The sequence below is a fragment of the Pinus tabuliformis genome, chromosome 2_2 (assembly GCF_031772625.1).
Source record: "Pinus tabuliformis cultivar Carrire ecotype Pingquan chromosome 2_2, CPIR1, whole genome shotgun sequence".
Classification (NCBI taxonomy): Eukaryota; Viridiplantae; Streptophyta; class Pinopsida; order Pinales; family Pinaceae; genus Pinus; species Pinus tabuliformis.
In genome coordinates this window covers 1185840965-1185913053 of record NC_142300.1, presented here as the reverse complement: position 1 = coordinate 1185913053, position 72089 = coordinate 1185840965, and the positions used below count along the sequence as shown (strand labels likewise).

General features: G+C 37.8%; 1 protein-coding gene across 1 annotated transcript; it reads right to left on the bottom strand.

Moving 5' to 3' along the window:
- Window positions 1-36462: 36462 nt before the first annotated feature.
- On the bottom strand, window positions 36463-62940 carry LOC149197717 (early nodulin-like protein 14). Its single transcript, XM_089408776.1, has 3 exons — window positions 62836-62940; window positions 37057-37252; window positions 36463-36845 (listed from the first exon to the last, which is right to left on the bottom strand). Exons 1-3 carry the CDS (start codon window positions 62938-62940, stop codon window positions 36463-36465), a joined length of 684 nt encoding a protein of 227 aa, XP_089264902.1.
- Between the last annotated feature and the right edge of the window lie 9149 nt (window positions 62941-72089).

Here is a 72089-nt window from a genome sequence, read left to right as displayed (position 1 = left end):
TAAAAAATGATAGGAGAGTCATAATCCACCAGTTTTCATCAGAAAAAAAATTCTACAACATAACTAATTTTAAATCACTGATATCTCCCTCATCTAGACTCCTATTTGGCCGATTTTTTTTTTTGAATTTTGGTATTTTTTGTAAGGAATCCAGATCTGTTATTTTTTTTTATAAATATTGTACCGAATGTTTCAGATCTGATCTGCAAACTCGCTGCCCAAAAAAATATTTCCTGCAAAGAAATGTAAAAAGAAAAATTCTTCCTGCTTGGCCCAAGAAATTGCTTTGTGGAGGTTGCAGTGTGTGCAGGAATTTTGTTGAATATTGTTGCAAAAATTTGAAACTGAAATATGCATGAAAACCTCATTCCCATGTAATCATAACCTACTCTGATACCACTAATCTAGATCTTGGGGGGAGGCCCTCAAGATCTAAAAGATTGAAATGGATCTTGGGGGGAGGTCCCCAAGATCTGAAAATTTGAAATTGCCAGAGGAAAAAGAGGAGAATGCCCAATAAAAAAAACCTCAAAGAAACTTTTTATTAAAACCGATAATAACTATAAAGGCTACATTGTGGCAGAAAATCTGTCCTTTTACAAAATGTGACTTGTTACTTATAGTATTTTTCAGTTACAATACCACGGGTCAATTCCATGGGTGAATGAATACCATGGGTGGATGTCACAATACCATAGGTCAATTCCATGGGTGAATGAATACCATTGATGGATGTCACAATACCATGCGTCAATCCCATGGGTGAATGAATACCATGGGTGGATGTCACAATACCATGGGAAAATACCATGGGTGAATGAATACCATGGCTGGATGTCACTTACAATACCATGGGTGGATAAATACTAGGAGTGGATGCCAGTTACAATACCATGGGTAAATTCCATGGGTGGATGAATAACATGGGTGGATGAATACCATGGGTTGATGCCATTTTCCATTCAGATCATCCGCGGATCGCGTGGCGGAAGAGGATCGACCTTAATCAACTGATACTAGAACAGTGACACTCGTTCCAAGAAAAAGGTCACAAGTACTGATCTGAAGCCAAATTGCTTCATATTCCCCACCTTGGCCTTGGAAAACTAGTGCTTGATGTTCATCTTCATGGCCTCTGCCTAGTTGAAGATCGTAGGAGCTGTGCAATCAATAGCATAAAGGAACTTTGACTTGTCAGTATCATGTTCCCCTTAGACCTCGCCACTCTGTTGATAGTTAGAAGGATCACCCTCAGTGTCAAATTCCACACATTGGAAATCTCTATCTTCCCACTCTTTGAGTTCAGGGCCTTAGGAAAGTGTTTGGCAAGTAGGGAAGATATACTTGCCCCGACCGGACGTGACCCATACAAGTTCACTAGCTCACCTATGTGAGATAATCCAGTGATGAAGTAGATGTCTGAAGTTGTCAACTCCAGGTCCAGGTCCCCAATGACAAAAATCTTGCGATTAATGTCCCAAAGGCTTATCCAGTATCAAAGAAACTTGGACTGGGCCCACATCCCTAGTGTAAGGAAGAATTTGAGGAGCCCGCAAACCCTCAAAGCCTCCAAGTAGTTTGGATCATTCAATGCATGGGTGTGAACATATTCATGTTCTCTTTCCTTCCAATCCACCATTTTCAGTGATGTCTCTCCTGCAAAAGCCATTAATTTAAGTCAATAACCATCATTGGCATATGAAATTCAAGTTTAAACGTTCAGTTTTTGAGAAAAATGGTTTTTACCCTATCCACGACATCGTCGCACCTATTTTAAAAAGAGTTACACTGATCAGCGTGGATGGCCATGAAAATCACCCTCGGCCGGCATGATCCCATGCCTGAAAATTGCACTGACCGAGGGCGAATTTGTTTTTCAAAAACCTCCCTAAAAGCCCGAAAGAATGGCTAAAAATAGAAATGAATAGCATGAAAATGGAGCTCAGGGCTTTGGCTATTACTTAGAACTAACGGCTCATTGATTGACCTCCCGGATCTCCCATAATCACCTTCAGAATAACTAGTGAAGATGCGGGTAAAAAGTCTTCACTGCAAAGGTAAAATGGTAGATGGTAAAAATATATTTACTTTCCCCCTTTTATTCATTTTTTCATGAAAATATCAGGTTTTATAAATATTTTTGACCTATTTTACCTCAAGGAATCAATAATACGCTTTGCCTTACTTATGAAACAACAGATGATGGATGTTTGACGATGACGATGAGGCACATTTCAGCTCTTTTCTTGACTCGTTAAACTCATATGAAAAGATTACTGAGTATTTTTTTTCCTTTTTGACTCGTTAAAGAGAGTAAAAATGGGGCGTTCGCTTTCAGCTCTTTTCTGACCCTTTAAAAGAAAAAAGATGGCTAAGCCCTTCTCATTTCGAACTCATTAATGGATGTGAAACGTCATGTGCCTAGTATAAGTTTAGCCCTTTTTCGAGCTAGGCTGCAGTATTTATGAAAAAGGTACTCCTTGACTGAAATGGTCAAGCAGTTCTCTCAATTATTGTTTTCTACCTTTTTGAGATCAAGGGACACAAATGTATGAAAAGGGACCATGTGGAGTTTTCTTTTACGTGTATTTTTCAAACTCTTTAACCATGAAAAAGCCACCGATTTACACCTTTGTCAGGTGTTAAAATATTAAACGACATTGGATTCTTCACCATAATGAACAGAGCTTTTCCTTCCTACGGCTCATTAAACTTACTAGGTCAGATTCATCCGAAGGATGAACTTACAGTGCAAGCATATGCTATCTCCTTCAAGCTTGTGATTAAAAATTAATTGGAGTACTTGTTAGAAATGGTGGGGGAAAATTTGGAAATCTATCAGTCGTGTCGGTAGCTCACTCTTGAACATGACACTCTTTGCTTCATGTCAGGTTGGGACATCCTCCTTTTCATTGTTGACCTTCCTGGGTTTGGGTTGTTACTTTTGCCTTCCATTTGATGTCTGCCACGTCATCATGACCACTGATCCGATGGATCCAAAACCTGCCAAACTTCTAGTTGTGTCGCTGATATGTTCAAGAGTGGTCCTTCTCCAGTTACACTTACCTCTAATTCTCTGTATCATCCAAAATCATTTTCCATCCTCTCATCTCGTGTCGATGATGTGGGATTAGTTATGGCCCTCCTTCAACATGGTCACTTTTCATCAACTTCAACTCATTATCTAGGAAGTTGACCAAGAGACTCCTTTCTGGTACCTTAGAGCTTGCATGCCTTAATGGCAAGTTCTCGCACTGGAAAGCAATTTCACATCGCTTTCGATCGAGTGATTTCATAGGTGTTCGACTTCAGTTCTTGTATTCACATTCTGGGAATTTTGCTGATAATACCTTGAGGACCATTGTCATTATTGGTGGTTTCTCTCATGCTTGTTAACAATTTACATCAGTGACTGGTAATTAAGCAATTTTCTAGCATGTTCGACATCAACACATCTATTCGCATGATAGGATCTGTACTTTGATCGAGTCGTGTTGGAGCGCAAGACCATAGAATCAGATCACAAAATTCCAGGTTGCGAAGTGGTGTGACATGGTTGTGATGATATGCATGTCTCTTCTAGATTGTTGGTTGCCACCAAACCATGAATTATCACATGTGATCCTTCTCATTATTGGATGGCTACGATCGTATCTCGGTTTCATTATGATCCTCTTTGACGGATGGTTGCGCCCATACTTGGATCCATTTACATGATCATTCTCTGGATTGCTGCATCCATGCCACGATCCATGTATCATTTGATAGAGATATCAATTTATGTATATGTATCTATACTTCCTTGCAGGTTTTCCGACAACATATCGGTTCCCTGCACTGATTTATAAAGAATTTCATCCCTCACTCCTGCTTGGCCTTCACACTTTAGGGGGCATCTGTTACAAAACATTTTGTCACTATCCCTGTAATCCCCGTTCCTTGATCCTGGAGGACCTCTACAGTGTACCCCGCATGCTTTTCCTTCATGAAGAAACTCCCATTATGTCCCTCTTCATGAGCAGATCATTTCCCTTTTTCATTATTTCCATTGAAAATTCTATTTTGCCAAGTTTACAAGATCGGCGCCAATGGCCTTTATCTCCCCCACACCGATGTGAAGAGATTAGCACTACTCCTCGTGTCAACCTTATTATGGCCTAACCCAGGTTTAGAGTTGATTTAGCCAAACAAATCCCGGTACTACTAGCCCTTTCGACAATAGTCCATGGAGCACGGGTTGAGGTCTCACTCGAAGTAGTATGGTAGGGTGCTAGAACCAAGTTTCTACACCCTGGAGATGTCTGATGAGTTCAAGTGGTCCGCGGTTTGACCCTGCGCACAGGTTGCTTCATGCACTTTCCCAAATGTTGCAACCTGCTATATTGCCTACATGCAACCCTACTCAGGGGCTGATAATTGTGCTTCTATGTTATTACCCAAGCTTTTATTGGTATTCCAATGTTAGTGATTATCTTATATTTAAGTTATACTTAACAATATAAATCATTCATAGAGGTGCGCGTAGTAAATAAAAAATACATTTTCAAATTACACATGTATTGACCCAAGAACATACACATAGAATTATGATAAAACTTCTCTTTATTTATTCTTTCCTCAGTTACAGACTCGACTCCGCCCTGCGCACTCAACTGCAAGGGTTCGCACACTTAGCTGCAGGCTACTAGGCCTCTGCGCACTCAACTGCAGAGCCTTCTCCTACTCTACGACCCAAAGACACACTTCCCATTGTGACTCAATCACTTAGACTTTTTCTCTTCTTCTATTCTCTATCTCTCTTCTATACTTAGAGCCTCGCTCTACTTATACAATCCCATGGTCCACGGACCATGGGTAGGTCTATCTAGTTTACATTACATTACAAAAAAAGGGTAGACAACCCTATGACTCTAATATACTTTTGCACCTCACACCCATAATTCGCGGAGCTTTACAACAATATTTGGTCAAAACATGGGCTTTGAGCCCCAAAACATGCCTTGGCGGGGATTCCAAGCCCAACAGGCCCCCAACACAAACATCGTGACTCGCCCTTGAGACACTCGGTTAGTGCACTGATCTTTGCATGGAGTCCCTCCAACTGTTCTCGAATTGTACTAAGGTTAACAACGCGTTGAGCTTCTACCTGTTGGATCTACTGCATTTGTTGTTCTGAGACCTATGTGTCTGGGGTGCTTCTCTGCAACAATGTATGCATCCCTTGTATGTGCGCGAGCTTGCCTTCGATATCTGCCATGATAGTGAAGGCTTCATCGATCCAAGGCTGGATGTGCACTTTTAGAACTACCTCCTTATGTCTTGTCGCATCCACCTACTCTTTCAGTGCCTTAACCAGCTGCATCCTCGTAAGCTGCTGGGTGAGGACAACTATTTTTGTAGTTCCTCAGACACTGTCATATTGTTGTTGGAGTTCGCGTGCCTCTGTCTCTAAACGCTAAATGGTGGAATCCTCCTGCAGAGTGGTGAGGACCTAAAGTGATTCTTCTAACATGCTGGTGTAGTCTCGTACTGCACTTCTGATTTCTTCCAATCCCGTTGTCATAGCGCTAGCACGCTATTATCTAACTTTTGGGGGAGTGGATGGCTGCACCTTTAACCATAGCTCAGCGATCAGAAGATTCAGCTCCAGCTAAACCTTTGTCATCTCTTCCCTGGCCTTGCAGAATCCTGCTGCTAACTTGTGGATCTGCACTTCCATTGGTAGATCTCTTGGGATGGCTAGCTCCGGTACACTTTGGCAAGCGTCATATATCACCTGCACCAGCTGTTGATTTTTTGATACCAATTATTCACGCTGCAAGCTGAGCTGTTCCATATTTATCTTTTTCTTATTGAGGACTTGGAATGCGCGGCTCTCCCTTGCATGCAACTCTACCGTTATCCCATCCTGCAACAGATATAGTCTCTCACGTGGGAGGGCAGCCAGATTAACACCAAGACCTTTCATTGTGCTCACCAAAAACCTGTCAGCCTCATTTGATGTTACTAGCGCCCCTTCCAGAAACACTATTGTGTTCGTCATCCGCACGCGCAACATGTGATCTACTGCCGAGAATACTACTACGAGGTTGGTTGAAAGGGTACCAACCTGAGGGGGTGCACCTGTAATTCCTGCAATTGTGCTCTAAGGGCCCCCAACACAGTCTGGTTCTCCAACATGAAATCCTAAAGAGCCTCATTTGTGACATCATGCACCGTCTCGCCGATGTCATGCAGATCACCCTCGATTAGGGTGATCAAGTCAATGGCCAATTTCTAGGCCTTGACCTTCTTCCTCGGTCCTGTTCTCTCTACTGGGTGTTGGTGCTTCAATTGTGTGGACGCAGTCTGTGGGTCTACACCTCCTTCTTCTGCTTCGATTTCCTCTGCTTCCTGCTCATGCGAAGGCATTGCTTGGCCCTCACCTAGCTTCGCAGCTAGTTCCTGTGCTACTATTGCTGCTGCGGCCTTTTCCTACTCGACTTCTTTTTATGCTACTTCCCGCACTACCCGCACCTCGGCTGCTGCTGTTTCCTTCTGCCTTTCCTCAGCAAACTATGCGACGTGCAACTTGGCATCGTCTTTCATGTTTTGTGCTACTGACCTCTCAAGTTCCGCAATGTCTGGGGCACGCCAATCCAGTGGCCATGCCTCAAAGACATTAAAAATGGCGTCATCGGTGGCTACAAAGGGTAGTTTCATCCACTGCTTCATCGGATTCTTTCGCACCCTGATGCATATATTATGCATGTCTACCTTAAATTTTGCAAAACTCTGTAGACTGTTGTACATCGTGGGCAACAAAAGCAGCTTCCATTTGATCCACATCTAGATGTTCATCTCCATGAGAACCCAAAAGATCTTGATGTCATGTATCCTTTTCGCATCCTTCGAGGCCTAGAGTGAAGCGCACTTCTCTGCCTCTGGTAATTCTCTGTCAATGATGGGGAATTGACTATGCTCCAGCAATTTTCCTACTACGAGCACTATGGAAAACAACAACTATGCATAGTGGAAGGTTTTACCCTGCTCCTAGGCTTCGTGACAATTCTGTAAGAACTTCATGCAGAGAAATTTGAACCAGTTAAACTAGACCCCCTCCATGCACTGCTTGGCCAGTGTGATCACTGGCATAGGTAGTTCGTCTGTGCAACATTTTTGTATAACATTGCCTGCCAGGATTTAGGTTGCTACCCGTACTACTTTATCCTTGATGTTGGAGGTGGCGTAGCCACTCTTCTTCTTCTCCAGCTTGTACTTCATCTTCATGGCCTCCGTGATGGCCAAATCACTACCCTTCCCTTCTGATATGGTCGCGGGGTCCTTTCCCTTGTATGGCACCTGGGAAATGCAATGAATCAAGTCTGTCATGATGGGGATGGGATCCTCCAGCCATATATACCCATCATGCACTAGGCAGAGTAGCTGCCTGATGACAAAAATGGCTATTGGGGCATGGTGGAAATGCGGTACCCAAGTAGGTTCAGTAGCCCGGCCTTTTCCACTCCACACAGCCACTTCCACGGCTCTAACATTGTCACCACCCCTGTGGTGTTCTGCTTCATGAGGTTCCCAGTCTCAAGGTGAGGGAACTTCTCGTGGTTAGCGAGGTCCCAATCTTCAAATTTCATGGTTGGCACGTGGCCTAGGTTCATGCCTTCAAACATAATGCTGTCTGGGAGGAGCGGGGACTAGAGTGAACTCTTGGTCTCGTTCAGGTCCTTGGGCACTTTGGCCTTCCCTTTTCGTGGGGGGACATAGGTGGACAGTTTTGTCACAGAGTGCGTAGGTGGAATATCCACCTCCATGCCTTCGTCTTCTTCCTCTGTGATGATGAGGGCCTACAAATCTTCTTCTTCCTCATCTGTTTTGATCATGGTAGCTTTTCCCTTCTCCTCCATCAATAGTTTGCTACATAGCATGTTCCTTGGGGACACGTGCACAGAGCCATTGCTTGTTTATCCTTCTTGGGTCTTGGCGTACGCGGCGATTTTGGGATCTCTGCCACAATCCTGGCACCTTCTGGAACATCATCCACAATTGGGGCTTGCATAGCCTCACCAACAGTCACCTATTCTATCCCCAGACCGTGTGTAGTTGCTATCATTGTATCTATGTTGTAATCGATCACTCATGAATTCAGAGGCTTAATCAACGCTCGGCTCACAACACTCAGGGCTCTGTTCAACCGCTCAATTCGGAAATGACCAAGTGTTGTTTTTTGGGCAGCCCTTTGCATTTTATAGTGCCTTTTGAATTCGAATTTAACCATTCCCCCTAATTCCAGTTCATTAATTATTTCTTGGCTGAATATTTTCCCAAATCTTGTCCATAAATCGCATCTTAAATGTCTGCCGCCCACTCTATTTGGCCTTAAGTGGATCATCCCATCATGAATAGTCACTTCAAAGGTCACTTTCTGGCTAATCCACACGACAACACAGTCCCTCGTGCGCATACGTGGACCTTGTGACTCTGCTTCTGCGTGCATCTCCAACATCACGCAGCTTCCGGGTAGGATAGTTTATAGTCCTGCGCTCCCTTCCAACTGCCTGGAGTGCTAAGATGATGTTGGGTCCCTATAATACTAGTGATTACCACATTACTATTGTAGTTGTATCCCTTATTTATATTATTGTGCCCCTATTGTCCCCATATTTTTATTACTGTGCCCCATAGAATCCCTCTATTGTTATTTTTGTGGCTTTATATTATTATTGTTAGGTTGGCTGGGTTATATTGTGACTCATTAGACTCCTATATATAGAAAGGAGGTTTTTTCATTTGAATCATCCAATAATTGCTCATTTATATAATGTAAAGGAGGTTTCCCCCTCGAAGAGGCTGAATTCTAAGGCGTGGATCTCTCTTTTCTATCTTTTTGTGAGCTGGTCTCATAACCTTTGGTATCAGAGCTTTGGATTCTAGGGTTTCGCTGCTCCAAACAGGTCATCGTGGAAGTTTCGCTATAACATTTTTTCTGTGACGTTTCGGAAGCTAGAAAAAAATCCCATTTGAGAAGAAATCGCGCTAAATCTCGGGTCCAAATTCCAGAGCGTTTAGTGATATATTTAAGAAGATATGATCTAAGGAAGTTGGTCTTTTTGCAGACTCCTGAATTACATTCCAAACAGGTGACCTACGGAAAATCGTCATAACTTTCTCTCTGAGCATCGGATTGAAATTTTGTAAGAAGTTACAGAAAGAGGACGAAATGTAGTTTCTTTTACATATTTTTCAGATCCAAAGGTTGAAACAGTGACTCGTGGCACGTCATACAAGTTCGCTCTACTGAGCTAGTTTATAATCAGGTCATCTTGGGAGATTGTGCATAACTCTTCCTTGGAGAATCCAACTTGGATCAAAATGGTGGCATTGGAAAGAGGACACAGAGGGATACTACGGATCGTAATTGCAGAACTGGATGATCCGAAATTCTAGAGATACATCGGATTCAATATCAAGCTTCTACAAAGTGAAAAAAGGGTGTGTAGTTTTTTTTAAATTTTTGCATAAGCTTGGTTTGAAAAATTAGTTTGAATCAGTAATTGATGCCCCAAGGAAAGAAAATGAAAACACCTAGTAAACAACCTAAAAGTAATAGCATGACTTATGAAGAATAGGAAGAAATGCAACATGATATATCAAAGTTACGAGACCAAGCACAACAAGTGTCACTTACACAAAAAGAAACAGAATCTAAGATGGATGGTTTAAGGAAAGATGTAGAAGCTAAGATGGATGGTTTAAAGAAAGGTGTAGAAGCTAATATGGATTGTTTAAAGAAAGGTGTAGAAGCTAAGATGAATGGCATGGACGCTAAAATTGATGGCATGGATGATAAGATGGAAGAATTGAAGATAAATATGAATAAGTTGCTACAAGAAATGGTCACTAATGGTGAAAGGGTAGTAAAGGAAACTCATGATGAAAACAAAAGAAATGTTAATCATGATTCCATAGACTCTGATGTTGGATCAAAGACCCACCATATTCCAAAAATCGATATGAGGAAGTTTGATGGCAAGGATCCCGCAACATGGATATTATAGATGGAGCAATTTTTCGATCTCAATAATGTGCAAAACACACAAAAGGTACGTATTGCAACTTTATATTTGGAACCAAATCATTTTGTATGGTATCAATGGCTTTGCTCTCATAAACAAATTATCACTTGGGCAATTTTTACGGAAGAATTGATAGCACATTATGAGGATACAAAAAGCAACACTTTTTTTAGCCAATTGATAAGTCTCAAACAAAAGGGTTCAACAATGGAGCACATTGATGAGTTCCAAAAATTGAACATAAGGGTAAAAAATATTCTAGAGGAGCATAGGATTGATGTGTTCATAGGGACTTTAAAGGATAATATCCAACATGATGTTCGCCTTTGGGAACCTGATTCATTAGAGAAGGCATTCAGGTTAGCAAGAAAAATGGAAAGAAAAATTATGGCAACCAGGAAGCATACCACTCACAACTATAAAGATGGAAGTGTTGTTGCCCCTAGTATTCCACAACCTATAAGGTTGACACCACAACAATTGGAAGAAAAAAGAGCAAAAGGGATTTGTTACAGTTGTGATAGAAAATACACTAAAGGTCATAAGTGTGCTGAGAAGAAATTATTCTAGATAGATTGTGAAGAGGAAGAAGAGAAGAAGATAGAAAGCTCAAAAGAAGAGGATATACTCCAGGAACAAAGCGTAGATAAAGAAGAAATGAATCCGACCATATCTTGTAATGCATTGGTGGGAATTACCACTCCTCAAACCATCAGGATAGAAGGACAAATCAAGAAGAAAAAGGTAATAGTGTTGATTGATTCAAGAAGTACCCACAATTTTATTCATTGTAAGGTAGCAAAAGAATTGAATTGCTTCTTATATCCAGCACCAGAGTGTCAAGTGATGGTTGCAAACGGAGGAACAATAAATTGCTCTCGAAAGTGCCATAATATCAAGCTATCCATGGGCGAATATGTATTGGCTAGCCCAATGCTTTCCATTCCAATGAGAGGTGTTGATGTTGTACTATACTAAATCTGAGACACACAATTGTATTATGCAATTTGCCTTCCGATCCAACTTCTTCCATTCTTCATTAGACACTCCCGTTGGTTTAGTACCCATATCTACTGCGATCCACCGATCCTTATCCACCAATATATCCTCCATCTTGAGTTTCCACAACTCAAAACTATGACCATTAAATTTCTCAATCTCTATCTTTCCACTGCTCGCCATCTTCTTTCACCACCAGAATAGATCTCACAGATCTCCCACTGAACAGGGTCTACCATAGGCCGGAGCGAAACCCCTCAGTAGCAAACACGTCCCCTTGAAGCCAAAACAACTCTCTTACCAAATGTAGGTTTTAACCCCATACGGAAATTATCTGCATACAAAGGTTTTTCCCCTGGATCCTAAAATCGGGACTACCAGCTTGATTTTTCATTATGATTGACCAAAAACCATCGCATCCAAAACCATGGACCGAAAACCATTGCATCCAAAAAACATGTGCGAAAATCATGCACAAAACCATAGGTGGGTCTGCCCATAAGGTGGGGTTACGAGTACGCCTCAAACCCCCTGTGACCCCCCCGCCCCCCGCTACACAATCGACGCAACGAAGGGGGGCTCTAGTCCCCCTCTAACCCCCCAGTGAACTATGTGGGCTAGTCGTGGGAAGAATATAACACAACCCAACAGTATTCAAAGGAGTAGGGAATGAAGCTCCGGACCAATTTTGGTTCGTGGTAAGGCCATATGGGAAGCATAAGGGCCTGTGGATGATAATATAAAGAAGGAAACGTTGGTAAGAATGTTGTAGGATCATGCACTAACATGGTACATTAAGCACTCTAATGACCACCCATAGGTGGGGATCACAGATATCCAGGCTGCGTTAAATAGAGAATTTAGTAGGCCAAAGTTAGAGACAAAATCGATTATTGGGTTTAAGGAAATCGTGATGTTTCCAGGCGAGACCCTGTGGGATTTAGATCAGAGATTGAAGAGTATGATCCGCAAATCCAACATGACCTTGAGAGATGGATAACATCGCACATGGTTTCTAGCATCACTAACGTCGCATTTGAGGAAGACATTGTTGCAGCAAAAGTTATCCACCCAGGCCGAGGCTTTGGAGATTGCAATGAGACTACACGAGACTCCAGTACAAGATCTTGGCCTAGGAGTTCACTAAATCCACATGCAACAGTAAAATTTGTGTCTGGAAATGCAGAGTTTGAAACAAGATAGAACAACTTACCAAGTAGCGCGTGAGGAGGGATGGTGCATAAAAAGCAAAGGCCAGGGGCATGACAAGGACCATTGTCTAGATTTCATGAATTACTTGGCAAGAGGAGGGTTGATGCCCTTAAGACCAAAGGAACAAGAAAGATCGAGTGCGGCACCCACATTATGGTGTGCGATTTTTCAGATAGAAGGAAAACACACTACAGATAATTGTCGCCTATTACAGAAGTATACAAAGACGTCTCAGCAATTGTTCTGTAATTTCTACAGATCGGTAGGCCATGATGAGTGCACCTACGGAAGTTACGAGTTGATGATAGATCAGACTCCTACCTATAGAGTGCAGGCTAAAACACGAGCCCTTGATCCAAATGAAGGGATGACGCACGCTGGATTTTAGGGGCACGAACGAGGTCAAGGAGGAATGGACCAGGAAGGGGTCGCGGACAGCTGATTTTTTACAATTGCAGAGGGCCAGGGCATTATTCCCACGATTGTACAAATCCAATGAGAGCATCATGTTTATATTGTACTTATTTTGATCATGAGATGGAGGACTGCCCTACACTGATAGCGAGGTTGCGTGATAAAGGGACACTCTAGCATCCCCCGACTCAGAATTTGCAAATGAGAGCCGCACAAAGAGAACCCGAATGTAAACATAGTGCTCAGAAGTGCTATCACGATAGGAGAGGATAAAGGTAAGCAGGCTGAAGAAAGTGTGTGGTTCACAAGGCTCCTACATGTAGGTTTCAACCCCGTACAGAAATTACCTGCATATGAATTCTAAAACACAAAAAATAAACAATGGGAGAGCATAACACATAAAACACGTATACACAGAGATTTTCCCTTGGATCCCAAAATCGGGACTACCAGCTTGATTTTTCATTATGTTCCTTTCAATGTTACAATACATATTTATACATGCCAAAGCATCCAATACCATGGACCAAAAACCTTCGCGTCCAAATCCATGGACCGAAAACCATTGCATCCAAAACCATGGACCGAAAACTATCGCGTCCAAAACCATGTGCGAAAATCATGCACAAAACCATAAGTAGGTCTTCCCAGCCTAACATAGAGTAGGGGTTACCTACACAAAACCATAGGTGGGACCTGACCCCATAGAGTGGGGTTACCTGCACCCCTTAAACCCCCTGTAACCCCACCCAACCCCCCCCCCCCCCCCCCCCCCGCCACGCAATCAGCGCAATAAAGGTGGGGCTCTGCCCCCATTCTAACCCCCCAGTTAACCACATGGACTAGTCATGGAAAGAATATAACACAACCCAACATTCTCCCACTTGTTGTTTTCTTTCCACAGGGGCCACAAGAAACCTTAGTCATTTATCTAGCCCTGCAACGCCCATTGTTTCTCTACAACAAGAGAACTTCTCAGAGCTCACAGATTTTTTCAATGCATCTACAGGATTCTTCAAAGTGTCCACCTTTACCAGCAACACCTTTTTGTATTCTATCATATCCCTCACAAAGTGATACTAAACATCAATGTGCTTTGTCTTCGAATGATAAGTAGGGTTCTTTGCCAAGAAAATTTCACTTTGGCTATCACAGTCTATCCTTATAGCTCCTTGTACTAACCCCATACATGAACACAATCTCTGCAACCAAACTGCTTCCTTGCTTGCATGAGTGGCTACCATGTATTCCGCCTCTATAGTTGATAGTGCCACTATAGATTGTTTTTTACTCATCCAACTGACTGCAGCTCCAAATAGGTTAAACACATACCCACTTGTAGATCTTCTCTAATCCATATCTCCAGCCCAATCTACATCAACAAAGCCACAAATATCCAACATTCTGTCCAATCCTAGTCTTCCTTGGTAGCACAAACCATAATCACTAGGGCCATGAAAATACCTGAAAACCCGATTCAATGTTGTCGAGTGCTCCTTCCCTAGTTTTGACATAAACTTCCTCAATACTCCCAATGCATGTGCAATGTCTGGTCTAGTACAAACCATCGCATACATCAGGCTACCGACTACACTTGCATATGGAACATGGGACATGTACTCTTCCTCTTCTTGTGTCTTGGGGCACTGTTCAATAGATAAATTTACACCTACGGGAATAGGAACCTTCACCGGTTTACTATCCTACATATTAAACCTATGAAATATTGTCTCAACATACTTCCTCTGGTTTAACCAAAGCTTCTTCTTTGTCTGATCTCTTTTAATTTCCATGCCCAGAATATAGTTTGTAGCACCAAGATCTTTCATGTCAAATTTGGAGGACAAATGGGTCTTCAAATCTTGGATAATTTTTTTGTCATTTCCAACTAGCAACATATCATCCACATACAAGACTAGATAAATAACACGATCACTAATTAATTTAAAATACACACAGTGATCTGCGTTGCTTCTGGTGAAGCGAATCCCTGTATAAATGTATCAAATTTCTGATACCACATCCTCGGTGACTGTTTTGACCCATATACATACTTCTTTAACTTGCATACCAGTTCTTTCTTACCCTTCACCGCAAAGCCTTCAGGTTGCTTCATTTAGATCTCCTCTTCCATATCCCCATGAAGAAATGTTCTCTTCACATCCATCTATTCTACCTCAAAATCAAAAGCAGTAGCAACAGATAAGAGTAATCTAATAGAAGTTACCTTGGCAATAGGAGAAAAAATATCACCAAAATCAATTCCCGACACTTGGGAATAACTTTTTGCTACCAACCGAGCTTTGTATTTCTCCACCTTTCCATCTGCATTTATCTTCTTCTCGAAAACCCATTTGCTACCAATGGGTTTCCTTCCAGCCGGCAACTCCAACAGATCCCAAGCCTCATTTTTGTTCAAAGATGCCATTTCATCAACCATGGCCTCTTTCCATAGTTTTCCATCCTATGAATCTACTACTTCCTTCACAGCTCTGGGATCATCATCAATAATAGATAAAGAAAAATTAGAACAGAAAGTAGATGGACTATACCTTTCTCGCTACCTTCTTTCTCGAACTGATCTTCTAACACCTAGAGTTTGTGGTTCCTCATATTCTAATTCATCCTCTACTATAGAGTATGATTCTTCCTCCTTTAGCTCAAACTCTATCTTCTCAGGTTCCTTTGGTTGGACTTCATGTTTAATAAAATCTTTCACCTCTCTGAACACCACATCTCGGTTGTACACAACCTTCCTTGTTATTGTGTTCCAAAGCTTATAACCCTTTAAACCATCCTTATACCCAATAAAGATGCACTTTTCAGATTTACTATCCAACTTGGTTCGTTTCTCCTTTGGAACATGTACATATGCATCACATCCAAATACCATCAGTTGTGAAAGAGATGGTTTCTTACCAGTCCATACTTCTTGTGGAGTCTTATCCTCCAACACTGATGAAGGTGATTTGTTGACCAGGTAACATGTTGTCTCCACCGCTTCTGCCCAGAATTCTTGTCCTAACCCGGTACCACTGAGCATGCTTCTTTCCCTTTCCATCAACGTCTTGTTCATTCTTTTTGCAACTCCACTTTGTTGAGGTGTATATGGAGTAATCTTCTGCTGTGCCATTCCACAATTCTTATAGAATTCTTCAAATTCCTTACTGCAAAACTCTCCACTGTTATCCATCCTCAGAACCTTTATCTTCTTCTCTATTTGGCTTTCCACTAGAGCCTTAAATTATTTAAACCTGTCAAAGACTTTAAATTTCTTCTTAAGGAAATATATCCATGTATTCCTTGAGAAGTCATCTATAAATGATACATAGTACACAGACTTACCTAGTGATGGAACCTTCACAGGTCCAAATGCATCACTATGCACAAGTTCTAATATATGTTTCGACCTCTTACCACAAGAGGGGAAACTCACCCGACTCTGCTTCCCATATACACAATTTTCATAGAAATCAAAATCCAGAGAGCTATTACTCATACCTTTACCATGAAGTATTCGAAGACCCTTCTCTCAAATATGTCCAAGCCTTTGATGCCACAGAATGGTCTTCTCTCCAGAGACCACTAGATTTTCTGCTCCACTTTGAGGAACCACAGAACTATTACACCCATCAACAACAGTGATACCTTGTAGCTTGTTTAGAGTTCCAGTCCAAACTCCCCTCATTAATACCAGTGCTCCTCGAACCATCTTGCAGGTATCCTTCTCGAACACTGTTTTTACAACTGCATCATCCAGCTTGCTTATAGAAATCAGATTTCTAGCCAATGTAGGAATATGCAGAACACCTAGAAGTGTTCTAACCCTTCCACCTTGCAACTTCAACTTTACTTTTCCTCGACCAATGATTCTAGCCTTCCTATCATCCCCTAAGAAGACATCACCACCATCGTATTTCTCATACTCGCAGAACCACTCTCTATTGGGAGCGAAGTGAAAGGATGCACCTGAGTCAATCAGCCATGCCTCATGATCTACATGTGTACTTGAAGAAGCCAAGTACACATCCCCACCTTCATCTGAGATTGTTTCTACCTCTGTAGAAGGAGCATCATCAAATCCCTTTCCTTTATCAGGATCTTTAGATTTACAGTCCCCTTTGTAGTGCCCTTCCTTTCCGCATTTACAACACAACACCTTTATAGGTTTTCCTAGAGATTTAGATCTCCCACTCGATCACTTATTTTTGTTTCTATTCTGGGACCGTACTTGTACAGACAAGGCATCACCATTATGGCTCTCCATATTTTTCCCTATCATCTCCTCCGTCAGCAAGTATGAGACTATTTCATCAACTGCAAGGCAGTTGCATTGCTACCTATTGCTAACCAGACTATCTGACGAATCTGGTAGAGAACACAACAAGATGATGCACTTATATTCATCTGAAATTCTAATATCAATAGATGCTAATTAATTTACCATAGTATTAAATGCATTCAGATGCTCTGTCACCGTGTCTCCATATTTCATCCTCAGGTTATACAACTTTTTCCGCAGGAAAAATTTATTCACCAGAGACTTAGATTGGTACAAATTCCCTAACTTGTCCCACAAAGCCTGCGCAGTAGCTTCCCCTGATACATTCAGCAATACTAAATTTTAGACACACAATTGTATTGTGCTCTTTTCCTTCTGATCCAACTTCTTCCATTCTTCATCGGACACTCTTGTTGGTTTAGTAGCCAGATCTACTACGATCCACTGATCTTTATCCACCAACAAATCCTCCATCTTGAGTTTCCACAACTCAAAACTCTGACCATTAAATTTCTTGATCTCTATCTTTCCACTACTCGCCATCTTCTTTCACCACCAGAATTGATCTCGCAGATCTCCCATTGAACAGGGTCTACCACAGGCCCGAGCGAAACCCCTCAACAAGAAAGGTGTCCCCATCAAGCCTAAACAGCTCTGATACCAAATGTAGGTTTTAACCTTGTACAGAAATTACCTGGATACAAATTCTAAAACACAGAAAATAAAAAATGTGAGAGCATAACATATAAAACACATATACACAGGGACTTTCCCCTGGATCCCAAAACCAGGACTACCAGCTTGATTTTTCATTATGTTCCTTTCAATGTTACAATACATATTCATACATGCCGAAGCATCCAATACCTTCGACCAAAAGCCATCACGTCCAAATCCATGGATCGAAAACCATTGCGTACAAAACCATGGACCGAAAACCATCACGTCCAAAACCATGTGTGAAAATCATGCACAAAAACATAGGTAGGTCAGCTCAACCTAACATAGGGCCCAAAACCAAAATTTTTTGGGGCACTACCCTGGACCCCATAGAGTGGGGTTACCTACACCCCTCATACCCCTTGTGACACCCCCCCCCCCCCCCCCCCCCCCCCGCCACGCAATCGGTGCAACAAAGGGGGGGTTTCGCACCCCTTCTAATCCCCCTGTTAACTACGTGGGCTAGTCATGGAAAGAATATAAAACAATCCAACACTACAAAGGAACCTGAATTCGATCTGGAGCATGCAACGGAGACATTCATGGAAGCTAAGAAGAGCTCCACGGAGGCCTCCACTTCAGGTAGTAAGGATCAACTAGAGCCGGACATGGATCCTTCAATGCTCACTACCTTTCTTGAGACATGCATGAAACTACTGCGCGACAATGAAGCGGTGAAGGGACTGCAACAACTTATCACTAGGTGTGTTGGGTCAAGCGAACTGCGCGTAGTCCAGAAACCTAGAAAGCATGCATTGCAAACTGTAAGGGAAATGAGATTGATCTAGGATCGGACACAAATGTGATTCTAAAGAAAACATGGGAGCGTATGGGTAGGCCCGCATTGCAATGGTCCCTTATTCAATTACAAATGATGAACCAGTAGAAGATCCTACCAATCGGAAGATTGCAAGGAATAACAGTAGACATCGAATGTGCAAGAGAGCTTGTAGATTTCAAGGTGATAAAGATTATAGATGACAACAATCCCTATCCTGTGCTACTAGGAATAGATTGGGCCATTGATATGAATGGAGTCATAAATATGAAGAAGCGCAGAATGAGTTTTTAGAAAAAGTCACTGTGCATAGTGGTAACTTTAGACCCTACAGAAGGAGCACGCTACACGGATCTAGTGAGCGACGAGATAGACTATATCTACAAGATAACTGCCTGGGAACAGGATTGGGTGAATCCTACAGTGGATGGCCGAATTTCGTCGGAGCACAAAAGCTCCTACACATCAGATTCATATGAGGAAACATAATGATGGCAGAATCGGTTGCACGAGGTAACCACACTCAATTGCAACATGATGGTAAGATCACCATGTTGCGTGACAACTGAGCCAATAAATCTTCCTATGTATGATGGGTTAACAGTGGTGGATGAATTCCTGAACAAATTTGAAAGCGTGGTTCCAGAACAACAACGGTTAGATGCTCCGAAATGGGCACTGCACGCAACACCACAAGATGGTGGGGAAATAATCAAAGAAGAATTGAGGACTGGCATGGATGTAGAAGGATGATGTGCCTACGATTTGGGAAACCACAGATGTGGCTAGCAGGCAAGTATGATGGACGCGATGATTCATGTATACACCTCGCAAAATGGACCAAGGTCTACGGGGAAGAGCCACAACCTGAATGGGTGCATTTGTTCTGTCATACTCTAGATGTTATACCCATGAATTGGTATACTGAGATAGAGCTCCACCATGGCACGAGTGAATGGGATATCTTGCGCGAAGGATTCCCACTAACCTTAACGTTTGAAGATCGTTGGTCAGATACTGTTGATGATGCGCTACAAGAAGTAAAAGCAGCTATCTTCAAAATACCCCAGGAACCAACGGAAGTGCTTTAGCGAGACTGGGCGACATAGTTGAGATTTGCGCTAGAGTGTTATAATGTAACTGTTGAGGAGGAGGATGAAGACCCATGAAATATTAACATTCCAAAAGCAGAAGGCTGTCATGAGTTTCGAGGACCATCAATTGAGGATCCCGACATCACCGCACAGATGAAAACAAAGCAAGTAAACATTGGAATGGAGGCAGAGCCAAAGTACACAACGCTTGGAGACTACTGGGATGATGCCATGGTGGATAAGGTCGCTCAGTGACTCTGCGAATACGAAGACTTGTTCCCGACCAAAATAATGGACTTAAAAGAGATTATTGGCAACTTGGGGATGATGCAGATCATCCTGAAACCTAACACGAAGCCAGTTAAGAAGCAACCTTACCACTTGAATCCAAAATATAAGGAAAAGGTTCACAAATAATTAGATAAAATACTCGCAGCCAGAATTATTAAGAAAGTGGAAGAATCTGACTGGGTGAGTCCTATGGTGGTGCAGGAGAAAAAGTAGAAGGGCGAAATAAGAATATGCATGGACCTTAGGAAGTTGAACGATGCATGTGTACATGATCCACTCCCAACACCATTTATAGATGAAGTATTGGAAAATGTTGGCGGCCAGGAAGCATACTCATCCATGGATGGGTTCTCAGGGTACCATTAGATCAAGATCGCACTGGAAGATAGGAGAAAAATAACCCACGCAACAGAATGGGGTTGTTTTCAATACACCATTACGCTGTTTGGATTAAAGAAAGCGCCGGCCATCTTTTCGTGCATCGTTGTTGCTGCGTTCAAAGAATATATCCACAAGTTCTTGGAGGTCTATATGGATGATCGGACTATCTTTGGATTAGTTAAGCACCATGTAGCAAGCCTATGCTTGATGCTGGATACTTTCCGACGACACCAAATTGCGCTGAACCTTAAGAAGTGCACATTCCTCATTCCCTTTGGAAACTTGCTGGGACATGTGGTCTACAAACAAGGAATGATGGTGGACCCTGCGAAGATTGTCGTTATTCTAAATTTGGAAGCACCACGAAGTGTTAAACAACTGCACGCTACCTTGGGACACACCAGATACTACAAAAAGTTTATCAAAAGCTATGCCCAAATCACTGCACCGATGGAAAAGTTATTGAAAAAGGATGTTACATTTTGCTAGAATGATGATTGCATGAAAAGTTTGGATGTCCTAAAGGGGAAATTAGCCTCCACTCCAATCCTGGTCTTCCCAAAATGGGATGTGGAGTTTCATGTCCATGTTGAGGCGTCATGTATCACGCTAGGAGTAGTTCTCACACAAGAGGGCGGGGAAGGCTTGGATCACCCTATCATGTTTGCAAGCTGAAGGTTGTCCAAAGCAGAGAAGAACTATTCCACCACTAAGCATGAGGGGTTGGAAATGGTGTACACGCTCCAAAAATATTGACACTATTTACTCGGAGGACATTTCAAGACGTATACCGACCATTCTGCGCTGAAATACCTGGTCAATAAGCCTGTGTTGGGGGGCCACATATGCAAGTGGTTCTTATTGTTCCAAGAATATGATTTTGAGGTAATAATAAAGCCAGGACACCTGAAGGCAGGACCAGATCATTTATCGCGCATTGAGACAAGCGAGGAATGCACTCATCTAGAGGAAGGATTACTAAATGCATAGCTCTTTGTAGTACACATCGTGGACAGGCACTTCGAAGATATAATCCATTTTTTGACAACAGGGACTGCACCAAAGGAATACTCCATCCAACAAAAGAAGGAATTGGTGGTGCACGCAGCAGATTTTTCTGTCATCATGGGTCACCTATACGAAATGGGAAATGATGAGATATTGCGAAGATACGTACCTGAATTTGAAGGAATTCAGATCCTTGCAGAAGCACATGGGAGTGCTGCAGGAGGACACTATGCAAGATGAGCAACTGCACAAAAGATTCTACGCACAAGGTTGTGGTGGCCAACTCTGCACTAGGATTTGAAAGCACATTGTAAGGCATGCAATATATGTCAAAGGATTAGAAAACCATTGTGGAGGGACGAGATGCCATTAAATCCACAAATAACACTACAACCATTCGAAAAATAGGCAATCAAATTTGTGGGACCGATCAAACCTCAAAAAAATATGTGCATGCGCAACATCATCACCGCGATGGAGTACCTGACATGATGGTTGAAAGCGCAGTTGGTCAAAGACTGCATGGCCACTACGGCTACGAAGTTTTTATTTGAAAATGTGTTGACCCAGTTTGGCTATCCAAAAATCTTAATGAGTGATCACGGAACAAATTTCCTGAATGAAACCATTAGCGCGCTCACAGAAGATTTCCAGGTGTATCATCAGAAGAGTACACCATATCATCCACAAGCCAATGGGACTGTAGAAGCTTTCAAAAAAATATTGGAGACTGCACTAAACAAAGTGTACAATGCGCAATGAAACAATTGGGATCTACACGTACTTGCCGTGTTATGGGCTTACAGGACAACGTGCAAGAAAATGACGGGACAGAGACATTTCCAGTTAGTTTATGGCATCGAAGTTGTCATGCTGATGGAATATATCGTACCTAGCCTCCGAATAGTAGTGATCATTAGGATGATGGGCGTGAAGCTCTAGAGGAAAGGATCACGCAATTAGAAGAACTTGAGTAAGAACGGTTTTTTGGCTCGATTTCACCAGTAGGTCCAAAGCAGCAAGAAAAATCCTGGCACGACCGCCATATCAAATTGTGCACCTTCAAGGTAAACGACATAGTGTTGTTGTATAACAATAAGTTTGAAATTTTTTTGGGAAAATTCAAAATGCACTAGCTGGGACCATACATGGTCAAGGAGGTTACAAACAAAGGCGCAGTCCAACTAGTCAAACTAAATGGAGAACCCTTCAAAAACGGTAGCTGCTTGAAGCCCTACATGGGTAGGCCGGCTATCTGACTAACTAGCCGAAGCATAGTCTTCACGAACCAAGGAGCCGGACAAGGGCGCGAGACTATAAACATACGCAGTAGATGTTGGTATAAATGTACGGAAACAATTCAGCCACAAAGGTCTCAGAAGAGAGAATGCAGCAGGTTCAGCAAGCAGCAGCTCATTGTGCTACCAACATCAGTACCGTTCGAGAGAAGTTGGAGGGATTTCACACCAAGATCACTGCACCAATAGAGTGACTCGAGGGTGAGTCACGATGTTTGTGTTGGGGGCATGCTGGGCATGGAATCCCCCCCACAACATGTTTTGGGGATCAAAGCCCAATTTTTGAATAATATTATTGTAAAAACTCCGCAAATTGCCGGCGGGGAACGCAAATCGTATGTTAGAGTCATAGGGTTGTTTTCCCTAAGTTTTGAATGTAGTGTTGGCCTACCCATGGTCCATGGACCATGGGATTGTATAAATAGAGCGAGGCTCTAAGTTGTAAAGTAGTTAAGTTAAGTCAAGCGAAGTAACAAATGCATAGAGTAAAAGGGATAGCAAGCATAGAGCAAGAGTCTAATATCCTGGGTCGAAGTAGTAGGAAGAGGCTCTGCAACTGAGTGTGGAGAGGCCCAGTAGAGTCCGCAGCTGAGTGCGAAGGGTGTAGTCGAGTCTGTAACCAAGGAAGAAGAATAATAAAGAGAAGTCTATTTGAATTCTGAGTATCTATTCTTATGTTATTACATGTTTGATATCAATAGAAATTATATTGTTTATTTACTACGCGTTGTTGTATGAATGGTGAATATTGGTAAATATAAATGTAAGAATACAAATAAGCTAAGTTGATCAACTAATATCGAGTTACTAGTAAGGATTTGGGTAATAACACTATTCGGCCCTGAGTAGGGCTGCGCAAAGGTAGCATCACCGACTGCGAAATATTGATAAGTGCGCATAGCGACGTGCATGTAGGGTCGAATCATGGACCACTAGAAAACATCAGAAATCTCTATGGTGTGGAAACCTAGTTCTAATACCTCCCATACTACTTCAAGTGAGACCTCAGTCTGCACTCCGTGGATTGTTACCGAAAGGGTCAGTAGTAACAGGATTTCTTTGGCTAAATCACCTCTGAACCTGGGTCAGGCCCCAACAAGCCAACAACAATAATAACAATAGTAGGCTTCTATGGGGCACAATACTAACAATATGCGTACTACATGGGCACAACAATATAATAATGGGTTGCACTAATAAAAATAAGGGGTTACACTAGTAGTATAGGGACCTAACATGCGCCTCTCCTTCAAAAAGTGTTCTCCTCAATGCTTGAGTAGTTATGGATGCTTCTATATAAAATTATCATCCTTCCATGTGGAATATTTAGTCAGTAAGTTCTTCCACTTAATGAGATACTCTGAAATTGATCCATTTCATAGCTATCGATTTCTCTTTTCTGTGACTGCTTCAGGTTCCAATATGATATTTTCTTCCTTGTCAAGTTTTGGAAATATTATTTGAACTGGGATCTTATGCAACTTATGAATGAGTTCCCACCCTACTCCGTCATTCTTCCATTCACCACTTTCTTCGTTTACCAAATTTGGTTGGATAATTATACCCACCTCTAGCATTTCTACAACCATACGTTCAATTTCACTCCTTTGGGCATATGGATATCTATAAGGATTGATGTTTGGAGGAACACTTCCTGGAATCAAATGAATAGCATGATCATGATCAAGAATAGGTGGGAGGCCTTTGGGAGTCTTAAATACCTTGGAATGATTGTCCAAGGCTTTTTCAAGATCTAGAGAAATATATGATTTCGATGTGGGAATCTCTAGTGAACATAATTGTGCAATTACGCCTCATTGTTCTTTCTTTAGAAGCTTTGTCATTTTGTTAGAGCTAATTATATTTCCTAGTTTCCCTGAGATACCCCTTAATTCAAGTTCCTTTCCCTTTGAAGAAAATTTCATGAAAAGTTCTTGAAAATTTAAATTTATTATACCCAAGGATTGTAGCCATTGGACTCCTAGTACAACATCAACACCACCCATTGGAATGGAATGCATTGGGATATTCAATACACATTCTCCCATGGATAGCTTGATATTATGTCACTTTCCAGAGAAATTTATGGTTCCTCAACTTGCAACCATCACTTGACACTCTGGTGCTCGAAATAGGAATAAATTCAATTCCTTAGCTATCTTACAATGAATAAAATTATGGGTACTACCCGAATCAATCAACACTATTACCTTTTTCTTCTTGATATGTCCTTCTATATTGATAGCTTGAGGAGTGGTAATTCCAGCCAATGAATTACAAGATATGTTTAGATTCATTTCTTCTTTCTCTAGGGTTGGTTCTTGGTGAGTATCCTTTTCTTTTGATGTTTCTTGATCCTTTTCTTCCTGATATTTCACTGCTTGAACCTTCTTCTTCTCGATATGTCCTTCTATCTTGAGAGTTTGAGGAGTGGTAATTCCTACCAATGTAGTACAAGATATGGTTGGATTCATTTCTTCTTTCTCTAGGTCTGGTTCCTCATGTATATCCTCTTCTTTTAATGTTTCTTGATCCTTTTCTTCCTCCTCTTCACAATCTATGTAAAATAATTTCTACTCAACACACTTATGACCATTAATGTATTTCCTATCACAATTGTAACAAATACCTTTCGCTCCTTTTTCTTCGAATGGTTGTGGTGTCAACCTTGTAGGTTGTGGAAGGCTAGGAGAAACAAGACTTCCATCTTTATAGTTGCGAGTGGTAGACTTCCTTGTTGTCATCATTTTTCTTTCCACTTTTCTTCCCAACCTGTATGCCTTCTCGAATGAATCAGGTTGTCAAAGGTGAACCTCATGTTGGATGTTATCTTTTAAAGTACCTATGAAGACACCAATCCTCTTCTTCTCTGGAATATCATTTACCCTTATATTCAATTTTTGGAATTCCTTAATGTGCTCTGTCATTAAACCCTTTTGTTTGAGATTTATCAATTGGCTAAAGAAGGCGTTGCTCTTTGTCTCCTCATAATGTGATATCATTTCCTCCACGAAAATTGACGAGGTGACAAGTGCTTTACGAGAACAAAGCCCTCTATACCATACAAATTGATTTGGTTCTAAATATAAAGATGCAATACGTACCTTTTTTAATAGTTGCACAGCATGTAGATCAAAATATTGCTCCATCTGTAGTATCCATGTTACCGGATCCTTGCCATCAAACTTCCTCATATCTCTTTTTCCTGATTTTAGGATCTCGATCTTGAATCAAATGTAAATCTGTAGTTACAGATCTCCAAGTTCCAAAATTTCTTGCTGCAGTATCCCACTGAGTCCTCTCTCCAATGCCACCAGTCTGATCAAAATTGCATTCTCCAAGAGAGAGTTATGTCGAGTCTCCCAAAATGACCTGATTATATAAGTTTTCAGTAGAGAGAATTTGTACGACATGCCACATGTCACTATTTCAACCTTAGGATCTGCAAAACATACACAAAAAACTATAGTTCGTCCTCTTTCTGTAACTTCTAATGAAATTTCGATTTGATGTTCAGAGAGAAAGTTATGACACTTTTCCCAAGGTAAATTGTTTGGAATATAATTTGGGAGTCTGAAAAAACCCTAACTTCCTCAAATCATATCTCCGAAAATATAGTGAGACAAGATTTGAAATTCAGCCCTAGGTTTAGAGCGATTTAGGCTCAAATGGTTTTTTTTTTTAGCTTCTGAAATGTTGCAGAAAAAAAGTTATAACGAAAACTCCACGATGACCTATTTGGAGCAGCAAAACCATAGAATCCAAAGCTCTCATACCAAATGTTATGAAACCATCTCACAAAAAGATACAAAATAGAGATCAATGCCTTAGAAATCAACCTCTTTGAGCAGGAAACCTCCTTTACATTACACAAATGAAAAATTCTTGGATGATACAAAATGAAAGGACCTCCTTTCTATATATAGCAGTCTAAGGGGTCATAATATAATCAGAGCCGGCATAACAATAATAATGTAAGGGCACAAAAATAACAATAGTGGGCTACTATGGGGCACAATACTAATAATATGGGTACTACATGGGCAGAACAATATAATAAGGGGGTTGCACTAAGAACAATAAGGGGTTACACTAGTGGTATAGGGACCTAAGAGATACTCTTAAATCTTAAGCTTTCTCAGGATGTGATTCTAAACTCAAGCATGAATTGGTTGAAGTTGTTAATACTTATGATAAGATGTTTGAGGAACCTAAAAGGTTACCTCCAAAAACAACAACGCAACATGAGATACAATTGCAGCTGGATGCACCACTTCTAAATATTGGCATGTACAAAATATCAATCTTGGAGAATGTAGAGATCAAAAGAAAAATAAAAGAACCTCTTGACAAAGGGATCACCTGACCTAATACATCTCCTTGTGGGTCTCCTATTGTTTTGGTTCCAAAGAAAGATGGTACATGGCACATGTGTGTATATTTACGAGCTTATAACAAGATCACAGTAAAGAATCGTTATCCTCTTCCTCACATTGACAATTTTCTAGATTAAATAAAGGGTTCTTTTTATTTTACTAAGTTATACTTGAGAAGAAGTTATCATTAGATAAGGATTGTTGAAGATGATATTTGGGAAACTACTTTTAAGACAAAAAAGGACTATTTGAATGGTTAGTTATGTCATTCGGGCTTTGTAACACACCAACCACATTCATCAGAGTTATGAATTATGTATTTCTACCATTCCTTCATGATTTTGTCATATTCTACTTAGATGATATTCTGATTCTTAGTAAGACTCGTGAAGAGCATCTCAAACTTGTAAATCAAGTTTTAGATGTCTTAAAAAATGAGAGGTTTTATTTGAAGATGTCTAAATGTGATTTTGGGAAAACCCTTTTGGTTTACTTAGGTCATATTGTAGGAGGTGGCGAATTGAAAATTGATCCCTATAAAGTTGAAGTCATTGTGGATTGACCTAAACCTAATAATGTAACAGAGGTTAGGAGCCTTTTGGGAGCATCCCAATATTTGAGAAAATTTATGGCTAACTTCTCATCTATTGTAGCACCATTACATGTTTTGACAAGTGTGAAGTCAGTCTTTTAGTGGGGAGGAAAGCAATAGAAATCCTTTGACATTTTGAAAGATAAAATCAATACAACACCCATTCTAGCACTTCGAGATCTCAATCAACCATTTGAAATTCAAACTGATGCAAGAAAACATGTTATGGGGGAAGTGTTCATGCAACATGGTAAGTTGATATGTTATCATTCCGAAACATTTTCTAATGCAATAATTAACTATCCAAATTATGATAAAGAGTTCGATTCTTTGGTACAAAGGGTGAAGAAGTGGAAGCATTATTTGATGGGTAAAGAAATCATTATTTATACTGACCATCAAGGCTTCACAATATCTACAATTGCAAACCAATCTATAACAAGCTAGACATTTCAAATGGATGGGACTTTTGTAGCATTTTAATTTGGTTATGAGGTATAAGAAAGGTATTTACAACAAAGTTGCAGATATTTTATCAAGTCATATTGTTAATGCATTTCTCATTCTTAAGCATAACTCAATCTTCCAGGAAATTTATATTGAATAGTATGCTCAAGATGAAGATTTTAAAGATGTTTATGCAACTTTGAGTCAATGCAATCATGTTGAAGAGTTGGATTGTCATGTTCATAACAAGTTGTTGTATCATATTGGAATGTTGTTTGTTCCACAGGTGAAAAATTTAATGTCATAAGGGAATCCCATACTCATCTTATTGCTAGAAACTTTGGTGTAGGAAAAACAATCTCTCAACTATATAGGTATTGTTATTGGCCTCATATGAATGAAATTGTATCAAGATATGTAAAAGGATGTTCTATGTGTACTACTAGTAAGCCAAGTAATAGGAAATTGGGTTTGTACACTACACTTCATATTCCTTTGTGTCCTTGGGAAAGTGTTTCTATGGATTTTTTAGTGGGGCTACCTATGTCTAGAAAAGGACATGATTATTTATATGTTGTAGTGGATTGTTTCAGAAAAATGTGTGTGTTGATGTCTTGTAACAAGCAAGTCATAGTTGAACAAACTCAACACGTTTTCTTATAAAATGTATAGGTTCACTTCGTTTTACCTACTTCTATTATTTATTATCAAGTTTATCTATTTATTGGGAAGTTTTGGTCAAGTTTATGGGAATTCATGGACAGAAAGTTGAAGAAGAGCGAAAAAAATCATCAACAAACCAATGGTGAGAGAGAGGTAGTGAATAGAAACGCAATGCATCTCCTTCGAGGATATTGTGGTAAGCATCCTAAAATTTGGGATAGGAATTTGCATTACATCTAGCATGCCCACAATCATGTCAAACATTCATCTACACAAGTATCTCCATTTGAAGGCTGTTTGGGTTATTTGCCAAAGTCTCCTTTAGATTTTATCTGTGGTAAAGGTATTGCAGAAGATGGACATAGTAATGTGGACAAAGCCAAGCATTCCATTGAAGAAATCTAGTTATTGGATTAAAGGGTACAGGAGCAGCTAGAAAAAATCCAATCCAAGTATAAAGAAAGACATGAAAAACATCAGGGTGATCATGATTTCCAAGTGGGAGAACAAGTTTAGTTGTACATCAACAATGAAAGATTGCAAGGTGAAGGTAAAAAGCTCAAAGAAATCAGATATGGTCCTTTCAAAATCTTGGAGAATATTGGTAATACTGTTTTCCAATTAAATTTTCCACCTTACATGCAAATTTATGATGTTTTGAATATGGAAAACTTGAGATTGTATCAGGCACATATGATCATTGATCAATATGAGAATGTTAAAATTCCATCTATAGAATTTTTTTCCCTTGAATACTTAAATGAGTTGCAGGAATACACTATTCTTGACAAGAGAATATGGAATTCACATGGAGGTAACGTGGTGTATCTTTGTGTGGGGCTCAAAGATACTAAAAGGAGTAAATCAAGGTTTATAGAGATCGAAAGGTGTATAGTGGTCCAAAAGCCTCATGTGGGGAGAAGTGATCTATGATATCCAGAAATTGCTCAAAAATCAATGTGTTAAAATTCTCTTGAAACTAGCACCAAGTAGTAGTGATATTCACGGTGATTCTAACGATGCTTGAATCACATCAATCCAACACTGTATGAGCGAGTTATCACAGTCTAAATTTTTGGAAAAACAATAAAAAAGTCAAAGTTGCAAGTTGATTGTGTAGGGTATGGATGTTAACATGGTAGTCCATTTGATGATGTGGTGTTGACGTCATTTGATGACTGGGAAGTACACACTGGTCAAGAGGTTGCCAATAAGAAGCCAAAATTTGCGCGAGTCATATGAGGACACATGGCATTGTGTTATTGGGTTGATGGTTTCAGATTTCATCCAATCATAGAGTGACATGTGGCCCAATCTTGCTACACCAAGTGTCACTCTAAATGGCACCAAAAAATTTGTTAAGTCAACCAATAGTCTCCGCAAGAATCAAACACAACCTCTAGTTCATGAAACGGGCGCCCAACCAATGGGAGACAAGTGGTTATTATTAATCAATGGAGAAATGATTATATTTAACGTGATAATGTTGGACGAGCTGGCAAGTGAACCTGACTAGCCTAACCCTAAGTTTTTTTGCTCACACGTAACCATTGGTGAAATGGCGGGGGCTAAGGGTGAGGCACGTGGTACCACCGCCCCAGCACATATGCCATAGTTCTATATGCCTAAAATGATTGATCATGGAGGAGAAAAGGGGGCTAGGCGTGTGGCATCAATGCCTGTGCCCTTGGCCAATGTGACTATGTAACTACGCAAAGACGACGAGAGAAGAAACTGGTGGGAGCTACGGACCCATATTAGAAAAAACTTTAATATATATAGATATATATATATATATATATATATATATATATATATATATATATATATATATATATATATATATATAGATATATATATATATATATATATATATATATATATATATATATATATATATATATATATATGAATGCGCAACGAAGCCACTACTGTGGGATTCAAACCCCCAACCTATGGCCAAACAATGAGCACACCCATCAATAGGTTGTTGGTCATTTTGTTGAAAAATTAGCAAGGCCGAGAGCTAATGAAGGGAGGTTTTACAGACACAATTTTGAAGGAACATATTTTTCTCAATTTTTAAGCTTTTTAAGCTTACGAAGAGCCTAGATGGGGATTTTTGAGTGTTTTGAGTAGCATGGATGTGCTAATTTTTCAGTTTGAGGCTTTTAAACTAATGTAATGAACATTTGAGGATTTTAATGAAGCGGTAACCATTAGAACATGGACATGGAGATGTAACCCAATATGGGTGAACTCTGTAATCAATTTTCTCTTCTATTTTGCTACATTTATTTCCTCTCATTTCTGTAAAGTTTCTATACATTAACTTAAGTTTGTGTACTTTTGCAATTTCGATCCATTTGCTAAAAGGACATAAAAAAAGCTACAATTTAATCAATGAAACCTTTACTTTCATGTTTGGATCACTTATGAACGTTAACATGAAAGGACTCAAATATATAAAAACCCTCCATAAGATTTTTTTCATTCATTAAAAAATTACAATAGAGATACATCCCTTGGACTGATCTTCATCTTAGGCACCATCCCTCACCCTCTTCCTCACAAATAAACTTCCCTCTCTTCCCTAATGTCTGTAGGCTTGCAATGTTTCATTAAAACCTTGAAGTGATAACTAATTAATTTTGATTCTATGCCAAGACTTCTCTCTTACAAATTATCACGCCCTTATTAACTCATTCTCTAAATCTCATAAATATATCAATGACTAACTAACATAGCCTTTACTATCACCTAATAAAGTGATCAAAACTCTTCTTTTTATTTTTTGTAATTTATTAATATTCAAATATTACTCAAAACATACATTTAATTACATCAAATGATCAAGTTCCTCAACAAATGTTCAGACCCCTCCTGGAAGCTTTGTCCCCCAAATGTTTAATGGTTTGGAAGTTGAATGCTCTTGCATCAATATAATGATAGTTGCAACTTGGTATATTAGAAATAGAGCTAGGAGGGAGAGTCATTCCAATGATGACTTTGGGTAGTATAGATACTTACAACATGTTGTGATTTATCACTTTGTGTTAGTATATTTTGGAGCTACCCATATGGTGAAGACACTAGACCATGATGATTCGAGACTTGGTCAATATTTTCTATGTTGATGCTTCAATTGGTGACTTATTCATTCGATTTTTCTAGGTAGGGTCTCATGTCAAGGAAAATAATGAATTTTGGATGGGGAATGTGTTAGGCCCACACATTATGGATGTGCATGGTGTTGTCTTGTACCTTAGAGGGAGAACATAAGACATCTTAAGCAAAGATAAGAACTTGTGTGTGATGGATGTTTGTAACATAAAATGTGTTTGGTGAGTGAGCATGAAAGAAAAATCAACTCAAGCATGGCATGGGAACTTGGCACAAGCACACCCAACCATGTTCGAGTTATGGGCAAGGGAACTTGGCATAAGCACGCCCAACCATCTTCAAGTTATGGGCAAGCTTTTGCATGAGCATGGCCATCCCATTCCTTATGGAAGATGGCACAATTATCGTAGGGTGGACTAGGACCACACAAGGGTGGACATGGATGAGAAAAAGAAGAGGACTTAGAGCTAATATTTACACATGGGTCATCTCTATTTGAAATGTGGAGATTTGTGGTGGGGTCATATGGCATCACCACCCTACTTGGTGTAGAGTAAGTGCATGTAGGGTCAATTAGGGTGAAATGTTAGACTATTGGAGGTGGCAACTGTATTACTTAGGTGTCATAAGTCAAGGATGGAAGGTTTGAGAAGTCAGGAATCAATTTTCTTTGTCAGGAATCAGTTTTATTGGTCAGGAGTTTTGCAAAATATTGCCAGTGTAAATGTGGGATTGTTGGCGGGGTTTAGTATAGGGTCACAACCCTACACCTACCCTACTTCCCATGTAACATGTATATATATATATGTGTGTGTGTGTGTGTGTGAGAGAGAGATCGTTTGGATGTTTGAAAGAACAATTTGGGCATGAATTCTTCAGGCTTTTCCCCTAACATCTATTATAGGGATAAAGATAAGGAGAAAGGATTGTATCAAGGAAAAGTGACCCATCTTACTTGTGAGATAGAGGAGGGTCAAAGCAAAGAGACAATGACATTTCTATTGGGTTTTAGGGTGCAACAATGAGGGAATAATAGGTATGAGCTCAACAGGGGTCACAAGTGCAAGAATATAGATTGTAAGTCTAAAGGAAGGCTAAAAACAAAAGTTTGGGTGGTTTTATGACACAAGTTGTAAAATTTAGTGGAAATACCCAAGTCACGTATTTGGGGTCATTTTTGGCTCTGTTTTTCATGCGAATTGGCGGATAGGGTTCGAATGGGGTCACCTAAATCATCCCAAGGGTGTTAAATATGATTATGTGGTTATATTTCAAGTTTGGCTTTGGAATTCATAGTCATGGTTTTAGATGTAAGGCCTTGGCCCTTTATGTACACACACACACATGCACACACATGGATTGTTACATGTTTATTCCACACACATTGATAGCTAAACATGAAGCGATCAAGCCATGAGAGTGTAGTCCACATGTAGAACTCCCAATTTGGTCATTCTATTGGCAAGCAAACATACAAGTGCCTAATTTTGTCATTCTATTCTTGAGGCCTCATGCTAAAGGGTCACGAGGTGCCTTGAATCATGAGAATTTTGTAAGGGCATGACAATTATACTCTACTTTCGAGGGATAAAAATGTATCAACACTTGGTTAACCAAGACATACATTCTCTCATGCTTTTCATGTAAATTTATTTTCAACATATAAATGAAGATTCATTTACTCCATTAATTCTTCTATTATTTTTTGCCAAATTATTAATTGTATTGCTCTTCAATAAAATTCTAAATCCACTTATGCCTGTAATCTTTAATATTTTCTAGTATGTTATTTTTTAAATTTATCATAATAATTTTAACTCAATTAAAAAATAATAAAAAATAGTTTCTAAAAATGTTCATAACCATTAATCCACTTTTAATCCACTTTTTAAGTGCCATTAATCCACTCTTTGTGAATCTAAATTGTGATTATTGTGGTATGAAAATGTTAAATCTAATTTAATATAGAAGATTCAGACCACATTATAATTGATATACTCTCATCAAGTTCATAGAGTGCCAAATTATAGCTAAAATAAAACATAACATTGTAAATATATCATAAAATTGTTCAATGTTAAGATACTAGTTGGCAATGTTTTATAAAAGATATGTTTTCTTCTAGAAGAACCAAAACATTGGTACGACTTAACATGAATGGAATTGAATGAAAAGCATGTAAGGAAAAGGAAGAGAAACTATCTTTAAAGAAGAACCAAAACATTGGTACGACTTAATATGAATGGAATTGAATGAAAAGCATGTAAAGAAAAGGAAGGGAAACTATCTTTAATTAAATATTCCGAGATATAAAGACAGAAGCATATAAAAATATAGAGATATGGGTGATTTACCCATCATTTTTTCCGAAACATCATTCCTAAACAGTCCCGTTCAACATACTAATTTCAAACGAGCAAAAGGGTGAATAAACAGACATCATATTTTACACAATCGTGTTCATCATACTAATTTCACACCAGCAAAGAGTGAATAAACAGCAGTTCAGAACGATGTTTACAACCCTACACCAACAGAGATTACATTATTTTCTTCTATCCAAACCTTCGCCAGTGCTTCGTGCGGCAGCTTGAGACTGCATATTAAATACATAATTTTAAAGGCGTCACCTGAGGAAGAGAAAAGAACTTGGAATGGCGATCATTTAATACGTTTGCTTTTGCTAAATGACATCGTTGACGAGAGGACGTTTACTCTAAACCATTTCACGAAGTTACACTTCATCTTTAGCATTACTCGAGGAATTGTTCTATTGCCACAGGATAAAACGTCTCTCAACTTTAAATTACAAGCACAGAACGTAGGTAGAACAGATAGGATACAATTATAACTCGAGAATCAGAACTCTCATTTGACACAAAAATGCCTAAAAAACCTGACACCCCTGGATTATGGTTAGGGTTTTGAAATCTCATAATAAAGCCTTCGCCTCGAGGGTTTGGAAAGATTGCTGCATATCATATAATTAGTCATCCGTGCCCACACGTTAAAGTCAGCTTCACCAGGAACCTCTTTAAGCATTGCCACAGGATAAAACGTCTCTCAACTTTAAATTACAAGCACAGAACGTAGGTAGAACAGATAGGATAGGACTTACAAGTCGAGAATCAGAACTCTCATTTGACACAAAAATACCTAAAAACCCTGACACCGCCGGATTATGGTTAGGGTTTTAAAATCTCGTAATAAAATCTTCGCCTCGAGGGTTTGAAAAGATTGATGCACATCATATAATTAGTCATCCATGCCCACACATTGAAGTCGGTTTCACCAGGAACCTCTTTAAGCATTGCCCCAGGATAAGACGTCTCTCAACTTTAAATTACAAGCACAGAAGTTCGGTAGAACAGATAGTATACGACTCTCATTTGACACAAAAATACCTAAAATCCCTGACACGCCTGGATTATTGTTAGGGTTTTAAAATCTCATAATAAAACCTTAGCATCGAGGGTTTGAAGAGATTGATGCATATCATATAATTAGTCATCCACGCCCACACATTAAAGTCAACTTCACCAGGAACCTCTTTAAGCTTCCTTGCGAAGGATTCATTCTTTTTGACAACCATAAGCGTGGAACAATAATGAACAGACTTCAATTCTTTAAAGGATTCTGAAAACTAGAACGAACTGATCGATGACAGCTACCCTGTCTATAGCAAAGTGGCATAACAAAAGCTAAAGGAAGGCTTGTAGTAGCTTGTAGGCAGCTTACACTTTAATCATTCATTTTGCTCCTAGAACTACATAACGAGTAGCCTCTAAACAGAGAACCTGAAGAAAAAGCTAGAACATTACATAACGAGTAGCCTCTAAACAGAGAACCTGAAAGAAAAAGCATTCCATTTCATGTCTTCAGAAGAGAATCTCCACGTACTTTTTCTTTTCATAAAGAATGATAACAAGATTTAGACCAAAAATGAGGACAAGGAGCTCCAAAGATATAACCTCACAAAAGGTTCCACACAACGATAAAACCCTGAACCAAAAATCTACAAGGGCAAATAACCTAAAAGCCTCCCTAAGGCATAGTCCCACAATATAGATGCAAAGAACTCCAACGCAAAATGCCACCAAAAGTGGAGACCAAAACATCATTAAGCTCCATCATACAGTTTCTTACTGAGTGTCTACTTGCCAATAGAGGCTCTATGTGCGAAGTACTCATTGTATTATTTTATATATAAGTAAAAAGTTACAACATAAATATAAATATAGGAATACCATAACAATCTTTAAAGTAAAATACAAAATCATAAACTACAATACAAAAATCAAGTTTCTGCATGGAACCAAATTTGTTTATTCACTACAATCTTATTTATAAAGAAAGAATGATATAGTTGGTGGTCTCATTGACAAATATAGGTTCTTCACTGTAAATAATAACACTTTAGGTTATTTCCTTCACTTGAATTGGTTTAGTCTACCCATGCATGCAATAGTAAACCCTAGGCCAGTGCTGGTAAGGCATGCATGAACTCATAAATAAGAAACTTTTCTGATACAAAATAATCAGTACCAACTAAAGAGAAAAGCAGTGCGCAAATGTCATTAAAAACTGTCTTAGATAAATCATTAGTGATTTAGAAAAGTACTTAACAATTCCTACAAAAACGCTTGTTGCCATCGGCTAATTTCTCAGAAAAATTTAGAACTTCCATGTCCGGAAGGTCGTAGAACTGCTAAAGCTATGAAACCGTTACATGCGACAAAAGGACCAAAACAGCCACCAATGTAGTGAAACAAAGACCGTCGAATGTGATACTAGTCGGAGCAGTGGAAGTTGCGTTGCTGCTGCTGTTTCCGCTGCCCCTACCTCCTTGAAACGGGGACGGGGACGGAGAATAGCCACCGTGGGCATTGCGGGGAGATAACACGACAACAATAAGTTTCTGCCCCTTCTCACAGTGGCCCGTAGCGCCGCTGATGAAGAAAAAGGGACCAGAACGTCGAAACTTGATGACAGTATTCCCGTCGTCGAAAGATGCAATGGGATTCGAAGTGTTGCAGGTATTATAGGCTTCCTCGGTCACCAGAAGCACTGAATCCTCATTTTTCTTGTATTTAAAATCTGACCAAAGCAAAATGTCACTATCAAAATAAAATGAAATAACAAAACACAGAAATTTGCATGCGAAGGGTTTCACCCATAAGTCAGTAGATAAGATATATAAGATATACAATCAATGAAAGTAAGTCTCATTATCGATTCGGATCTCTGGAGTATTAAAGTAAGTCAATCACCAAAATACCGTGTTGGGCATGAAATTAAAAAAACTTACAGAGACTATCGTTCACTTGAAACCTGTTGCGTTCGGCCCATTGATTGTAGGTCTCGGTCTCCGTTCCAGTGGGCACGAGCCAACCCCTAGGACCTCCAACTCTGAACTGTAAGGATGCTAAGCTCAGCTGCAGACACAGAGCAAGACAGAATACTGCAATGCAGAGTATGGTTTTTCGACCAGAAACCATTTTGAACTGCACAGTCATGCGAAAACAGTAAAAGCTCGTAGGGTTATGTAACGATATTATATTTCAATGCCAGAAAATAGAGACGGGTCTGTAAGAAGTTGGAGCACACTCGATCTAAAAGGCTAAAAATCTTGGTGTGGTTAAGTCGGTGAAGGAGATTAAATGGTTGCACTGAGTTTATTTCGGGTAGTTTCCAGCACGTCCGATTTGTTTTCGAGATATGCGCCTGTAATTACAATGAGGTCGTGGTATTAATCAGAGTTTGTTCGGTTTTAATTAATGCAAAATGGACAGACACAGATGTCAAGCATCACCTCTACAGGCTGGGAATTTTTCACCGTTCATTGTGCCCGTCCAATTGTTTGTTTTAATTTAAAAACACGCTGGATTGCGATGATGGATTAAAATGGAACGTAGTAGTGTTTATCTGTTTATTTAAAAATGTAATATTTTATAAAAATATTAATATTTTTTCAATTTTTTTTTCCTCAGCTGCATTTTCGGTTTTTTTTTTTTTGGTTTTTGGTAAGCGAGGGTGTTTTTGGTTTTTAAAGCGAGGTTTAATTTTTCTGAATTTTAGCCATATCTTAAGCATTTTTTGGGATAGGGATGTGTTGAAATATCATAATTATGTAATTGTATTATTATAAATTTATTTATTTATTTAAAAATATATTTTGAATAATGAAAAATTATATTTTAATGTTAATTTTTTTTTTTCTTATAATTTAAGTATATTTTTCTTGGTCAAAGATTTTTTATTCTATCAACATTTCTTTGTTAATTTTGTTGAAAATTTAGAGATTTATTGAAATTCTATGGTTAAGATAAATAATCTATAAAATTTTGTATAGATTTGTTGAATTCTCAAAGCTTCGCAAGTATTTATGAAAATTGATTTATCCATCCAAAAATACATTTTAAATAATGAAAAATAATTTTTTTTTCCAAATAATAATATTTCCTAAAAGTATATAACTATTTTCTAATAAAAAAGATGAAAATTTAGAACAATTAAATCACCACTTTTTAATAAAAAATAATTTGTAATTAAAATAATATTTAATTGCACTTAGAAGAGCTCTTTAGTCAAGTATGGAAGAGATTTTTGCATACAAAAGTGATCTCTAGCCCAGTATGAAAGAGATGTTGTAATGTCCTTTCTTATAAACATTATGGACCTAGAGGTACTCTCAAACCCAGCATGGAAGAGATATTGTAATGTCTTATTGTAACTACTTTAGTTGAACAAATTATATAAAAATAAAAATGAGGTTAGAAATTTGTATACGGTCTTATTTGTGTAAGAAATAGTTAAAAGGCTTTAAAGTCAGCATTCTTGTTGTTTCAAATGTCTATATTTTTGTTTTTTTTGTGATTTTCTATAGTTGCATCATGAACGTTCTTTGATAAAAGAGAGGTTTGTGTTTTTCACAGGCACTCAATGAGTGGCCGCTACATCCACGTTTGTATACGGTAGAGAGGTTTGTGCTTTTCACGGGCACTCAATGAGTGGCCGCTACGTCCACTTTTGTACACGGTCTTATTTGTGTAAGAAATAGTTAAAAGGCTTTAAAGTCAGCATTCTTGTTGTTTCAAATGTCTATATTTTTGTTTTTTTTTGTGATTTTCTATAATTGCATCATGAATGTTCTTTGATAAAAGAGAGGTTTGTGTTTTTCACGAGCACTCAATGAGTGGCCGCTACGTCCACGTTTGTACACGGTCTTATTTGTGTAAGAAATAGTTAAAAGGCTTTAAAGTCAGCATTCTTGTTGTTTCAAATCGTAGCGGCCACTTCTCTAACGTTTGTACACGGTCTTATTTGTGTAAGAAATAGTTAAAAGGCTTTAAAGTCAGCATTCTTGTGCATTCTTGTTGTTTCAAATCGTAGCCGCCACTTCTCTACTTGTGCATTCTTGTTGTTTCAAATCGTAGCGGCCACTTCTCTACTTGGACGTAGCGGCCACTACTACTTGGACGTAGCGGCCACTCATTGAGTGCCCGTGAAAAACACAAACCCTTGGACATTCTTGTTGTTTCAAATGTCTATATTTTTGTTTTTTTTTGTGATTTTCTATAATTGCATCATGAACTCATGAACGTTCTTTGATAAAAGAGAGATTTGTGTTTTTCATCCACGTAGAGAAGCGGGGCAGTTCCACCCGAACGGATCTGCCGGTCGGCCATATCAGGCCTAACCCCGAGGGCGTCGAGGAGATTTGACCCCGTGACCTCCCAACTGGGAAAGTGCTTAGCAACGGGAACTCGACCATTTGAGCTATCCCTTTGGGCTTAGAGAGGTTTGTGTTATCCATGGGTTTGTTTAGAATTGCCATTAGTAATCATATTTTTAAGAACGTGATACTAAAACTAGAAATCATTGGGCGAAGAGGCTTCTCTCATATATATTGAGAACTAGTTCTCATAAATATATTGGGTTTCATCAATATTTGCATAATGAACACCATATTGTGTAGTGTAGTTGATGGGTTTATTCTTGAGTAAAAAAAATTAAAAAGGTGTCATACTAATTTCGAGGAATGTGCATCATGTTTTTATTTTATATTTTTTTAATAAAATATATTATATTTTATATCTAGATTTAAGTATTCCTTTAAATTTATTAATGATATAAAAGTGCATATAATTTGGTGAAAGAATCCACAATAATGTATAAGCACACTTATATAAAATACATTTAGAAGAGAGATTCATATTATACATGGGTTTGTTTAGATTTGCAATCAACCACAACACTTCAAAACTAGAAATTACCTGGTGAGAGGCTTCCCCGTATAACATGTGGTGGACTTAACAAGTTTATTGTTGAGGAAGAATAAATTAAAAGGTTGTCATGATATTTTGTAGAATTAATACCACTTGGTGTAAATATTTTTATATTTGATATGATGACTATTATACATACATATCAATTAATAAGATTAGTTAAAGACTATATATTAAAAGGATTCATTAATGTTAGATCTAAGATTTTTGTGATTCATATTGTAGATAAATGTCTTTAGGATTAATCACATCATTAGAATTTGGTTGACTTTTCGAACCAAGTAATGTGATAAATATTTTTATAATTGATATGATGATTTGAGTAATATTCGTACATACATATCAATCAATAAGATTAGTTAAAGACTATATATTAAAAGGATTAACTAATGTTAGATCTAAGACTTTTGTGATTCATATTGTAGATAAATGTCTTTAGGATTAATCACATCATTAGAATTTGGTTGAATTTTCGAACCAATTAATGTGATTCATTCTCATGAAAAGGTGAGAAAATCAGTCAATCTTCAAGAATAAATAGTATGGATGCATCATTGCTAAGAGTTAGTTGTTGGAACCAACTAATGTGGTTCAATCTTCAAGAATAAATAGTATGGATGCATCATTGCCAAGATTTAATTGTTGGAACCAACTAATGTGGTTCATCCTCACGACGATGTGAGAAAATCAATCAATCTTCAAGAATAAATAGTAGGATGCATCATTGCCCAGAGTTAGTCGTTGGAAACTAGCCGTTGGAAACTAGCCATTGGTGATTAGTTAATCATGAAAAATCTAAAACTTCAAGAATAAATAATAGAATGAATCATTGCCCAGATTTAGTCGTTGGAAACTAGCCGTTGGAAACTAGCCATTGGTGATTAGTTAATCACGAAAAATCTGACAATAAATAATAGAATGCATCATTGCCCAGATTTAGTCGTTGGAAACTAGCCGTTGGAAACTAGCCATTGGTGATTAGTTAATCATGAAAAATCTAAGAGACAGTAAGGAATTAAAATATTAAAATTTCAGTGTTTTAGATTTTTCATGATTAACTAATCACCAACTAACTATTGGTGCGAAAAATGTAAAATGATACTAAGAAATTATTTATTAAAATATTAAAATTTTACCGTTTTAGATTTTTCTTGATTAGCTAATCACCAACGGCTAGTTTCCAAGGTATGATGAATCCATACTATTTATTCTTGAAGATTGACTGATTTCTCACCTTGTTCTGAGGATAAATCACATTAATTGGTTCGAGCTATCATGTGATTAATCCGAAAAACATTTATCTAGGATTAACTAATTTAATATATTATATTATTTTATAAATTAAGATATTATAAGGATGTCATCAACCCCACCCTAGAAGATCAAAAGTATCTATCTCTTTTAACTAGCTCAAAGAAGAAAATTAATATAGCCAAGATTAGAACTAACTCTCATGAGCTCCATAGTGAAACCGGTTGCTCGGCAATTTCCATAGTGAAACGGGTAGTTGGGAAATTTTTAAAACACCATGGATGGAAAGGCTCTACCATAGAATACGAACAATGAGGATGAAAATCATTTCCTCTTAGAGTGCCCCGCGTACAACCACATTAGATCTTAGTTTCAAAATCTTTGTTGCAATACTCAACTTCCTAGCCTTTTACGTTGTCAAAATTACAATCACCTCGAGAAGCTTCTCTCCAAGCTTTTTGAGCATAGGAATAAAATCTTAAATGAAACAAAATGATCCGTTTCTTTAGGTTCGATAGACCAAAGTTTGGTCTCAATGGACGTTAACCACCACCACCACCATCATCAAATAATTAAACATCAATAAATAGTTCAAAAGAAATAATCATGAATTAATCATGGATCAATTTTTTGTCTAATAAAAAATTAAAGAAATATTTAAAATTAAATTAAAACAGAAAATAAAATAAAATGTGTTGTAATAAGTTTTGAAATGGTAAAATAAAATTTTAATATCTGAAAAAGAAGAGTGTAAGAAAGGAATATATAAAAAGGATTGGAAACAAATATTATTGTTAATTGGAAAAAAGATTATAATTGAAGAAAAGTAAACAATGACTGGTAAATGAAAAAATCTATATCAAATAAATGAATAACTATACAAGTCATCCTAGATCCATCTAATATCTGGATCGACCAAGCCCCAAGAGGGATAAAATCTTTTGAGATGAAATCTATTTTCTAGTGAAAAGATATTTGATCCCTCTTGGGGCTTGGTAGATCCCGAATTAAGATGGACCTCGACTAGTTTTATATATAGCTACATGCTAATATAAAATATATCACTGAGAAAACTTTAATCAAAATTCAGTACAAGTTTATTGAAATCTCTAAATTATGGTAAATAATCTAGATCGAAATATTTTAAAGATTTATTAAAATCCCAAAATTACACTATGTAATCTACAGAATCTAAATGCTAAAAAAAACCAAAATTATAAATTTATTTAGCCAAACAAAAAATAATAAAAATATAATTAACCTTGTCTCCAAAATTATATAACCATTTTCTAATAAAAAAAAAGCATAAAACAATAAAAACATTTTTTAAATAAAAAAATAAATTTTCATTTAAAAAATATTTAATTATATATATATGCTATTACAAAATATATAATATATAACCTTATTAAAAGTAGTTCCTCTAAAGTGCTAGTGTAAAGGGTATCTTTGTCGAGAAGGTTTTGCATTGACATGCAGGAATATATTTGCAAGGTTTAGATAAGATGCAAGAAGATATTAGTAAGTATACATACTTATAGTGTGAAAGGATTTTACTATATCCTTTTAATATGTGTCTTCACAAGATGTCAGGACAAGGCCTCGGCAAGTAATGTCTTTTTTTTTCTTTCTATAGTCATGGTGAATTATTAACTGATCCGATTAATTTTAGAGGTCTAAGATCAAACTTATTTACTGTTATTATAAAATCAAGAATATATTTAACAAGTAACAAATCAGATATATTAAATAAAATCAATTAAATATATTAAATAAAATCAAAAGCAAATCAGATATATTAAATAAAATCAATTAAATATATTAAATAAAATCAAAAGTATATTTAACAACCTACGAATCAAATTATAAATATATTAATAATTTTTTAACATAACAAAAATCAAATTTAGCCTTGGTAAAGGAGCCCACTCCTTACACCTACCAATAAAATTATAAATATATTAGTAACTCTTTTACCTAACAAAAACCAGATTTAGGCTCGGTGGAGAAGCCCACTCAGTACATCTGTTGATTCCGAGTGGATGGAAAAATCATCCAAACTCCTAAAACGGCACATAAAGTCAGAATAGGGTAAGTAATATGAAATTTGATACTCAATTGCCCGTCCCATGCAAATATATGGGAAATATGTTAAATATATTTTCCCACAATATATTATTAGTGTTTATAATTAATAATTAATTTTATTCATTTAATTTATTTCCAAACTAATAAATAAATAATATTTTTTATTAATTAAATAATATAAAATATTTAAAAATATAGTACAATTGTGATACATGTTTATTGTGATTTTTCTTTATTTATATATTTTAAATATGATTTAGAATATATAAATGAATTCAATATTGTTAGATCTAAGATTTTTGTGATCCATAATGTAGAGAGCCGTTTTTCGGATTAATCATATAGTAAGGATTGGGTCTAAACATTGCTTGCAAGATCCAAATAGAGGAAAAGAAGTCTTCGGGAAAGATGATCAAGGTCCCTCCTCATTAAACCAATTTCAGATGTGATAATAGCGAAACTTGGATTTATAAAAATGTGCTTATTTTTAGAGTTGTTAAGCGGATGAGAAATGCAGGCAAACAATGGAACCAAAGATGCATCCCTACACCTTTCGAGAAACGCCAAATCTCATTCCCTTTCATGAATTTAATATTTTCAAAATTTTAAGATATATTTTAATTTTGCAAATTAAAAAAATTCACCAAAATTAATTAAAAGATATAAAAAAATAAAAACACTTTTATCTATTAATTAAATTATACCAATATATATATATATATATATATAATGGTGGTTAACCTACGCTGAGACCAAATAATGATCTATCGGACCTAAAAAGACAAATTATTTATTTTGATTTAAGATTTTATTCCTATGCTCAAAAAGCTTGGAGAGAAGCCTCCCGAGTTCACTATAATTTTGGCATTGTAAAAGGTTAGGAAGGTCAGTATTGTAACAAAGGTTGTGAAATTGAGATCTAATGTGGTTGTATGCAGGGCACTCTAAGAGGAAGTGGTTTTCATCCTCGATGTTCCTATTCTCACAAATATGGCAGATCTTTTCCATCCATGGCGTTTTAGGAACTACCCAGTGGCCAGTTTCACTATGGAGCTCATGAGAATTCGTTCTAATCTTTGCTATATTAATTTTCTTTTTTGAGCTAGTTAGAATAGAGAGATACTTTTGATCTTCAAGGATGGGGTTGATGACCTTCTTATAATAACTTAATTTTCTTTTAGACGCTAAATCTTTCTCACACCACAATTTTTCTTTGAACTTAGAAGTAACAATATCTTTAATGTTATTTATGTTTTGCAAAGCATCATTCTCATTGATCTCCCAATAGTTTAACCAGGCCCTTGTGTCCTTATGCCATCCTAGGTTAAGCCTTAGGTGATTTTGGCTGGAATTTAAAGCTAGCTTAGGAAGTCTATGATTGTCTATGTTATTGAGCTTGTGCTTGTACATCAGAAACCTGAGCATAGCTAGGCTCTCAATAGAAGAAAGATCTGCTTCTATAAGGAGAATAGGATAGGGTGTATTACTTTTAATTTTCAGGTTATAAGTTATAAAACGCTTCTGGATTTAGATTTATGGTATAATTCTTCTTTAGATTTATGGTAAAAAAATCTATAATAAATCTTCAAACTTTTGTATATTAAATTTAAGAATTATAATATAATAATTAAATGATTTCATAATATTTTTCGTTAAATGGTTATCACATAATACAAATATATAAATCTAAATATTATATAATATAAATTTATAATTATATATATAATTAATTTGGGAATTCAAGTAAAAATAAATAAAATTAAATTTTAATTATGGATGTATATAAAAATATTTAACTTGAAATTTATTATTTATAATTATTAAATTCATGGTATTGAGTTTTTGTGCATGGTATTAGTATGAATGATTATATAATTATAATAAGTTTATTGGTAAATAGTGTTGGTCATAGAAAAAAATTAATAAAATATTATGAAAAAAATATTTAGTGTATATTATATATAATTATCTAAAAATATAATACTATTTTTCTCAAAACCAATACTATTTTCATAAAAACCAATAATGTAATTTTCATAATAATTATCATTATTATCAATTAATTATTAAATTATAATATTTTTTTCTACTTTTAAAAGATATTGATGATGATGATGGTGGTTAACGTCGACTGAGACCAAATTTTGGTCTATCGGACCTAAAGAAATGAATTATTTATTATAATTTAAGATTTTATTCCTATATTCAAAAAGCTTGGAGAGAAACCTCCTGAGCTCACTATAATTTTGACAACGTAAAAGGCTAGGAAAGTCAGCATTGTAACAAAGATTTTGAAACTGAGATCTAACGAATTACTTAGTTTGATTTACGATTTTATTCCTATGCTTAGAAAGCTTGGAGAGAAGCCTGGAGAGCTCACTGTAATTTTGACAACGTAGAAGGCTAGGAAGGTTAGTATTGCAACAAAGATTTTGAAACTGAGTTCTAATGTGGTTTTACGTGGGGCACTCTAAGATGAAGTGATTTTCATCCTCGATGATCTTATTCTCGTAGAGATGGTAGAACCTTTCCATCCATGGTGTTTTAGGAACTGCCCGACGACCCCTTTCACTATGGAGAAGCCCGTTTCACTATGGAGATCATGAGAGTTCGTTCTAATCTTGGCTATATTAATTTTCTTCTTTGATCTAGTTAAAAAGAGAGATACTTTTGATCTTCTAGGGTGGGATTGATGACCTCCTTATAATATCTTAATTTTCTTTTAACTGCTAAATCTTTTTCACACCATATTCTTTCTTTGAACTTAGAAGTAACAATATTTTTAATGTTGTTAATGTTTTGCAATGCAACATTCTAGTCTATCTCCCAATGGTTTAACTAGGCCCTAGTCTCTTTATACAAACCTCGTTTCAGCTTTAGGTGGTTTTGGCTGGAATTTAAAACTAGCTTAGAAAGTCTATGGTCTTCTATGTTATTGAGTTTGTGCTTGTACAACAAAGTCTTGTCATAGCTAGGCTCTCGATAGGGAATAGACCCACTTCTATAACAAAAATAGAATAAATATATTAAAAATAAACCATATTACATTCCATATTAAATTTTTAATACATATTCCATTCATAAAAATTAATTAATTTATAATGTAAATATGAACACATTATGTGTTTTGGAGTTAAGTTTTTATTATTAACATTGTACAATTCATCTTGTGACAATGTCAACTAAAAATTATACATTAATTTTATATTTTCTAAAGTGACCATTCATATCAACATTATAACCATTCAAATCCAAATCAATAATATTATAATTAAATTCCAAAAATTATACATTAATTTTATATTTTCTAAAGTGACAATTCATATCAACATTATAACCATTTAAGCCAAAACAATAATATTATAATTACATTATAACCATTTAAGCCAAATCAATAATATTATAATTAAATTCCATTGAAGGTAAAGAACAAATTAGTCTTCCCTACGTGGCTAATCATTTCAATTTTTAAATATATGATTTTTTATATTCATTGATGTATCTAAAATCTGTTTAGATCTACCGAAAGTTAAGACAGATCAAATTGGTTTAAATTAAAATTTTAGATTTATTTAAGGTTAAGAAAAATAAAATTTGTTTAAACATAAATTTCAGAGTAAAAAAGATCTGTTTTTTTTTTAAATTTAGTAAATCAAGAATGATGGATTTACAGTGGTTATATTTATAATTATAAATATAATTGTTATTTTTTAAATTTTGTTTATCTAATTTGATCAAGTCAAAATGTTAAATGGGACACCACATTACAACATTTGTATCATACTAGCTTTAAGAGAACCTCTCAACACAATTAACTCTATGAATTTCAAATATAATAAAAACCAGTCTAGATCTATCTTAACTCTAGATATCTCTTTTCACTTTAAGATAAGTTTGGATCTCAAGAGATTTGGTCTCTCTCGAACTTTGTTAGATATGGAGTTAAGTTAGATCTATGTTAGTTTAATTATTAATTATTAATTATAACTATTAATTTTATATTTTATATTTATTCATATCTTTTTTGTAATTTGACATGGTCAAATTCTTTTATTGATAATTATAATTATTAGTTATTTTATTTTTAATTTATTTTTTCACTTTAAAATAAGTTTGGATCTCAAGAGATTTGATCTCTCTTGACATTTGTTACATATGGACTTAAGATAATCTATGTTGGTTTAATCATCAATTCTAATTATAATTATAATTATTAATTTTATATTTTATATTTATTCATATATTTATGTAATTTGACATGGTCAAATTATTTTATTGACAATTATAATTATTAATTGTTTTTTTTTTTAATTTTTAAGTTATTTATACCTATATCATAAATACTCGTGAATTAGTATTTCATTCAATATTTAATTTAATTAGTTTAGAATTTAAGCTAGTCTATTAGAATCTAAAAATATAAACCATGCAAGTACACCAAATTTTATAAATAAAAAAAAATTAGTTGAATGTTCTTGTAACAACCCCTCATCGACCCATAGCCAATACTAAGGGTAGAAACAGTTTCTACTGTTATTGGCCCCAACTCCAAAGTCCTATCATCAAAACAAGGTCTTAAAATTTCTTTAGTTTTTGAAGTCCTCGAAACCTAAAATAAGCATTCTCATTATGTCTTGCTTGTCGAGAAATTTCTAGCATTATAATTTTTTCCTCAATCTTCCTCCCGGATCAAAATATATGGCTATTTAAATATTCGGCCTAATAACCTCGTGACATGTCACTAGTTCTTACCACATGGAACCCAAATCATCCCCACTTGGCCCTCTATCTCATGGTATGACATCACTCGAGTGGGGTCCATGTCAACGCATTGTTTTGTAGCATGTCACCATGGCATAGGTGACACCACTACATGTGGCCCCAACAAACCCCCCTTTCAAGCTTGCGATCCATTGTTTCCCCGTTATACTTTTTTTTAGTTCTTGTCCCTTTGTTAATGGTCATAATAAAGTCCCCGCTAAGGGCCCCAGGCCCAAAGATTGTATAGGGCTGACATCTCTCGGCCTTGGTCTCTCCTCAATGAAACCCCTTGCCCCTTTTGCTTGTGATTTTTCCAAGAACGGCGTGGATTTGTCCTCTCTTCTCCTACTGAATTCAATGGTGTGGTCAGCCCATTGTAGGCATACCAATCAATCTCCCATTACTATCATTAAATAACCAAGCCTCCTCTAGTTTCTCAACATTTTCTCTGCCCAAGCTCTTAAATTCGTGTTTGAATATCTCAACTAGTTATTTTCTTAAATATGATAACAATATTTTCAATAGGGGATTATCCTAAAGAGGTTGTCAAAAAACCCACCCCCTTGAAGGAACATCATCCCTAGTGCTCTAATTATCGAAGACAAAAATAAAATGTGCTTGACCGAAGCATAAATAACTATGAGCTTTATAATTACAACTTAGTTACAATTATATTTTACATATATAGTTGATTTCCCAACAACTCAATTAACATGAAATTCATTAAACCAACTATTTTTCAGTGTCCCTTTATGCTTCTTGACGTGCCTAGTCTAACATGATAGCTTTTCATCTTGAGTGTTTCCTACCTCCATGTCCAACACTATTGTCCATTGCACCTAGCTCTCGTTCAGCGAATAGTCTCAACCTATTGCTTCCCAAGACACAGTGTCCCATTCATGGAAATCAATGGACATTACTTGCTTTTGGTACCCCCACAATGGCCTTGTGTTTGAATTCTTCATCTTCAATGCACTTTTTAGCACTCTAATATCTTCATGTTGCTGCTATTTGACTCAACATAGCTACATGTACTCTATAACTTATAGTTTAAGCTCAAAGCATTTGAATTTCTTCTCAAACCCCCAGGAGCAACATTCAACGTAGCTCCAAATTAGCCACTTAGTGTGGCTATTAAACAAAATGCCATGAATGGCTTTACTAGCCCTGAGTATTTTCTCAGCCCCAAGGCATATCACTCAATATCGCTACTCTAGTCCACACAATGTTTAGTTAGCTTCGTCTTCAAATTCAACCCTTTGGGTGGTCTCTTAGCCATTCATGTACATATAATAAATAAGTCCCACTTCTCAGGTGTTCTCAACATATCCATTAGAGGAAATTTTACCCTAAAAGTTCCCATGAATTTTTCACCTAATTTCCATGTCATAGTATGTAAACCAATCAAAATCCTTTAAATTTAAAAATAGTTACACGTAAGTCTTTTGGAGGGAAAACATGAAAAACTACTTTTTTCAATTGTATTTTTTGCTTATCTCCTTACAACTTTACTCAAATTTCAAGTGTAGACGCTCGTTGGATGCAAAATTAGTATTTCCATCCAACGAGTATGCATTATTCATACTTTTGAGAAGACCCACATTGATAAAAATTGAAGATACATTAAAAAAGTGTGTTGAATACACTTTTTTAATATATATTCAATTTTGATCAATGTGAGTCTTCTCAAAAGTATGCATAATGGGTATCCATTGGACGTGAAATTTAATTATGTTTTCAATGATTGTCTACAATTGAAATTTGAGTAAACCTATGAGGAGATAAGACAAAATTACATACTCTTATTTTATTATTTTAACTATTATTTATTATTTTTCTTTAGTAGGCCACTTTTAGGCTTAAATTTCCTCTAATTCTCATTGTTACACCACAGTGGCTTCACCATAAAATAATGTAGGGGTTCATGCAAAGCATGGAGAGTCTTAATTTAGTTTTCGAAGAGAGATATGCATAATTAGATAGGGATTTTTGTTAGATGTGTTTTCTTTAGTAGGAATAAGAGAGAACTTTCTAAAAAATTCTCAACAGTTTTCACACCTATATTCTTGGCCCTTCCCATTAGCTACATTAGTTGTTATCAGCCCACTAGCCTTGGGATGTCTCAACCTCTCAGAAGTTCTTAATTGGCATAGTCTCAAGTGGTTTTTTCATCAAGCCTAGGAAGAAAACCATGACTATGTGATTCTCATCCAATATAGTCCCATAGGGTTTCTCAGCCTAACTATCATCATTGCATCCCTAGTCCAATAAACTCTCTTCTAGCATATGCATGGTGCTTAGTGGCATACATGCCCAATAATGGATCCAAGGATTCCCATTAGTATTTCATTTTCATATATATAATACAACATGGTAACATATAAGTAATAATCAAATGATAGTAAAATAAGTAATAGAAAAATCCCCACATGCTTAGTGGGTTCCTCACACAACGCGGAAACTCATTAGATAATCGTATTATGTTATCCCAAACACACCATATATATATATATATATATATATATATATATATATATATATATATATATATATGTCAAATTCTATGAGTGTAACAGATCATCCTTCCACAAGAATTATTCTTGACAACCACCTATCAAATAAAATGACATTTTCATTCCTTCATTTAATCATGAACATATTCAAGAACATAACACATATTCACATATGTCAATAAAAATCAAGGTTAAGAGAACCTCATGTATCCATGCAAGCATTCATAATACTACGAACAACAATTCCAATTTGGTCAAGGAATTTGTTACCCAAATTCCTTTATTTTATTTTTTACGTTGTTGTCATCACCAACACTATTTGTTTATATTATTATTGTTGCAATAATCAATGGTTCATTAGAATCTACATTTCTTCTTCTTTTTGTTCATATAGGCACCTTTCAACTTGCATATATTCCTCATTCATATTATTTCCATCACTTTCACAAGTAATGCTCCAACATACACTAGTAATGGCCTTTTTCTGGTGAACCTTCCCAACTCCTACCCGTCTCATCTTTTATTTGCCTTTCTTCATGCATATGTCTTCCCTTAGGTCATAATTCCTATTGTGTTATCCTTGCCTCTTCCCATATCTCCATGTTTTTCTTCTAGCCACACCCAACCATGTTTCCCAAGGCCCCAAAGCACAATGATCAAAGGAAAAGATAGAAGGAAAGAGGGTAAAATTTGCTGCAATAATCATAAAATCATAAAAAAAGAATATCGCCATTCGTACAATAAAAAATTGAAGAAAAAAGATGAAATAAAAATGCAATGGAAGAAACAAAAGGCATGTGATGCTTCCACATCAATCCAATCCCATGAGTTATGGTGTTCAATGTGTCATTCATGACCATATTCCTGAATGTATATGTACATTATCATATGGAGCCTTTTTCGAAGGTTCTATGGCAACCTTAAGTTTCAGGGACCTCTGAATACTTTTGAAAGGGGCCTTTCAATTTTTATTAGGGAGCTTGAGGGAATGCTTCATCCTCTTCCCCAACATTATGCACTAATGTTTCATTTTTTTTAGGCTCACATGAACTACTCTCCTCTTGTTGCAACTAATTCTTCTCATTCGCTTCCACACATACTCAACTATTAGTTACATTAATACATATATACTACCTCTTCCCTTTCCATTCTAATTCCAAGCATGTTTCCTTGTAGCTATCCATGTATCTAAAATTCCATGTTAGTTACATGCTCCAAAAATCAATAGTACATATCAACAAAGTTGTAAGCATGTTGTCACAAGATCTATGTAAGCATGTTATCACAAGATCTAGAAATCATCCTTTTACCAAGACTAGCAACAAAAAATAAAGTCAGTCCTTGTACCAAGGCTAGAAACAATAATTTAATTCAACCTATATGCCAAGGCCAATGACCATGACATCTACAATCTTACAGAATTAGATAGAAAGAATCTAATACATTAGCATCCATCATTTGTTATATTTCATAGCTATAAAATCATCATGTACCTGCATGTAATATAGTTTGCAATCAACCACATATATCACACATGGTGTTACAACTAGCACCCACTCCAAATCACCAAAAAATGCATTTCTCTAAAATAGAGTCATAAAATCCTTTGTCCCCAGAGGTCTAGGACAATATCTTTTCCCCTGAAAACCATCCAGTTGAAGTAGCGAACCTCGAATTTCTAGTCTCATATTGAATTAAAAACCATTACAATATTTAACTAAACTTCCCATACACTATACACCATTCCATGAAGGAAGGTATTGAACATTGATGACAAGAAACCATATGAAAGACCATGATGAAAACAATCAATGTATTGAAACATCCAACCTCCAACCCCTCGAGGTTCTTAGCCTCATACAACATAAAAACTGTGGGGCTCCTACATCCTAGTTAGCATACATATAAACACCAAGCATTCACTAGAATCAATCAATGCTACACAGATACAAGCAGCACATGGATTCCAAAAATCCCTTTATCCTATGAAATTTTGTTTGCATAATTATTGCATGTAAGAAAACACCACTTATCCAATATAATTGGTATATTATAAGTAACCATACACACATCCCTATAGATAGTCATGTAATTATTGAAGAATGAAAACATTCCCATGTCACACTAATAGGTTATCCAGACCTTCAAGATGAAAGATATAAAATGAGAGCAATGTGAATGCATTTATCAAAATAAAATGCTATAAAAACCATTGCAATAAGCATGCAATCAAAAATAATTTCTATAAGAAAACTCAAATCCAGAGCTCTGCTTCATCTCGAGAGGTTTGAGCCTTAAACCATTTTCTGTAATGTTATTATATAATAGATATCCATTCATTTTTCCAAAATGCCTAGTGTTTAACCTTTTCTCTAATAACACTCCATAAAAGCCCTCTCATCAACCCATATCCCATACTAAGGTTAGAAAGAGTTTCTACTCTAATTGACCCAACCTACTAAGTCCTATTATGGAAAAAGGGTCTTAAATTTCATTATTTTTCAAGCTCCTCGAAACCTAAAATAAAAATTGTTAATGTGTTTGTCTCATCGAGAGATTTTTGGCAATATAAATTTTCCATCGATCTAAAACATGAATAAAATTCTATGGCCATTTGAATATCCAACCTAATAACCTCTTGAAACATCACAAGGTCCTACCATGTGGCACCAACGTAGTCCCCACATGGTGCACATGTGGCCCTATATATCTTTCCATGTCATCACACGAGGTCCGTGTCAACACACTTCCCTGTAGAATACCACTGTGGCATAGGCCACATCATTTCATATGTCCCCATCAAAGACCCTTTCCAGGCTTTTGATTCATCATTTACCCATTATAATTTGTTTTGGTTCTCGACCTTTTGTTAATGGTCATACTATGCTACCCACAGAGAGCTCGAGGCCCTAAGATGACATAGGGTTGATTTCTCTCAGTCTCGACCTTTTCTCAATGAACCACCTTTCCACTTTTTCTTAAGAATTTGTCCAAGAAAGGCATGGGTTTGTGCTCTCTTATCTAGTTGAATTCAATGATACCTTTCCACTTAGCTCAAAATTCCCCCCCAATGGAGTTCTCTGCTTGAGTGGATGTTTCCACTTTGTCTCCTCTCTGCTTCTCTAATTATAGTTTCTCCAAAACTTTCTAAGGCTACTTCTAAGGCTCCATTTTGAGACTTAAATTATGCTCCTTCTCAACCACAAAGTCTATAACCTTTGTATTTCTCCTCAAGGCTTTGCATGCATATTCGACCTCAAGGGCATACAGGTTCTTGGATTGCACCCCTATCTTCTCCATCTGTCCTATGGTCATGTGTCTAAGGAAAACATTTTCATTGCTCAATATTACACCGTAGCCATGATCTTACAATACCATGATGGAAACAATATTCTTCTTTAGAACCGAAAAAAACATCAAATCCTTTAGTCTAAGAGGAGATCCAAAATCCCTCTAAAAAGTAATTGTACCGATACTGGTCATGTTGTACCTCCCATCATCTACAAACTCAATGTTTTGCTTGAGGTCTTTCTCCTCCAATTCACTGAAGAGATATTAATTCCCTATCATATGGAATGAGGCACCATTGTCGAGATACCGCATGCTTCCCATTATTGTTCTTACCATGCATGCAATGAGAGTAAAATCAAGCTCAAATTGTGAAGCTAGAGCTTCACCTACTACTGCTATTGAAAACACCTTCTTGCTTGCCATGTTGTGTGGAGATTTTGTGGCATAGTGCCCGAATTGATGAAAATGAAAGCACTTAATGTTAGACAAGTCTTTATTCTTTCCCTCCTCACTTTGGAATTCTTTCCCTTAGCTTTCTTTCCTTTGATAACTAATTCAAGGTACTCTTCCTTTCCTTTGGATGAGGTCTCATCTGAGTTATCCCGAATTATTTCTTCCTACACTAGATTAGACCATAACCACTCCCAAATCAATAGAGTGTCCCTACCAGTCATGAAATCCTGATAATTGTACTAGCTCTTGGGAAGACCCAAGAGAGCTAGAGCTGCCAAATCTTCTTTAGGTAAATTCACACTGAACCCACCAAGTTCATCACAACACTTTTTGAAATTGCTTAGGTACTGCAGAATTGTGTCATTCTTTTGTATCTTGATGCTACGAAGCTTGTCCTTTAGCGCCAAATTCCTATGGTCATTGTTGTTCTCAAACATGTTGGTCAATGTTTTCCACATCGTGAATGTATTTTATTTCTCGTGGATATTTGAGACAATATGATCTCGAACTCCCTTCAATATGATCCTCCTCGCTTTAGCCACATCCTTCTTCCACTGAGTGAGATCCTTGGAATCAACTATTGGGGGTTTAACTACATCTCTCTTGATGTAATCTAGTAGCTTGTTATCATCTAATACCACTACCATATGGATCTTCCATGTCAAAAAATTTGTGTTTTCTTCTAGAGCATACTCGAGCCTAGGTCTCGTGGAAGTCATCTTCTTTTTCGTCGAGAAAACCTGCAACACTAATCTTGTAATTCGAACCTCCTAAAATAAGTTCAAATTATCTTCTCTACTATGTCCTAGCTCTCATACCATGTAGAAATTCCTTGTAGATTTAAACTACTTATGTACTCGACTTTATTAATAAAATTAATTAAATATTTTTATGATAACACTATTACATTATTAATAACAATACAATCAATCCTTTCAAAACTCTAATTAATAATTCTGGTTCCCTTAGATTTCTTGATTTTAAAGCCTTAACATTGGTGGTTAGAATAATACTTTTAACAAAGAAAAAATTTAGTATTGAATTTCCCCTTTTTCACAACTAATCTGAAGGTTGTTGTATACATAATATAATTAAGATTCTATTTAATTTATATTAATTAATATAGAATTTTATCATATAGATAATTCCCCCTTAAGTAAACTATTAATTAGTTTTAAATATTTAAAATATTCTTTCTAACCACTAAAATTTCTCTAATATTTATATTTTAAGAACTTTTATAAATAACTAGTAATTTAAAATTAATTTATTTTAATTTATGTTAATATATATTTAGAATTATAAGAATATAACTAACTATGTATATTTATATTTAAAAACTTTTATAACTAACGATTATTTACTCCAATATTCATAACTAACTATTGATTTAAATTAATTTATTTTATAATTTATTTATTTTAATATATATTTATATTTATAAGTTCATAGAATAGTCCCTTTAACTTTTATTTTAATAAGAATAAAACTATCATTTAATAATTAATTGAATTAGCTTAATTAATTAAATAAAGGTCATGCCCCTATTCCAGTCCAACTAACCGTTTCCCGGTCAAATATAGTCGTTAGTCAAAAGAGCCATTACCTGGTCATGAAATATAGCCATTGGATGTTCTGCTCTGACTATTTAATATGCAAAGCTAGATCTGATTCTTCAACTTGTCCTGACAATGAACCACATTGGTTGGTTCAAAACGCGTCGACAAATGCTCTATCATGTGATTTACACCGAAATACTTGTCTCATAATAGTTGATATGGATCACAGAAGCCTAAATTCAACAAAACAACAGATTTGAATCTACTCTACTCATCAACAGAAACAATTAATCGATCAAGAAATCACAACATAAACATGAGACAATATTCAATAATGTATTCTCAGATATTTATCTAAGGGAAAAGATGTTGCTCAAAGCCCCTTCCTATATGAATTTCAATAGTGAGAAAATAGAGAAGAAATACAATGCTTGTTCAAGCTCGAACAAGCTTTGCATAAGTATAACCTATCTCACTGCTTCACAAGTCACCTCTCATCAATACTTAACCAATCATGTTTCCTACCAAGCTCTTATTTCCTTGTATTGTTTCCTTGGGAATTATCCCCCTATTAATTAGGGAAATTCCCAATTAGAATTTTGTAATCCATGTAGGCCCTTCTCTGACTGCATGCACCACCTGTACAACTTGGATAATTATACAAATGATAGTACAATTCCCTTAAACACTAATCTCAACGGGGTAAATTGAATTTCATGCATGCATGAGTTAATTATGGATTGTTTATCAGTTAATTGATTGAACAATGAAGCTACATCCCACTGCTAGACCACCTACTAGTTCCTCCAAAAGTTGGAACTAGTTTAACTGAATTTAACTCAGTTTAACTAAATTAACTTATTACAATTAAAATTAAACTCAATCTACGCTCCTAAAATCTAGGAACCACTCTACATGAATCAAGTTTGGCCCTCAAATTGAATTAACTAAGACAAATAATTGAAACTAACTTAGTTAACTCATTATTGATGTCTTTTGATGTGGAATTACAATTTTCTCCTAACTTAATTCAAGGGAAAATTAAATCAGGATTTTTCTTGTTGCCATTTTCAACAAAAATGACCAATTTTAAGTGACCGAAGTAAAAATGAATAACATAAATGACTACTTTAATATTGAGTTAAAATATACAGCTATCTAATAAGTAATACAACTAAAAATGACATATGTGAATGACTACTTTAGTCTAGGAACAAGCATACTACTACCTAACAAGTACTTCAATAATACAAATCAATCATTTATGTTAATGATTTTAATTGTATCACTTCAACAATCTAAACTTACATTTGATAGGGGATTCAAATGTTTTTATATATTGGTTGGAAGGTTATACTTCCTTAAACACTCCTTTAATGGATCAGTGGATGATTAGAGTTATGGAGTTGATTACAATCTTTAATATTATATCCTTTTATCACATTCAAATAGAATTATATTCAAAGGATGATAGATTATCAAAAGTGAGGGTGGCCTTAAATTTGGTTCAAATACATTATGAAAAATACATGCAAGGAGAAGTGTTGGTTAATTAGTGAAGGCACACTTTCTTTATTTAAAGACTTAACTTTTCATGCATATCTACATTTTTTATTATCAAGGTCATCCATTGAACTTAGGATACTAGTTTTTTACTTAGATATCAACTTTTTTATGAAGTCACAATTTTCCCAAGATTCATTACTTAATCTTTCAATTTATTGATAATAACATTTTTCTCTGTAATACTTGTATATGGGGCCCCTTGGTCAATGTGGTTGGCATGTAGGGCTTAGTTAAAACACCACCAACATTCTGAGTCATTCCAATTGGTTTTATTTTATTTCACACCAATAAGTACACCATTGTCTCCTCTCACACCTTTGATTTGGTGCCCAAGTAGAGTTGAAAACCCCACATAATGAGACCATCTCCAGTAATATAAGAGAAGGAGGAATGATGAGGCTCAAAGTTTTGGGCACCCAAATTTTGTGTGGCGTTGCTACCAGATGCTTCAAACCTCTTTGGGTGCCCTTTAGTTCCAAGTATATTTCCCATTTTCTATTATTTTTTAAACAAATTATACATCGACAGGTCAAAATTTGATATCCTTTTATAAAACCCCTTATGGAAACAATGGGGGATTTTTTTGTGATTGACCTCATTAATGGATTAAAAAATGAAGATAGGATTTAGCCTATAAATTTAATTGTATTTGTTTTCATTTTGTTTGCTTTTTCATCATTTATAGCCACTGGTATTCCCAGGTTGTGCCCAAGAAGATTTGAAAACCCCACACACTAAGACCATCTCCAGCAACAAAAGAAGAAGAAAATGTCGAGGCTCAATGTTTAGGACACCCAATTTCTACATGATGTTAATAATAGACACTTCCAACCTCTTCTCATTCCCTTTAGTTCTAGGTATCTTTCCCATTTATTTTATATTTCAACACACTAAAAGATGAGAGGTTGAAATTTGATATCATTTTATAAATCCCCTTATGGAAATAGTGGGGAATTTATGGTAGATAGACTTCTCCCTCCTCGATAATTTTTGAAGAGTGTGTTGCTCCACTTTTTGATGGCTTATTCCAAGGATACAATGATACAATTCTTGGATATGGTTAAGTGCGCATTTAAACTCCAATACATAACTATCTTGAACAATTATGAGAGTTTTAATGGAATATACTTAGCGCTTCCTTTCCTGCAATAATGTTATGTCTTCTTGTTGTAGATTGTTTTATGAAAGACATATATAATGGGAACAAGATATGAACTTGGTGGAAACATGGAAGGAATTCTTCCTTTGGTTATGGAGGGCATCTTTAAAAATGTCAAAGAGTTGAAGGATAAGGGAGAAATCTTGTTAAAGGTGTCATTTATTGAGGTTGTTTTAATGCTTCTTATATTTTCACTTGAACTTGCTTGCTTTGTCTATCCTTGTGTTCGTAAGTCCTATCTATGCATAATTTTTGAAGTACTAACTTTTTAATAAGAGTTTCATGCGTTTGGTACTAAGAAATAAAAGTTATCCCTGTGTGGTTTACATCATATATATGCATACTTTTCCAAGTCCTAACTTTTCAATAAGAATTTCATGTGTTTGACACTAAAATGGAAGCTTCAAAAATCCTATACTAAAAGTGGAGACCATCTACTCCATCACAGGGACAAATTGGCAAGAAGTTGTTGCATCTTCAATGGAAGCTATCCTTTTGTTGTTTGATTCACATCTATGCATATTTTCCAAAGGACCTATTAACGTTAGCCTTGTCTTCCTATCACTAGTGATCAAATATGATTTTACCAAGTCTGTTAGAGGTATCAAGGTCAAATTTTATCATGTCACTAGGTTTTCAGAGTAAAATTTGGTCAATGGTTAGTCTATCTAGGAATGTCTCTATTCCCTTGAAAAATATCGCATGTCGATCGCCTACTTCACTTAGATGAGGGAATCATAATAAAGAGAATGTTTTCATCATATCATTCATCATCATTACCATTTCACTCAGTCTGATGTCTTCATTAGGTCATTAGGGTTTCAAGGTCCGTCCTCATTCCATGCATAAATCCAGCATTAGATGAGTTTTGATAAACATCTCTTTGCATAAGTTTTTATGATTTTTCATAAGTTCTTCATGGTTACAATCTCAAGGTTACAAAAGAAAAAGTCTCACTATTAAAAAAGAGAAAGAGAAGCTCAGGTTTCAACTCTCTAAAGTGGCCAAGGTTAAAAGGTGAAAGTCATGTTTTGAAAAGGTATGTGGGGCCCATTTTTATTCAATAGAAGATCATATTGTGCCTATAAAAGCTCAAAAATTCCTAAACTTGTTTCATTTACATCCTAACTTCCTTTTTTCATCGATATCTCCTCTCCATTGGTGAAAAAACACGGGTTTCCTAGCTAAATTTGGAAAAACTCTCCTGGTGTTGTGCTTCTGCTAACTACGCTGCACTTCTGGAGGTGGCGTTGCGCTTCCATGATCTATGACACGCTTTGGCACTACGCTTCTGCTAACTACACTATGCTTGTGACAAAGTAGCCAGAAAACCACCCAAACTCACCCAAATTTCACATTTGAGCTTACATTCCTACTTTTTCCTCTTCTAAGATTGTTCTCTTTCCTACACTAAGACTCTTGACTCTTAGCTCTCACAAACCCATTACATTCATCAATGACTCAACATCCACTTCTAAAAACTACCTTAGACTCTTCTAAGACTTCCCCTTTTATACAATCCCATGGTCGGCGGACCATGGGTAGATATCCTAAAGCCGACATGACTTACATAAAAGAAGGTCGGAAACCCTTTATGACACTTTACATCTTCTACTCCATGACCACAAAATGCGGAGACTTTACACTTTTTATATGGAAACTTGGGTTTTTTGCCCCAAAGCATAGGCTTTTAACCCTAAAATTGACCCTAAGGGACCTTGTCCTGCTTTGTTGCAGGTCCTGTGCTATTGTTGGTTGCATGGGGCCTGACCCAGGTTCAGTGTTAGTTAACCAAACAAATCCCTACACTATTGGCCCTTTTAGGATCAACCCAAAGAGCGCGGACCGAAGTCTCACCCAAAGTAGTATGGGGGAATGCTAGAACCAAGTTTCCACACCCTGAGATGGTTGTGATGTCGGTTTGTACCCTCTATTCCTTCATTCGCATAGGTCACTATGTTCTAGGGCTCTATGAGACTAGCCCTTTATTCCACCCTTTAGTACCTCCTCGAAGGAGTATGATTGACCTTCAGGCAACCCTAACCTGCGGTTCAAGTACTTTTGCATTGGGATGACAACATATTGTACAGGTGCCCAAGTTATCTTAAGTGCTTTACTTATCTTATTAAAAAATCACAATTAGCATCGCGTAAACCAATATTCTTACTTATGTTCAATGAACCCATATAATCCCATATATTCGCACATCACATAAACATTGTAATTTAAACCCAAAACGCAATATAACCATATGCATAGAAAGGAAATAAAGACACATAATTTGTAGAATACTGCTCCTTATTGATATCTCCAGATTATTATAGACTCTATCCACCCTGCGCACACAGCTGCAGGGGTCCATGGATTTAGCTACAAACTTCCACCATAGGCCTCTGCGTACTCACTATAGAGCCTCTACCTACACCAAGACCCAAAACACTTAAACCTCGTGCTCAAGACTCCAAGCCTTGTCTTCTACTATCAACAAATTATGACTACTTAGAGCTTACTTACTTAGCTCTTTCTATATAATCCCATGGTCCATGGACCATGGATGAATCTTTACAACTGAATTTACATTTTACAAAATACAGGAAAACCACCATTTATGACTCATGACACCTTTGTGCTCCACAACCACAAAATGCAAAGAATTTACTACTTTATTACAAAATTGACCCAAAAAATGGGATTTTAGCCCCAAAACTGTCCTTGGGGGATCCTGTTACCAGCAGGCCCCCAACACAAACATGGTGACTCGCCCTCGAGTCACTTTGCGGGCTCGAAGATCTTAGTAAGAAGATCTCCCACCTCAACCTGTATGACCGCAACCTCAACAGTTCATTGTGCAGCCACCTACTTTGCTTCTTCAACCATCTTCTCAGTCACTAGTCTTGAACTATCGGCCTAAAGCTTTTGCTGAGTTTCTTGCAGAGCTGCGAGCTTTCCTTCAATAGAGGCTATGACTGCGTAAGTCTCATCCAGCCAGGGCGTTAGTCGCGCCTTCAGCACTCCCTCCTTATGCTGCACTGCATATACCTGTTCTTTTAACTCCTTGGCCTCCTATAATTTTGCCAGTCTCTGCGTGAGTGTGGTGGTTCACATTGTGCCTTTTACCTCATCATAGCACTACTGGAGTTCTCGCACTTTCGTCTCTAGCCGCTATACATTAGGGTCCTCCTGTAGGCTCGCCAGGACCTCGAATGACTATTCAAAAATTTGTGTGCAGTCTGCTACTCCACAGTTAACCACTGTTATCGCCTCTGTGACAACGGTTGCACGTTGCTCCTTTACTTCTTGCAGAGTTAAGGCTAGGCCTTCAACTATAATTTTGTAATGTGTAGGTTCAACTCCAGCTGAACCCTAGCCATTTCTGTGCAAGCGTCAAGCACCGAGCAAGCTTGCAAATGCATAGCTCGACTGGTTCTTCCTCAGGAATTACCAGCTCTGGGACCATTTGGAACGCCTCCTCCATGACCTAAATTATACGCTTGTTTTGTTCGGTTACCTCAGTCACAGCGGTGATGGAAGAATCTCGTTGTAGGGCCATCTGTTTGTTATTAGTTGTCTACTCGCTGATCAACTATAGAGTGCAGTGCTCATGGACCCTCAACTCCGCGATCAGTCCATCTTACAGTAGGTGGAGTGCCTCACCAAGGAGTGCTTCCAAGTTCAACCTCACTCCCTTGAGGGCGCTGACAGTGGGCCTATCAGTTTCATTCTCCATGGTCAGTGCTCCATTGGGTAGAACTATCACACTGGAGACCTTTGTGCACAGCATCTTGGCAGCTTCTGAAGTGTTGATAACAAGGCTGGTGGACACCATGCCAGCCAATGATGCACATGTCTGTAGCTCCTACAGACCTGTCTATATGGCCCCCAATATTAGTTTTTGTTGTTTCTCAAACTACTATGGGACCTACAGGGTGAAATCCCGCACCATGTCTCCAATTTCGTACAAATCACCCTCTGTGAGGGTGATTGGTTCCAATGGCATCTTAGTGGCCTTGGATTTCTTCCTCGACCCTCCTTACTCTTGTTCCCTTATACACTTGATGCGGACAGACGTTGCATGTGGGTCTGCACTGTGCTACTCTGTTTGCTCATCCATTTCTTCCTCTGTCTCGTGCGAGGTGACCTCACGCCTTTGTCAGAGACCTGCTCTATTCCACCTCTGTTCTTCTCCGTCTGCTGAGTGACATCGTGCTCTACATGGGCCTTGTCATCGACCTCCTTCTTCCTCTTTTCAACCATTTGTGCCATCTTGAGATTGGCCTCCTCCTTCTTGCGCTACATGGCAGACTTGCTCGCCCCCACGACCAATTCTGATGTAGTGTTCCACTCTATGGGCCAACGCTCAAGCATTGTATCAATTAAATCATTCGTTGCCAAGTAAGGCAAGTCATACCATGTCCGTGGAGGGTCCTTCTGCACCATGATTGACACATGGTGAAAATTTATCTTGAACTCTGCGTACCCCTGCAAGTTGGCAAACACAGTAGGTGATAACGACAATTTGCCATTGATGGCCATGCGGATGTTCATCTCCATCAAGATCCATAAGATCTTGCTATCCTTGATGCATTGCACATCCTTGGTCACCCACAACAAAGCGTACTTGGCTGCCTCTGGTAGGTCCAACGTGACTGTGGGGAATTTCCTATCCTCTAGCTACTCCCATGCTACCAGCACAATAGAGAGCAAGAGCCACACATAGTGGAAAGTTTTGTTGAGCTCTTGTGCCTCCTGGAAGTTTGCAAGGAACTCACTGCAGAGATAGTGCACCCAATTGAACTGGACTCCTTCAGTGCATTGGGCTACTAGTGTGACGATAGGTTTTGGTACCTCATCTACGTGACACTTTCTCATCACCTTTCCAGCCAAAATCTGCATGGCCACCTTGACTGCAGGGCCACTGATACTTGAGATGGAATAGCCCCATGGCTTCTTTAGAAGATTAAATTTTTCCTTCATGTCCTCCATGAGGGCCTACTCGCCACCTTTTCAACCAAACATCATGGCCAGATTTTCTCCTCTGTAGGTCAGCCACGTGATCCAATGGACCAATATTTTGGTGATGGGTATCGGCTCCTCCAACCATAGACAACCATCATGCACCAAGCATAGTAGTTGCTTTATGACCAATACTATAATCGGGGTACGGTTGTAGTGCGACACCCATAACAGATTGAGCAGACCTACCTTGTCTACTCCTCTGAGCCACCTCCATGGTTCCAATGTGGTCATCCCGGTGATTGTGTCAATAATGCAGAGCATCAGTTGCTCGGTCTCCAACTACAGGAACTTCTCATGGTCAGCTAAGTCCCAGTCTTATAGCTTTAACAAAGGAACCCGCCCCAAGCGCGGTCCTTCAAAGACAATCTCATCTAGAAACAGAGGGGTTTGTAAGGGAACCTTGCTCTCGTAGATGTCCTTCGGAAACTTAGTCTTTCCCTTACATGGAGGGACGTACTTAGGAAACCGAGTGATAGGGTCAGCACCCTAGACTTCAACTTCGTCCATGTCTATCCCCAAGTCCTCATCATCCATCTCGGTGCCTTCAATTTCTTCCTCTCGCTCTACATTAATGGCTTTTCCCTTTTCTTGTGCAGTGGGCTTATCCTTCGATGGGTTTCTTCTGGGTGATGTGCTCACTAACATCATAGGTTGCTTGCCCTTTTTATACTTCACACTCTCCTTGGTTGGGGTCGGCTGTGGTCTCGGTGTCCATGGTGATTTGTGAACTTCCACTAATACTTCAGCAGCCTCTAGAGCAGCTTCCTCTGTATCCATAACAACTTCCGGCACAACCCCCTCGGTGGTCACTACTTCGGTGTCCATAGCTTCTGTGGGTGTCGACATGATGCTATTCAACAATTCTTGTGTTTCCTTTGGTAATTGTTCAAATGCCAAACTTGCTATCAGAGCTTCAAATAATTCACAGTCCCTGTGTGCCTAAGAGATCGAAAACTCAATTTTCAAAATGCCAAGTGTTTTTCACTGGGTAGCCACCTGTAATTTATAGGGAATTTTGAATTCAAATCCAACCATTTCCCCCACATTCGGTTCATTAATACCAGATTGTCAACAGATTTTCAAGGATCTGACCCATAAATTTCATCATAAATGCTAGCTTCCCACTCCATTTGGATGCATTTCTACCGTCAAATCAAGAAAATTGACTTTATCAGTCACTTTCCTGCTAGCCTATGTGATTTATCTGTGGGTAGTGAAGCTCCCTTCGTGTTGTTGCGAACCCTGTGACACTTCCTTGATTCACATAATCCTCGTGTCGTGTAGCTCCCCAACCCAGGCAATGTAGTTTATAGTCCTGCCCCTCCTTTCAGCTGCAAGGAGTGCTAAGACGATGCCACCCTCATATAGTCACATGGCCAAACCATCAGTGTATGGCTTCAATCGGCTGTCATTCACCTTTCCTATGAAGGGATCTCCATTCAATTTGAACAACTGAACTGCTCCACCATCGGTAATTTCCTTAATGACTTAGGGCCCTAACTAGTGCATTCTGAATTTCCCTGGGAATTTATCAAACTTGTTGTCATGTAAAAAAACCAAGTCATTTACCTTAAAGGTGTGCATCTTAATGTGTTGATAATGCCATGCTTTTTTTCTCTTCTTTTGGACCTGTTGGTGAAATCCATCTAGAAATCTCTCTTCATCAAGCTCAGCGAGCTGTGCGAGCCTCTCTTCTAGGGCTCCGCGAACCTTCATACCTATTAGTGATACTATGTGCAGACAAGGCACAATGTATTGCCTGGGCATCACTACTTCAACACCATATACAAGCCTAAATGGTGTCTGTCTAGTCAATTTCTTGCATGTCGTATGATAGGTCCATAGTACTGCGGGTATGCGTAGGTCCTAATCACTTCACTGAGTGTTGCAGACCTTGGTCATCACATTCTCCAGCACCCTATTGAATGCTTCCCCCATCCCATTAGCCTATGGGTGATAAGGTGTGCTATTTTGGTGATATACCTAAAATTCCTCCATCAGCACACTGATCATCTCATTCAGAAAGTGCGTACCACGATCACTCATCAAAATCTATGGACACCGAAATCGCGTCAGTACATACTCAAAGAGGAACTTCATAGCAGTCATGCATGTGCAATCCTTCACAGGTTGTGCCTCTGCCCATCAAGTCAAATACTCAGTTGCAGTGATAATGTACCACACTCCCGTCTTCTTCCCTTGGGGCTAAATGGGTCCCACAAAATCTATCGCCCATTTCTCAAATGCTGTAATGTCATCTATGCATTCAGAAGTAGCTCATCTCTTCGTGTGGCTTGCCAGTCCTTTGACACACATATCAAACCTTGCAATAATCTTTTGAATCCTGATGGAGGGTTGGCCAACACATACCTACACGTAGAATCTTCTGTGTAGTCGCTCTTCCTGCATAATGACCTCCCACAGTGCCCCCATGAGCGTCTGCAAGGATACTGCTTCTTTCAAACTCTGGTACATGTTGTCGCAATATTTCATCAGACCCCATTTTGTACAAATTCCCGGCAATGATAGAAAAGCTACCACGCGCACCACTAACTCCTTCTTATGCTGGATGGTGTAACCTTTTGGGGCAGTTCCTGTCGTTAGGAGGTGTATGATGTCTTCAAAAGGACCATACACAATGCGCATTGCAAATAGTTGCACGTCAGGTAATCTCTCCTCCAAATTAGTGGGCTCTTCCCCTATTTTTATGCATGATAGATGGTCTGGTCCCACATTTAGTCATCTAGGCTTCACAATAACTTCAAAATAATACTCCTGGAACAATAACAATCACCTGTATATTCTCCCCCCAATACAAGCTTATTGACCAAGTATTTCAGCACGAAATGATTCGTATACATCTTAAAATGTCCACCCAAAAAATAATGTCTAAACTTTAAGAGTGCATATACCATGGCTAACCCTTTGCCCTCGGTGGTGGAATAGTTCTTCTCAGCCTTGGATAATCTTCTGCTTGGGAACACTATAGGATGTTCCAATTCCCCTCTGCCAGCCTATGTCAGTACCACTCCCAGCACTATACATGAGGCATTGACATGTAGATGAAACTACTTCCAATCTAGGAAGACTAAAATCAACACGATGCCCATCTTTTCTTTCAATACATCCAAGATTTTCTTACATTACTTGTTCCAACAGAATGTGACTTCCTTTTTCAACAACTTCTCCATAGGTGCGGTGATATAGGCATAGCCCTCGATAAACTTCCTATAATACCCAGTATATCTTAAGGTTGTACGTCGCTGTTTCACACTCCTCGGTGCCTCCAAGTTAAGTATCACTGCGATCTTCATGGGGCATACCATCAGTCCCTGCCTACAAACCACATGACCCTGCAGGGTCCCAAAATGAACACAAATTAGGCATTTCTTCAAATTGAGCGTGGTCTGGTACCTTAGACAAGTATCTAGCATCAGGCGCAAACTTGCCACATGGTGTTTCACCAGCCCAAACACAGTCCAGTCATCAAAGTATACCTCTAGAAACTTATGAATAAATTCCGTCAACGCAGCAAATCGCAAGCGCATTCATCAATCCGAAAGGCATTACAGTGTATTGAAAATATCCCCACTTAGTTGCGAAGGTCATATTGCTTCTATCCTCCGATGCAATTTTGATTTGATGGTACCCAGATAACCCATCAATGAAGGAGTACGCTTCTTGGCCACCTACATTGTCCAACACCTCATCAATGAATGGAGTCGAGAAAGGATCATGTACACAAGTGTTATTCAACTTCTTGAGATCTACACATATCCTTAATTCATCCTTCTTCTTCTTTGCTCGTACCACCATCGAGCTTACCCAATCAGATTCTTCTACGGCCACAATCATGTCGGCCGCAAGCATCTTGTCTAACTCTAAGTGGACCTTCTCCTTATACTTCAGATTGAGATGGTAAGGTCTTTTCTTAACTGGTTTTGCATCAAGTTTTAACATGATCTTCATAACACCTAGGTCTTCCATTATTCCTTTTAGCTCTGTAAACTTGGTAGGGAACAAATCCTGGTATTCGTGGAGTAATTCAGTGACCTTATCCACCGTCGCGTCATCCCTGTAATCTCCAATATTCGCGAATTTGGGCTCTGCCTCAATAGCAATATTTACCTGTTTTGTTTTTAGTGGCACAGTTATATCAGGATTCTCAATCTGTGGTCCCTCAACCTCTCTGTGTCCCTCTGTTTCAGGGATATTAATCTTTCATGGATCATCATATTCTTCTTTAGTAGTCACGTTATAACATTCCAGCACATGGCTCAGCTAAGTAGTCCAATTGGGTTGAATCAGGTTGACACGATCCTGTGGTATCCTAAAGATTGCTGTTTTCACTTCTTGTAGCGCTTCGTCAATACAATCAAACCTATCTTCAAAGTTGAATGTAATTATGAATCCTTCATGTAGAATATCCCATTCACCTGTAGCATGGCTGAGCCTTGTTTCCAAGTACCAGTTCATTGGGATGACATCGAAGGTTTGACAGAACTAGTGCACCCATTCTGGTTGGGGCTTTGCTCCATAATCCTGAGCCCATTTGGCCAAGTGTGGACGCAAATCATTCCTCCCACCATATTTGTCTTTCATTCTTACGTTTGGCTTCCAAAGCATGTTCTCATCATCCTCCTACACTCACACCAATCATCAAAGCTACCCCTCTGTGTACCCCACCACCTTGCGGGCATAGCGCACTGTGCCCAGTCCAATGCCTAGAAGCGCTACTTTTCTAGTACCTCCCTCTCAAATGCATCCAAAAATACATCTACATCATTCAAGCCATCATAAGTGGGCATACTTCTTACTTTTTATGACACACAACAGAGCGACCGGGTCATCCTGTTACAACTTAGTGTGGTTACTTCATGTAGCCGATTCTGCCAGCGCTCTAATTCTTCATCAAAGTCTGAGGTGCAGGAACTCTCATGATCCCATGTAATTCATCCATCCTCTATTGGATTCACCCAATATTGGTCTCGTAATATGCATTCCAAACCGTCATCGCTCTCATAATCGCGGACTGGTTCAGTGTAGCGTGATCCTTCAGTATGATCTAGGGGTACTATTACGGAGAGCGGTTTCTTCTTGAATATCATCTTTTGCTTCTTTAGGTTGATCACCCTATTCATGTCAGTAGCCTGTCAATGCCAAGGAGAACAAGGTAGGGGTTGTTGTTATCCACAATTTATATTACTTCAAAGTCAACCAACGCACTCGTGCCTTCAATATCTATAGTCACTCCTTGCAACTATCCCATGGGGATGATGTTATGTTGATTTTCCATCCTTAACTGAATCGGAGACCACTGCAACACGGGTCTTCCCATGCGCTCCCAAGTCTACTTTGATAAAAACATTCGTATCTAACCCGAAATCCAAAATAACCTAATCCATTTCTTATTCTACTATCTGTGCAGTCAGGCTTCGTCCTGTCCTTACTTTAATCTTACCAATCTTTCGTACCACATGCGATTCGCCCGGACTGTTTCCAATGCATCTATTTATAAGCTCCTATAATCCCTTCACAACCTTGCTATCATGCAACAACTTCATGAAAGTCTCTGGAAAGTTTGTAAGAATAGAGGGGTCCAATTCCTGATCAGGCTTATCCTTGCTTCCTGAGGTGGACGCCTCAGCGAAGCTCTTCTTTTCTTCCATGAATGTTTTGTGTGCATGCTCTAAGTCAAACTCAGCCTCCTTCACCAGAGCTTTGCAAACCCATGCATTGTCTTCGGGGTATTTTTCCTTATCATCCCCTGTTGTAATTCCACTTCGAAGTGTTATATTCACATTCAGATCCTCTTTGCAAGGCTCAGATCTCATCATCTACAGGTTCTGAGTCAGCTGAGGTGGTAGCGCCCCTTTTTCGTGTATCATCGTTATCAGCATAGGACAGTCATTCATTTCATGATCAAACAAAGTGAAATATTTGCACAACATACGTGTTGGGTTATTGAAATCATGGGCATAGTGTCCTGGCCCTCCACAGTTTTAACAGACTAGCTATCTCCGACCTTTGCTAGGTCCTCAAACACCTCGGCCTCATCTGCGCCCCTAAAACCCTATTTGCGCCATCCCACCACTCTGGTCAAGAGGCCATGTTTCTGCCTAAACCCTATAGGTAGGTGTTCTATCCATCATCAATTAATAACTTCTACAATTGCACTCATCATGCAGTACTGACCTTCAGAAGTTTCCGAATAGTTGTTGCGAGGTTTGTACAAACCTCTGCTGTAAATGACAACTATCTGTCATATGTTTTCCTGCTACCTAACATATATCGCACCACAGCATAGGCCCCACGCTTGGTCCTGGCTGGTCCTCCAACCTCAAAGGAATTGGCCCTACCCCTGTATTATATTTCACAAAGACCAACCAATGGTCTTTGTCATGCCCTCGACCCTTACATTTCAGGCACCATACCTCTTCCCGCACCTCCGGTCAAGCTGTTCTGTCCTGCTTCAAACTTTGCATTTCAAGGAAAAGATTTTGCAACTGTGCATGGATGTGCTAAACCCCCAGATTCAGATCTTGCATCAGTGTTTTGTGCAGTCTCATTGCAATCTCCAAGGCCTCTACCTGAGTCATAATCTTATGTTGTGACAGTGCAACCCTTAGGTGTGGTAGGAGCAAAGCCACAAACCATTCATAGTTTTGTCCATCTATTAAGTTCATATTAGCTTCATGGATTTTACACTTCGATCTCTGATCTAATTCCCAAGGTGTCTCACCTAGTTTCATCAAGATTTCCTTAAATCCCACAATCAACTGTGCCTCAGATTTAGGCCTACTGGATTCTTTATTCAACACGGTCTAGATGTTTGCCACTCCAGCGTTTTGGTTATCATTAGAGTACTTAATGTACCAAGTTAGCACACAATCCTGCAGAGCACTAACTAATGTTTCTTTCTTCATTTGATCATCTGCAACAGCTTGAGCTTCCCATACAACTTTTATGACAAACTAGAACTAGTCTGGGTCCTCATTTCCCAAGCCTTTAAACATAGGCAGCTTCACTGAATTTTCCATGCTAAACTGCGGTGGAGGTTTTGGTCATATGGGTGAAGTTGCAGGTGATGGTGGTGAATTTGGAGGTGGTGGTTGCGGGAATCCCTATCTTATTAACTGAATTTCACTTCATGGAGAAGCCTGCGCTACTCTCTCTTTGTCACCCAATGGAGGTGAGGTTAATGGACTATATTCAGGACCCTTTATTCCTTCGTTCCTATAATTCTTTCCTCTTCGCATAGCTCTGAACATTAAGGTAGCTGCATAACCCATTTTTCACACAATAGCAACTTAATCCAAGTATTCAGAGATTTCAAGTACTTACCTCATGAAAATTTGAAAAAGCGTCGCTCCAGCTCGTTGTAGCTAACTAAGGTATCGACAACAAATTTAGTCACAAATAATACTATGATGCAGTCGAGCCAATGATAGAAAGCATGGGAAATCTTGTCCTCGGAGACTTCCAGTGTTTGTGCTAACTCCAGGGTCCAGACAATAGGACCGTCAAGTCTCCACCTTCCTTGACTATCCACTAGCTTCGCCATCCACTTGTATAGCTGAACCGGAAAGGAATAGAAAAAGATTTCGTGAAATTCTATATATAGGTACTTGTCCAGCCACTGTTCCTTTGTCAGCCACAGAATTCTATTCTCCTGCACCGCGAATTCGTGGATTTTCCTGTCCAACCATTCCTTGATCTCTTTCTTAGTTGGATTCCAGTGATAAGACATCACACGTCTCTTATGCAGATTCCAGGTCCCAGAAACAGAACCATTTTTTGGTTGTGTGGGGTCTGGCCCATGTTCAGTGTTATTTAGCCAAACAAATCCCTACACTACTAGCCATTTCGACATCAGCCCGTGGAGCATAGACTGAAGTCTCACCCGAAGCAGTATGGGGGAATTTTGGAACCAAGCTTCCACATGTTGAGATGGTCATGGTGTCGGTTTATACCCTCTATTCCTGCCTTTGCGTAGGTCACTAAGTTTTAGGGCTCTGTCAGTATAGCCCTTTATTCCGCCCTTCAGCACCTCCGCGAAGGAGTATGATTGACCTTCATCCAGCCCTAACCCGCAGCTCAAGTACTTTCGCGCTGCGATGAAAGCGTATTGCATAGGTTCCCAAGTTATCTTAATTGTTTTACGTATCTTATTAAACAATCATAGTTGGCATCGCATAAACTGATATTCTTACTTGCGTTCAATGAACCCATATAATGCCATATATTCCTGCATCACATAAACATTGTAATTTAAACCCAAAATGCAATATAACCATATGCATAAATAATAAATAAAGACACAAAATTTGTAGAATACTTGTCTTTATTGATATCTCTAGATTATTACAGACTCTATCTGCCCTGCGTGCACAGTT

What these genes read in the sequence shown, in the direction of transcription:
- LOC149197717 (XM_089408776.1), bottom strand. Translation starts at nt 62,940, where the DNA reads ATGGCACAAATGGTTGAAAAGAGGAAGAAGGAGGTCGATGACAAGGCC. An exon ending in ACAGAGGTGGAATAGAGCAG is followed by an intron (nt 37,253 to 62,835) that starts GTCTCTGACAAA and finishes ATGACTGTGCAG; the next exon opens with TTCAAAATGGTTTCTGGTCG. An exon ending in TCAAGTGAACGATAGTCTCT is followed by an intron (nt 36,846 to 37,056) that starts GTAAGTTTTTTT and finishes TGCTTTGGTCAG; the next exon opens with ATTTTAAATACAAGAAAAAT.